Source organism: Phoca vitulina, unplaced genomic scaffold (genome assembly GCF_004348235.1).
Source record: "Phoca vitulina isolate PV1807 unplaced genomic scaffold, GSC_HSeal_1.0 scaffold36, whole genome shotgun sequence".
NCBI classification, from domain to species: Eukaryota; Metazoa; Chordata; class Mammalia; order Carnivora; family Phocidae; genus Phoca; species Phoca vitulina.
In genome coordinates, this window is record NW_022589739.1 from 9,681,183 (window position 1) to 9,742,130 (window position 60,948).

General features: G+C 41.3%; 4 protein-coding genes across 4 annotated transcripts; 2 read left to right on the forward strand and 2 right to left on the reverse strand.

Annotated features, from left to right (window-relative positions):
• Positions 1-10,065: 10,065 nt before the first annotated feature.
• On the reverse strand, positions 10,066-11,247 carry RBMXL2 (RBMX like 2). The gene has a single exon (XM_032426930.1). The coding sequence runs from the start codon at positions 11,245-11,247 to the stop codon at positions 10,066-10,068; it is 1,182 nt and encodes a 393-aa protein (XP_032282821.1).
• A 14,359-nt stretch (positions 11,248-25,606) lies between these two features.
• On the reverse strand, positions 25,607-59,006 carry NLRP14 (NLR family pyrin domain containing 14). Its single transcript, XM_032426830.1, is given in 16 exon segments — positions 25,607-25,739; positions 27,984-28,074; positions 28,077-28,153; positions 34,724-34,888; positions 37,367-37,513; positions 37,515-37,532; positions 39,734-39,899; positions 40,265-40,464; positions 44,691-44,858; positions 47,268-47,432; positions 51,157-51,217; positions 51,220-52,035; positions 52,038-52,748; positions 56,535-56,603; positions 57,379-57,670; positions 58,899-59,006. Coding segments are annotated over 16 exon segments (3,387 nt in total).
• Positions 38,993-39,148, forward strand: LOC116646541 (60S ribosomal protein L39-like). Its single transcript, XM_032427369.1, has one exon. It carries the CDS (start codon positions 38,993-38,995, stop codon positions 39,146-39,148), a length of 156 nt encoding a protein of 51 aa, XP_032283260.1.
• LOC116646540 (40S ribosomal protein S10-like) lies at positions 53,909-54,503 on the forward strand. Its single transcript, XM_032427368.1, has one exon. It carries the CDS (start codon positions 53,941-53,943, stop codon positions 54,436-54,438), a length of 498 nt encoding a protein of 165 aa, XP_032283259.1. The 5' UTR covers positions 53,909-53,940; the 3' UTR covers positions 54,439-54,503.
• Positions 59,007-60,948: the final 1,942 nt, after the last annotated feature.

A 60,948-nucleotide genomic window follows, 5' to 3' on the forward strand; every position in this document is an offset into this window, starting at 1 on the left:
CTCAGAATTCCTTTCCTCCCTTAGCACATTGCCCACACCTATCTCATAGCACTTAATCTCTCTCTACTTTGCATTAAAGGTAATTTGAGGCAGAACAATCTGCCAACCACACCAGACTGTGAGTGCCTTAAGGGATAAAGACAGGATCTGGTTCATCCAGATTCAAACAGCACTGACACCTTTAAGAAGAGTGACTTTCTGGGGTGCCTGGGTGGCTCAGTTGGTTAAGCGTCTGCCTTAGGCTCAGGTCATGATCCCTGGGTCCTGGGATCAAGACCCAGGTCTGGCTCCCCACTCAGCGGAGAGTCTGCTTCTCCCTCTCCCTCTGACCCCCCTGCTCCTGCTCTGGCTTTCTTGTGCTCTCTCTCTCAAATGAATAAATAAAAAATCTTAATAAAAAAAATTTAGGGGCAGTTGGATGGGCGTCTGTCTTCTGCTCAGGTCGGCTCAGGTCATGATCCCAGGGTCCTGGGATTGAGCCCTGTGTTGGGCTCCCTGCTCAGTGGGGAGTCTGCTTCTCCCTCTCCCTCTGCCCCCACTTCCCCGCCCCAGCCCCGCTCAGTCTCTCTTATAAATAAATAATAAATTAAAAAACGAAGAGTGACTTTCTCCAGGAAGGTGATTCAGACTTTAAAGGGTAATCACTACAAATGCAGTTCACCAGGGCATTAATCCCAATAGTCCATGCCTGTTTCCCAGTTTCTACATTTTCCCTGTTAATTTTTTCATATTAGTTTGACCTCAGACTGATCACATACTTTCTGCCTCTCTTGATTCATTTTGGCATTCTTCTTTTGTGTTCTCCTGGTAATCAACCTCAAGGTATACCTTCTTAAATTAAAATGTTAGCAATTTATCTGTGTTCCTTCACCCTTATCCATATAGCTTAAACTTCCAGCAAAAACTATCTCGATGTCAAAAAAGAATAGCAATAAGAAAACCATAGTCTCTATTTAAGGAGAGCTTCCTATGACTACATGCTTTAATATATTGTCTCATTTAATTTTCTCAGCAATGTAGCTCTTACTCATCCTTCACATCTGAATTCAATCATCACTTCCTTACGGATGCATTCTCCAACATCCTGTACTACACTAAACCTTTATTACTATAGTATCTCATAGCACTAGGCAGCTCTCTCATAATGCTTATCACAGTCGAAAGTCTGCATTTTTTTAACCGAAGTCTATCTCTTTTGAACATTAATCCCTTTGAGGATTAATGATGTCTACTTTTGTTCACACAGTGTCTCCATTGCTTAGCTAAGAGATAAGGATTAACTTGTCCAAAACTAATCCCCAGCAGATTGGCCTCCCAGAAAGAGACTGGCCTTATGCAGAGTATCAGTGGAAACTGGGAAGACCTAGTTTTCAATCATGGTCAGCTGTACAGCTTGGACCACAGTTGCCCCTACAGTTATGATGTTAGGAAAGGGCTAATCCTTTCACAATCATGAATGTTGATGTAGCAAACCCTACTGCTAGTTGGCTATGTCATATGGTTTCAGTTGCAAGACTTTGGGGCCATCCCCCCAACATCTCAGAAGAGGTGTTATGCAGAGTAATGCCTTCACAGCCATTATATTACAGCACCATTTATATTCCCCTGTCCCTGCCTTCTCCAGTTCTTGACATCTGGGCTAGTAAAAAACCCTCATCAGGAGTCTCAGTGTCCCATTTTTTAATCAGTCTGAAGTAGGCAGATAGGTTTTATTATCAAGACCTCGACTCCTTCAAATCCCATCCATGAGCAATGAGTGAGGGCAGGGTTAGAGCTAAAGTTCTGTCATGACATATTGCTACTGTACCTTAATCCTGGATTATTCTAGCTAGCACTTTCTCTATTATGCAACTCAAAAGCCCCAGAGCCCAAACGTAGAAGTTCCTCTCCCAAAGCTGATGTCTAAATTGGAGGAATTGATATTGTTAAAATGTCCATACTACCCAAAGCAATCTACAGATCCAATGCAGTCCCTATCAAAATATCAACTGCATTTTTCACGAAACTAGAACAAATAATACTAAAATTTGTATGGAACCAGAGAAGACCCTGAATAACCAAAGCGATCCCAAGAAAGAACAAAACGGTAGGTACCACAATCCCAGATTTCTAGATACACTGCAAAGCTGTAGAAATCTAAACAGTATGGTACCGGCACAAGAACAGACATATATATCCAATGGAACAGAATAGAGACCTCAAAAATAAACCCACAATTTATGGCCAATTAATTTCTATACAATGGGGAAAAGACAGTCTCTTAATAAATGGTGCTGGGAAAACTGGACAGCTACACGTCAAAGAATGAAACTGGACCATTTTCTAACACCAAATACAAAAATAAACTCAAAACAATTAAAGACCTAAATGTGAGACCTGAAACCATAAAAATCCAAGTAAAGAACGCAGGTGGTAATTTCTCTATCAGCCATAGCCACATTTTTCTAGATATGTCTCCTAAGGCAAAGGAAACAAAAAAATAAACTATCAGAACTACATTAAAATGAGAAACTTTTGTGCAGCAAAGGAAACCATTAAAAAAACTAAAAGACAACGTGCTGATGGAAGAAGATATTTGCAAATGATATATCCAATAAGGGCTTAAAATCCAAAATATATAAAGAACTTCTATGACTTGACATCAAAAATACAATTTGATTAAAGTATAAGCAAAGGACTTGAGTAGACATTTTTCCAAAGAAGACATCCAGATGGCCAACAGACACATGGAAAGATGCTCAATATCACTAATCATCAGGGAAATGCAAATCAAAACCACAATGAGATATCACCTTATACCAGTTAGAATGGCTAAAACAAAATGACAAGAAACAACAAGTGTTGGTGAGGATGTGAAGAAAAAGGAACCCTTATGCATTGTTGGTGGGAATGTTAATTAGTATAGCCACTGTGGAAAGCAGTATTAAGATTTCTGAAAATAGGGCGTCTGGATGGCTCAGTCGGTTAAGCATCTGCCTTTGGCTCAGGTCATGTTCCCAGGTTCCTGGGATGGAGTCCTGCGTCGGGCTCCCTGCTCAGTGGGGAGTCTGCTTCTCCCTCACCCTTTCCCTCTGCCCCTCCCCCTGCTTGTGTACTCTCTCTCAGATAAATAAATAAAATCTTAAAAAAAGATTTCTGAAAATATTAAGAAATACCATATGATCCAAAAATTTCACTATTGGGTATTTACCCAAAGAAAATGAAAACAATAATTTGAAAAGCTATACACACCCCTCTGCTTAGAGCCAAGATATGGAAACAATCTAAGTGTTCATCAACAGACAAATGGATGAGGAATACACACACATACACACACACACACACGAGCACACAGGAACACTATACAGCCATAAAAAAAGATAAGACTGTGCCATTTGAAACAACATGGATGGATACAGACGATATTACGTAAACTGAAACAACCCAGACTGAGAAAGACAAATACCATATGATCCCACTCATAAGTGGAATCTTAAAAAAACAAAAAACAAACAAAAAAACCAAATGAATAAACAAACAAAAAGCAGAATCAGACCTACAAATACAGAGAACAGATGGTTTCTAGAGGGGAGGGGGTTGCTGGGCAAAATAAGTAAAGGGGACGGGGAGATAAAGGCTTCCAGTTATGGAATGAGTAAGTCACAGGAATAAAAGGCACTGCATAAGGAATATAGTCCATGAGAGTATAATAGCATCGTACGGTGACAGATGGTAGCTATCCTTGTGGTGAGCACAGCATAATGCGTGAACTTGCCAAATCACTAAGTTGTACACCTAAAGCTAATGTAACATCGTGTGTCAACTATACTCAAAAAAAAAAAAAAGGCAAAAAAGTAAAAGAAAACTAGAGTCCCAGGTGGAGGGGCAGGGGATAGGAGGGACCTAATGTCTAATCCTGTTAGATCCCTGTGCATTCCCCCCAGTATGCATCTGGGCAACCACCAACTGCTAATGCTCTATGATTCTTCCTTAATGAACATGAATTCGGCAGCCAAGTATATGTGCCATGGTGTTGTCTGCCTTGTTCCAATATTAACATAGTGCTTGACATACAGTGGGTACTACATAAGGATCTGCTCATCACTGTATTTAATGAGTAAACAGATAGATGGACAAACAACCTCATGAGGTGAGCACTCTTGTCTCTGTTCCATAGGTAAGGGAAGCAAAGCAGAGAGCTAGAAAGTAGCCCGACCAAGATCACACGGTTAGTAAGTGGTGGATGCAGGATTTGAATTCAGGTCTACCAGATTCTGTGCTACTTATTTGAGATCACTACACTTTACTGCAACTCAGGGACTTCCTGAGGTGCGCTGGGCCCTGGGTCAATTGTAAGTAACAATAGCCATGCCCTTTAAAACCTAGGCACTGTATTAGCTGTTTTATTTATGAGGTAAAGTGAAGTCTAAGCCAATTATACCAGAGAGCAAGAATTCTAAACCCTACTAGATTTGAAGGAAAAGAAGATCTTGATAACATCTATCCCTTCAGACTAGTTAGGAATGGGACACTGAGCCTGCCTGTAGAAGTTTTTGGTCACCCTAGCTGTCAAGAAGTACAGAAGGTAGAGGCAGAGTGGGGACTGCAAAGAGTCAAAGATGTTTCCAAGATTTCAGGCTGGGTGAGTACACCTGGAATATAAATACAATAAAACTCTCAAGTCGAACTTTCTGAAGACTTCTAGTACCTAAGCAGTTTGACTGGTCAACGGAATGGTAAGTGGCAAGGGAGAGTCTGTGCTACAGCTCTGTGCCGAGCACTGCGGTCCTACTGTGCAATGAGCCCCCCGCAAGTCCACTCACTGGGCTGCTTGCTTCACATGCATTCTCTTATTTCAGACTTTTCAAAATAGTTCTATCATTGCCATTTGCAAATGAAAAAAACTGAAGGTCAAAATTTTTAAGAAAATTACCCAGGGGCGCCTGGGTGGCTCAGTCGGTTAAGCGTCTGTCTGACTTTAGCTCAGGTCATGATCTCGGGTCCTGGGATCGAGTCCCATGTGGGGCTCCCGGCTCAGCAGGGAATCTGCTTGTTCCTTCCCCTCTTTGGCTGTCCCTCCCCCCACTTGTGCTCTCTGTCTCTTTCTCAAATAAATAAAATCTTAAAAAAAAAAATGCCCAAGAGCCCTAAATAACAGAATGAAGACTCATACATATGACCAAGACTACCTTTTTACTATGATAAGCAGCCTCCAAACATAACAAAGAAGCTTCACTATTTTTTCCTAATGCTCTCCCTAAGAATTTCATAATACATCCTCAGATTTTTTTCATTCTCCTTGAGCATTTTAGTAAATATGATAGTGGAATGCATTCCACAGAGTCATTGCTGCTTTGTAGTTGCTATAGTTTATTTTTTGCACTTGATACCCATATTAAATGTCACTCTCAAAATATTTATACTGAGAATAATTTTTAAAGAGTTTTTAGATGTGCCATACTGTAAGAGAAATTAGCTTCAGAAACAACGTCACCACAAACAGAATATTTGAATTCTGAAAAGAATTCCCACTACCACTGGATTCCATATGTGCACAGCAAAAGCAACACAACCTGATTCTGCTTGGTGAGTTCTTAAATATGCTCAAGAGTCAAGAACAGAGTAACTGTCCCCAAAAAGGAAATTTCTGTGCAAGAAGAGAAGGGAAATCACATCACCTTTCTTAAGGTAAAGGCTAAAAAGGTGGCAGCACGAACCCCAATAATCTAAAGGCTGAGAAATATTAGAGGTCCCAGGTAGAAGGAATATAAGCAGAAAATCTTCCCCATCTTACCTGGCCTGAGGCAAGGGAAAAAGGGGAGCTACTGCCCTCTAGGAAAGAGGTCTACCTCCAGCACTCTAGGAGAGCCCCAGGACCCACAACAGGATTCAGGTTGCAATCAAAGATGGAAGATGTTCAGGCCTCACCTGGTGGGGGAACACTCAGTAATGCTGTCAGGGACCACATGGATACTTTCAATGCTCCTGGAACCCTGTTTTGGACAGAAGGAATGTGGAAATAGGGTCTCAGGAGTAGACTGAGCCAAGCTCAAGACAGAGAACACAAAGGTTTTGGTTATTGAGATGCACATTCTTTAAATTATACCCAGTGGGTAAGTCCTGCGAAATACCTGGTGTGCTTTTTCTCTCATCATTAGGAAAGCAATTATAAACAAGAGTTCTCAATTGCTCTATCTCTTACGTATTTTCCTACAAAAATAGCTTTCTACATTAATTTCCAGTAAAGAAGCATTGAGGCTTCTCTACTGTATATGTACTTCAGAAATCCACAGCCTTTGTACGCTATGACCTCTTGAACTCATTGAAGCACTGCAGGAGACTTATTTCCAAATGTTTACACCTCACTTTTTTTTTTTTAATAGTTTAATATTCAGGAGATTACTCTTCAGAAATTGGCATTTTGTTAATTGGAAAAAGGTTTTCATCGCTGTTATACTTCAGAAAGAATGTCAAAGGGAGGGGCGCCTGGGTGGCTCAGTCGTTAAGTGTCTGCCTTCAGCTCAGGTCATGGTCCCAGGGTCCTGGGATCGAGCCCCGCATTGGGCTCCCCGCTCTGTGGGAGGCCTGTTTCTCCCTCTCCCACTCCCCCTGCTTGTGTTCCCTCTCTCGCTGTCTCTCTCTGTCAAATAAATAAAATCTTTAAAAAAAAAAAAAAAGAATGTCAAAGGGAAAAACTACTTTCCTCTAAGATTTGGTTCTCAGATATGCAAGCGCCACCCTTGAGGTTATGGTGAGCCGGCTGTGAGCAGTCTAGGAGAGCAGGCTCTATAAACTGAGTCAAATAGAATAAGGCATCACCCATAAACAAAGCCAAGAGGGACAGTCATTGTCAAGAGTGTTATATCTGAAAGACAGTTTCAGTATAATAGTTAACATTTTTGAGTAGCCATTATATGCTGGTGCTATGCTAAGCTCTATTTTTCATGTTAAAGTTTATAGTATGAACGGTATCAAAATTACAGAATACCAAAGAGATGCTAATGTACACATAGAAATTTAAGATGTTAACATTGTCATTTTTGCTTAAAACCCATCTGTTAAAGAAAAAAAACACTGCAGGTTCAGCTAAAGCCCATTCCTCATCCCACCTTCCTTTCCTCACACTAAACTTCCCTATTTCTTGTGTATCACTCCAATCACGTATTTTTTTAATACACCTGTATTTACGCAATTTGCCCTTTTCACCCAACAAATATTCTGATATTTACCTATGTTGTTACACGTGGATCTTGTTGATTCACATTGGCTTCTACATTGAACTTCATTATAAGAATAAACCTCACGTTGATCCACTCCAGGCAGACTGGTTCTATTTTTTTAACATTCAAGGAGTGCAGTAAGGCCCAATCTCGAGCAAATCTCCTGTGTACATGTGCAAGTTTCTCTAGGTCCTCTCCTTGAAGTGGAATTTCTGAGTCATAAGGTACGCACCCACCGACTTTACTAGGCATTGCCAAAATTATTTCCAGTGACTATGTCAATTTATACCTCTATCAGAAAGGTATCAGTCCTTTTGCCCCCCCTTTTTTTTTCCTTGGTGTTTTTCTTTCTTACTGGTTCCTAAGCATTCTTTTGGAAGTTATTTCAATGCAAATAAATTCTTCCAATCTATGGTTTGATATTTCACAGTTAAGTATCCTATCATAAAAAAATAATAATGTGGAAAATTCTATCAACATTTTCCTTCTAGGATTGTGTTTTATGTCTTAAAAAGTTCTCTACCCCAGTGTGATACATTTCTTCATTTTCTTCTAAGTATTTAAAAAATTTCCTCTTCAGATTTGTATCTTCAAACCATCTAGAATGTATTTTTGTGTATGCTGGGTTAGTGAATCTCATTTTATCTTTTTGCAAAGAGATAGCCATCAAAAACAAAAAAAGTCCATCCTTTCATCAGTGACTTTCAAAGCCACATCTGTCATAGATCATGTTTTCATATGCAAGTGGGCCTGTTTCTAGGCTCTGTTTTGGTTCTGTTGGTCTGTCTATCCTTGTCTGTTGATATCACACAGCTTAAATGACTCTAACTTTGTAACAAGTTTTGGTATCTGGTAGGGTGAGTCTTTTCTAATTATTTTTTCAGAATTGCTTTGGCTCTTCTTGCTCTTTATTCCACCATAGAAGCTTTAGGATTATTAGCTAAATCCCCCATTAGTGTCTTTTTCTTACCTGTTTCTTAATCATTTGTTTGTAGTGAATTGAAGCTACTTTTTTTTTCGTTTTGTGGCCGGTTGGCCCAATCTTTTATTCAGTATCCATATTCAGTATCCCATCGTTGATCACACAAATAAATGGGTATTATTGAGAAAGAGAAGAGAGCTGTGTGGGAAAGTCATGTTGTAACTTCATTTGTTCAAGTTGTATTGATTTTCCAAATTAATTTGGTGAGATTGAGAATAGTTAGAATAAAAAGTGTTCCCAACCATGACATGATACAAACCTCCCATTTTAGTCTTCTTTTAGGTCCTTTAATAAATATTAACAATTTTTCCATAAAGCTATTACACATTTTTGCGAGATTGATTCCTGGACCTTTTTTTTTTTTTTTAAAGCTATTTCCTGCATTTGATCTTCTGGGCCACTAACGCAGCCTCTCCTGTAATTCACCTACTTTATTATCAAAAAACCATATTTTTAGAGTTGTGTATGTGAGTGTGGTACATTCAGATCTCTTTAAGTACTTTTTTGTTGTTCAGGTGCTCGTCTGTTTCCTCCAGCAATTATTAGGCAGAACAGGAATCCTACTATTTTAACCTGATCCTTTTTCTCTGGTGGCTACTAGAGCTCCTGGACTGTGCAATTACCTTCCTCTCAAATAAACCGGGAAATTCCACAGGCGCTGACTGGAAAATGTGCTTCTTGCCCTGAGCTTGTAGTGGAAAGAGGAGACTGTTACGTCCCTCCTGAGGCACTCTGGAGGAAGCCTCTCTGATCTTTGTCTGCTCAAGCCCTTCTCCCCCACGTTAACAGTACAGAACACTCAACCCATCCCCTTGCCTTTTGTGAACAGGTAGACCCAGGTCCCTCATACCAGGATGAAAATCCTCAGATGTTGAAATGTCAAGCTCTCTCAGGAATTCTCTGAGCTTCTGAGCTCTGATGCTGCTCACTTTTGATTCCTCCACCCCTGGGGGCAGAAACCTAATTCTCTCCACCAGAGCCCGCAGCTGGCTCTAGAGCCAAGGGCAAGTAGCTCGGAGTTAGAAATGGAAGCCATATGATCCCCAAATCCACTATTGGTGTATTTTCTACTTATTTCTTAGTAATTTGTTGGTAGTGAAAATAAATGCTATTAATTGATGTTTGTCTGGAATTTTTGCAGCTGCGTGGTTGGTTGGCCAAATCTTTAATTTAGTATTCCATTCTTGTTCAACACACATTAACAGTATTTTTGAGAGAAGGGGGACAGGAGGTCCTGCAGATTCCCAAAGAAAAGGCAAAAAAACAAAATATGGCGAGCATTGTCCACCTGCTTTTTTTTTTACTTACAGAGTGAAAAGAACTTCCTTTAAATAAGCATCTAAGTGATTTTTGTTGTTGCTGCTGATCATTTTTTTAAAAAATACTGGGAACACTGAGCCTGGGTTTGAAAGATGCCCTGAAATCTTAAGAGTAGTATACACCAATTCCCTCCCACTCTTCCCCCAAAAATCTAGTTGGTTTGAATTAACAGAATGATCCGTTTTTCCATTTTTGGTGGGCAGATGTTTGTAAAAGATCTTAGAACTCTGTTTGTCTCATTTATCATGAAAATTTAGAAGCGAGGAAGCCTTTAGAAGAATTTTTACTTGAAAATATAAGAAGACTAGTACGCAGGTTCAAGTCTTATACTTTTAACATGAGCTTGTTCAAAGAAACGTTAACAATTCCAAAACGCAATTAAACGAGTTTTAACTTTTTCCTCCCCAAAGCACAAAAATTATGGAGAGGAAGTTAACAGAAAATTCTTAAAAAGGTGAAAACAACTCTTCCTTGTACTAGTCCTTGGGTAGTTTACCAGAGCACAGACTCTTCATTTCGTTAGTTTCTTTGAAAACGGAATTTTGGTCCCAAGTCTGTCGGTACTTAGTATCTGCTGCGGCCTCCCCCTCTCTCCGGACGGCTTCCCAGGCGGCCTCCGCCCCTGGGGACCCTGCGGCCAGAGCGGCTGTAAGAATCGCGTGGGGGAGGGCACCCCCTCTCCAAGGACGGGGAGAGCCCGCGGTCGGCTCTGCCTACCCGGTCGCGGCCCCTCGAGTAGCGGTCGCTGCGGCCGCCGCCGTAACTGTCGCGGCCGCCGCCGTACACGTCAGGCGAGCAGCCGCGGTAGTCGTCGTAGCGGCCTCCTCCGCCGTAAGAAGGCGGGGGCCCCCGCGCTGCGGCGGCGCTGCGCGGATCCCCGTAGCTCTCGAAGGGGTCTCGATAGGAGCCTCCACTCGGATGGTCCGCGTAGTCGCGGTCGCGCCCCCCGTAGCCGTCTCGGTCGCCGTAGCCTCTCGACGGGCAGTCGTCGCGGGCACTGGAGTGGCCGTAATCGCGGTAGGTGTACTCTCGGGGCGAGGGCACAAACTCGCGGGGGTCGCGGGCGCTCGGGTAGTCTCGGCTCGAGTAGCCGTCTCTGGGCGAGTAGCCCTCCTCCCGGGGGCCCAGGTAGGGGTCGCGGCGCGAGGGTGGCGGTTCCCGGCGCGGCGGGCCCGCATAGCCGTCTCGCCCCCGCGCGGCCGGGGCCCGCCCGCGCATTCCGCCGCCGCTGCGAGCCGGGCCCGACGGCGCGGCCCTCTTGGGCGGCGGCCCGGCCCTGCGCGGCGGCGGCCCGCGCTTCATGGGCATAGGGGCCCTGGAGGGCCGCGGGTCGAAATCCCCCGCGTAGCTGCCGTCGTCCGCCGGCCCGCCCCGGGACGGGGGTCGCCGCGGGCCGCCGCCGCCCCCGCGGGTGCCGCGCAGGCCCCTCGGGCGACCGCGGCTGCGGGACGGCGGCGGTGCGCCCCGCCGCCCGCTCTCAAACGCCGGCTTGGTGGCCTGGGCCACCTTGATGGCCTTACCATCCAGGGACTTGCCGTTCATGTCTCTGGCGGCGGCCTTGGCGTCTGCCGGGCTTTCGAAGGTGACGAACGCAAAGCCCCTGGACTTGTTGGTTTCTCGATCTTTCATCAAGAGAACCTCGCCGATGCGGCCATACTTGCCAAACGCGGCCTCTAGGCCTTTCTCATCGGTTTCGGGGTTGAGCCCGCCAATGAAAAGCTTCCCGGGGCGATCCGCCTCAACCATGTCGGCCGGTCGAGGGATCGGTGGCCGGGGGGGAAGGGGGGCGGCGAGGGGACGACACCCGTCGTGGCCTGGGAGCCCGCTCGCCGACGGCGGCTCCTACCGGTCAGGCAGCGCGTCGTCGCGGAGCCCCGGAACCGCGGTCGGCGCCCCCGCTGCGCAGGCGGAACGCTGGGGTGTGCGCCTTTGGGTCTGGGTGCGCAGCCTGGCCGGGCTCTTTCTAGTCGTGATTGGCTGGTGGTCCCGGGGGGGGGGGAGCGCCTTCGGGGAAAGTCTTTCAACTTCGGCTTCGTAACCTGTCCCTGGCTTACTGTCTTCAAGTCACTCCTGAAAGCTCAGTTGCGAAATGAAAAGCCGTTAGGTTAAGAAAAAATTTTCCCCCATGAGTCTTAATGAGAAAAATTATAATGCATTCTAATCCAAGTTACCCAGACCATTTTCAAACAGGAAAAAAAAAATCCACTGAAAAATGAAATAACAACTTTAAAATTTAAAAATGCAGTTTGTACATAAAATGTATTAAGAATTTTTGCACCTGTCAATGGGGAAGAGAAGACCTGATAGTGGGGGTGTTGGTTTCTGGAATAGGAAAAAGAGGGAGTCATTCTTTGGATGCACCATTTTTCTGTTCTGCGCCATTTTCTACAGTTTGCCAACCTTCAAAGGGCTCATAGTTTTATGTAATATTGCCCTTTAATATAAAGGTATTGCACAGAAAGTCACCTTTAGGGAAAATAAAGGGAGAGAGCTCTTGGACATTCCTCACAGTAGCACCTGAGCAAGCAAAACAAAAGCCTTTGCCTCTTCCTGTCCGAAGAAGAGGTAAATCTCAGGGAAACAAAACATTTTAGGTTCAAACAAATGACACAATTCAGATTTGCTCCTTACAGTATTCTCTGAATGGAACTAAGTGTGAAGAGTAACTTGGTGAACATAACTTTGCTTGAGATTCTGACATCTAAAACTACTTTCTAAAAAAAACCAAAAAAACTATAGTGTGTTTGGGGGCTTTTTAAAATAATAGTTTAGATTTTTCAAAGGCTGCTATGTGAAAAGTTAACTGAATAGTCATGAGAAGTCAGTATTTGTGCATGTAATACATATACATGTGCACATGTGTTACATTGGTTTACTGCAATAGCTACATAATGTTGAAAGAGGTGGTGAAAGCAGGCATTTTGATGATGTTTCTGACTTTAATGCATACATTTTTAAGGTTTTAAGATTTTTTTAATGTGCATGAATGGCAGTTAAATGCATCACATCAGTTCATGGGATGAATTGCAGTAACAGATTTTATTATTAAATCATTTTATTTCTAAGGTAAGCCTACCTGGTCAGGATGTATTTATTTTTAAATAAATTTATTTTTGTTTGCTCACACTTAGAAATTTTACATTTCTGAGCATAAAGGGCATTGGCCTATAATTTTCATTCCCTTACTGAGCTGGGAAGATTTTTGCCTAAATTTCTTTTAATTTTGAGTCTATTCAGATTTTTTAAAATTTCTTCTTGACTTGGTTTTTGTAGGATACACTTTTCTAAGTTATTCATTTTTCTTTAATTTGAAATTGTATTTTATGGATAGCTGTGTTCTGTTTTGCTTTCTGTTTTGTAACCAGTCTCACCAGAAATTTTTTCTTTTCAAAGAAGCAGCCTTTTTCTTCCTTAATACTCTGTTTTGATTTTATTTGCTACTATTGTCTGTCTTTTCTTCTTTCCACATTCTTTGGATTTACAGTTTGTATTATTGTTGTTCTAAATTTTTAGGTAAGACAGTGCATTAAGAGTTTTAAAAAATGTTTCTTCTAATTGCTGTATCTAAGTTTAAAACTTACTCTCTGTGTACTAGTTAACACCATGTCCTGAGCTGTGATACATGGTGTTTTCACTGTTGTTCAGTTCCTAACATTTTCTCATTTTCATGCTTTCTTGACTCATGAATTATAAAGAAGTACGTTTTCAAATTTTCAAACATACAGATTTTGGAGGTTATTTCTTAAAATGCTTTGTATGATCTCCATTCTTTGGTTTTTACTGAGACTTACTTTTTGACCTGCTGTGCATCTGTGTGCGTGTGCGTGTGTGTGTGTATCTGTTTGTCTGTGTAATGTTCCATATATGCTTGAGTGGAGAGTGTATTCTCTAAATACTGGGGTAGAATTCTTTCCTTAGATGTTTAAATATAGCTTATCCTATTTTTATATTTTTATCTGATAGAATTACCAATCACTGAGAATGGTTTTTAAATTTCCCATAATTGTGGATTTGGCAAATTCTCTTTATTTTTATGCACATTTTTGTTTCATGTGATTTAAGATTATATTGTTGTATATATAAGTTGAAAACTGCTATGTATTTCTGGTAAATGTCTTTATTATGTAATGATTCTCATTATCCATAACTTTTTTTTTTTAAAGATTTTATTTATTTATTTGACAGAGAGAGACACAGCGAGAGAAGGAACACAAGCAGGGGGGAGTGGGAGAGGGAGAAGCAGGCTCCCCGCTGAGCAGGGAGCCCGATGCAGGGCTTGATCCCAGGACTCTGAGATCATGACCTGAGCCGAAGGCAGACGCTTAACAACTGAGCCACCCAGGCGCCCCTATCCATAACATTTTTATCTTAATCTGTTTTGTCTAATATTTATATAGCTCAATGTTTTTCAGATTTCCTTCTGTCAGCTTATTGTGTGCTGTTAACCACACCTTCCTTGCCTCTCTTTTTCCAACTTTCTTGCATTCTCTTGTATCAAATTATTTGTCTTTATTCCTTTCTTTTTCCTCTACTAACATGGAAGTTTTGCCTTCAACTTCTATTCTTTGAATGTTTACCTTGAATGTTTTCATTCAGGGCTAACTTATAAACACTAAGTTTATAAGTTTATTTATAGAATCTTATATTTTCTGCCTGATTAATTTTTACATATGGTGCAGGAGTGGAGAAGAGTAGTTTCTGGGGCTTCTGGAACCTTGTGCACTGCAGTATCAAAACCCATTGGTGCATCCCTAACAGGAGCTGTAATCAGATCAAGAGAATATAGGCATGTTAAGCGTTGATAGGATTAGTAGAGATTTGGGTGAAAACTAGAATGTTTACATGAAGTGATTGGATCTCTATTCCTCTGAGTGTATTACGTGGGTGGATATTGTGTCTGGTAATGTTTCCCCTACCCAGTATTGTAAAACTCCAGGCATGTAAATCCACACTTCATGCAGTATTAGTTAGACATGCTAAATGGGAACAAATAAGATTGCCCAAGCCCACACAGTATAAAATAAAAACTGGAGTGCTGTTACGGGCGAATTCTGTGTACCAGAGACCCATGTGGAATATAAACTGGAGTTTATGGCAAAGCCTGTGAATGCCCCACAGTAATGAGTACTGGGCCTTTGGACTAGAGGGTTTCCATAGCTTGCTATTAGACATTAGTTGACACTGCCCCTATGACTGAAGGATATAAATAATTGTATAACCTCACACCCATTAGGATGGTTACTATCAAAGAACCAAAACAAACAAACCCCCAGAAAATAACAAAGGACATGGGAAAATGTTGGCAAGGACAGGGGGAAATTGGAACACTTGTACACTGCTGGTAGGAATGTAAAATGGTGCAGCCACTATGGGAAACAGTATGGTGGTTCTTCAGAAAAAATAAAAGTAGGATTACCATATGATCTAGCAATCTACTACTGGGTAGGTCCCAACAAAACTGCCAGTTGCACATGGGATCCCCGGGCCACCTGAATTTCTGCCCTACTAAATTACAATGAAGAGGTTCTAACATAATGGTTGTTTTAAGTTCCAACACTCGTGGTCTGGGCCAGCCACTTACTTTTAATTTTTTTTAAGTAGGTTCCACGCCCAGTGTGGAGCCCAACCACAGGGCTTGAACTCAAGACCTAAGCTGAGATCAAGAGTCGGATACTTAATTGACTGAGCTACCCAGGTACCCCTCATTTTGAAATATTTTTAATAATTACAATACTTGAAATTGCAAAATGATAATGGATGAGTATTTTATATGTTTACAGCTGTCCCCCAGGTGTCCATGAAAAAGAATGCTAATACTATTTTTCACTCCTTTTACAACTACTGGCAGCAAACTATAGTAGATCTTAATAATTAATGAAGATGTGAATACCGGTGGACAGGGAAGGGTACATCAAAGAAAGGAGAGCCAGGCAAGGGGGGGTGCAGAGGCATTCCCTATGGAGTATCACACTAGCTACAGAACGGGGACTTAGCGGGTTGAAAAGCTCCAAGATGAAAAAAAGAAATCTATATCCACTATCAGAGAATAAAGATGACATTTCAAGAAAAAGAAGAATCACCCTTCTCTAGTAACGATAATAATCTCTACAAAGGGCTATGCCCTGACAAGGAAGAGTTGGAGAGTACAGAGGAACTGCCATGAGGTCCCCATTTCCTCAGGGTAGAAAGGAGAGTCAACTGAATGAGATCCCCATCCTTCCTAGTAGGAAGATCAGGGGAATATCTCTGGAAGCAGCACCAATGCTGGTGGACTGGGACCCTGAATCTGGTTCCAGTGTCTTCACAGGGACTGAGTTCTGGTCCAGCCATCCAGACCCATGGAGTGATCCCGTGGCTCTATACTATGCCACAAGCTCCTTCACAGAGAGGAGGGAGCTTCCCAGTCACTCTGCAGGTTGGGCACTGCCTTTTTTTAATTTTTAAAATTGTGGTAAAATACACCTAACATAAAATTTGCCACCTTAACCATTTTTTAGGTATATAGTTGAGTAGTTGTGATGTTGTGGTTTATTCTGTATTTTGGTGTTGGTCCATGATTTCTGTTTCATAGCTCGTAAAATCCTTGGCATTTCCTGAGGAATAAGAACAATGGGAGCATCTTTTTGCATATTTAGTCTTTTGTCATAGATTCCTGAAATAGCTCCAGGACCATAAAGGTGAAAGGAGTGTCTTGTTATTCATAACAAGCCCCTTACAACCACAACTAAGTTTATGTTAATGTGGCAACTTTTGGAAAGCGCCTGAGGATGGTGGCTGGTTGCCAAGGAAACCAACCTCAGGATTAGAGGGTTGGAACTTCCAGCCCCCCCCCCCCCACCTCTCTGGGGAGAAGAGGTTATGGAGATTGAGTTCAATCACCATGGCCAGTGATTTAATCACATATATGTAATGAAGCCTCCATAAAAATCCAAAAGCACTGGGTTTGGAGAGCTTCCAGGCTGGTGAATGAGGAGGTGTTGGGAGAGTGGCAGTCTTGCTCAGGAAGAGCATGGAAGCTCTGCTCCCTTTCCCCATACCTTGCCCTAAGCATGTCTTCCATCTGGTTGTTTCTGAGTTATACCTTTTTGTAACAAACTGGTACTCTAATATGTAAAATGTTTTCCTCAGTTTTGTGAGCCACTCTAACAAACTAAGGAAGAGGGGGTCTGGGAACCTCTGCTTCATTGCTGGTGGGTCAGAAGCACAGGTACAATCTGGACTTGTGATTGGCATATAAAGAGCGGGGAGGAGGGGCAGTGTTGTAGGACTGAGCTTTCAACCTGTGGGATCTGAGGCTCTCTCCAGGTGGATAGTGTCAGAACTGAGCTGAATTGCAGGACACCCAGCTGGTGGTGGAGAACTGCTGGATGTGTACACATGTGGAGACCGGAAGTGTCAGAAGTAGTGTAGCATTCAGAGTATTGTGTTTAATGTAAATGAAAATAAGAGTTTCTCTTTACAGTAGCATTAAGTACATTCACTTTGTGAAACAGATCTCAGAATTCTTTTCATCTAGCAAAACTGAGACTGTACCCATTAAACAACTCCACATTCCCTCCAGCCCCTGGCTACCACCTTTGTACTTCTGTACCAATCTATTAGTACCCCCTCATTTATTCAAATAATATGAACCAAAAGACTATTCTTTTTTATGTTCCTCCTGATTCAAAGATAGTTATATTATTTCGGTGAATGATAATAGGTGTCCATTTTTGGGAAATCCATTTCTGCCCAACTTTAGGAAAGTGGCCCCACAGACTGGGATCTCAGCTTTATTACAAGTGGCGATATTGCCCCAGCGGCCTCTAAGCGCTGCCCAGGGTCCTGCTTTCTCTGGCTTTGAAGACCAGGGTTGAGGTTGCTTCCTTTTCAAGCACTTCCATGCTGCCAATGGAGCCCCAAGCCAAGTTCTGAGGGTGCCTGCCTCAGGGACACAAGCTCCAGGAGCGGACTACACGACCTGCGACTCCTGCTCCCTACAACCCTGGTCAGGGCAGCCTGCGCCCCCACTCGCCAAAAGCTAGGCCTGCCGGCAGCGCTGTGCCCCCGATGCATCTGTGCACCCTGCTCTGCCCTCCCCATCCTGCTGAGCTCGCCTTCTCCCCTCTCCACCACAACGGCGGCGGACACTCCGGACACTCCGCACAAATCTCCTGGCCCGCCTCACTTCCAGGCTTCGTTCCCAGGACCCGAGGGCAGATTCACCGCTCTTAATAATTCACAAAAGCCAACTGGAAATAAGCGCCCTCCTCCTCACCTTGAGTTGGAATCCAGGGACTATAGCGGGATGCAAGAGGATGCAAGTCCAGGAGTTTCCTAAAAGCTGGGCGTTCCCAAGCTGTGGGAGTCACAACTTCACTGAGTTGGTAGTAAGTTGGAAAGTAATACAGATGCCTTCAGGAGGAGTAGGATATTTTTGCTTTCATTCATTCATTTATTCATTGAGAGACCACACTGCGCAAGACACTGTACTGTGGGCTGGAAATAGAGCAGTAAGGAAAAAGCCATGGTTCCTGCACTCACTGAACTTACACTGTGTTGATGAAAATAGATAATAAGAAAATCTTGGAGAAATCATAGGAAAAAAACACCTATGCTCTGTTAGGAAAGGGGGGTGGGCAATGGTATTTCAGATAACAGTGCTCAACCAAATTTTTGACAAGGGATATTCAAACTGCAGTGTAAAGGATGGTCAAGAGTCAGCTCTGTGGAAGAGCAGAGTGGACAGAGAGGATCACCAGTGCAAAGGACCGGTGGTGAAAAACTTTTAACATTCAAGGAATTGAGAAGAAATCACTATGTTGCTTGGTGAGAGGGGAGAGTGACATATTGGAAAGTGGAACCAAATTAGGCTGCTTTTTGTTTTTGTTAAAAATTTATTTTAGAGAGCTCATGCGAGCATACGAGTGGGGAGAGGGACAGAGAGAAAGAATCTTCAAGCAGAGAACCCTATGTGGGGCACAATCCCAGGACCCCTGAAATCATGACCTTAGCCAAAACCAAGAATTGGACATTTAACTGACTGAGCCACCTAGGTGCCCGAATTATGCTGCCTTTTAAATAAGGAGAGTGATCCAGCTCTCTCATATCATTCATGTACTCTTTCATTCATTCAACAAATATTTTTTGGGTACCTATGATAGGGCAGGCACTGTACTAGGTATTGGAGATTCTGAGCTGAAGACAAATAGGAAAGGGGGCTATTTAAACAATTACATCTGAAAGACAAAAATACTAACAATATGTGAGTTCATAGTCTTTCTTCCTCCTCTTGCTATAAAGGAACCTGCTAGTTTCCACCCTTTAATCTGCTCTTAGATCTAACTTATCTTCTGGTAAGGGACCTAGGATTAAAAAATAAATGAAGACAAAAATATTAGAGGGAACCATATGTGCAAAAGGAAATGGGTACAAAATGATAAGCTGAACACAGTATTCTGTTTGAAATAACATTGTCAATGGTTTACACTGGGGGTCAAGAGATGAAGCTGAATGTAAAGCATTAGAGGTGGAAGGAGAGGGAAAAGAGACTTGAATATAGTTTTCTGTTTTGTTTTTAAAGAAAACTACTTTGAGTGGTGTGGAGGACAGAGTAGAATGCAATAAGGGAGAAGCCGGGGGACCAGACAGGAAATGATGACTTAAAATAAGCTGTACTAATTAGACTGGAAAGAACATATCTTTTCAATCTAGTTTTCCCTTCTCTTTCACTCTTAAAGAAGTATATTTTTTTTTAATTTTTTTTAAAGATTTTATTTATTTATTTGACAGAGACACAGTGAGAGAGGGAACACAAGCAGGGGGAGTGGGAGAGGGAAAAGCAGGCTTCTCGTGGAGCAGGGAGCCCGATGCGGGGCTCGATCCCAGGACCCCAGGATCATGACCTGAGCCGAAGGCAGACGCTTAACGATTGAGCCACCCAGGTGCCCCTTAAAGAAGTATATTGACCATGTTAAGGTACCATGTGTTTTTCCCACACCACCAATTAATTCTCCTGAGACACTGACTGACTATCCTCCAAATTTACTCACCTACCTACCTAGAAATAGCATCACATTCCACAGGTTAGTAAGAACTGAGTCTCACAAGACTGTCCCCACATCAGATGCCAATTGGAAGTCCAGGTTGTTAATCTGTGCTTCGAACTGGCTATACGTAAATCAGAGTCTGTCAGCGACCCCTCTTCCTCAACTACAGACCCCCAACAGTTATTTCTTATTGCACTTTCCTGAGGCATTGACGATAACTGGAGCATTCTAATGGCCAGCCAGAAAAGCCCTGACAGTAACGGAATGTCTGGAAGACCACACCCCACAAGTCCCCTTCCCTGCCCAAGATTATGGGCTGAACACATACCGACGCCCACCCCTGATCACATGCTCTCTGCCTGCTCTCTTGCAAGTACCACCCCCCTCCACCCCCAAACCTGTCTGCAAAACTGTAGGTGTCCATCTTGCTGTTGGAGAGGTCAGTTGTTAAGGCTTGAGCCTGTCACCTCCCTCAGCTCCTGGCACCCAAAATTTCTCCCTTTTCCTTCCTAACCCTTGTCTCTTGAGTTACTGACTTCCCTCATGACAAGTTTATCAGAGTTTGTTTGGCAACAGTGTTGGCAAACCCAGCCAGGAGCTATGCTTTCGATGTGGGCAGCCCCCTTGAGATTCCCTGGAAGGGAGCAATTGGCCGTGGCAGTGAGCCGAGGCTCACCTGTTCTTTTTCTGAGTTAGCACCTGTGATAGTTTGGAAACACCATGGCCCCCTCCTTGGGTTCCATTAACTTGCTAGAGTGGCTCACAGACTCATGAAACCAGTATACTTACTGATATGAAATGCTGGGGCTCGGGATTGAAGAGTCAAAAAAGAACTGAGACATCTTTGATGCAAAAAGGGTGTTTTTATTAAAGCATGAAGACAGGACCCGTGGGCAGGAAAAGCTGCATTGGGGTCGTGAAGAGTGGCCGATTATATACTTTCAAGTTGGGAGGGGTTTGGGGATAGCATAAGTCTCTAAGGAATTTGGAAGCAAGGTTTCCAGGACCTTGAAGCGCTAACTATTGTTAGGAAAAGGTCATTTACTACTGTCTAGTAAAACTTCTAATGAGACCCCTCAGAAGTTTATCAGTGGGCCATATGCTTGGAGGATGACTGCTAACATATATCTTGGGGGTGGGCGAAGGCAGGGTAGAGATAAGGAAGTTCCCAAAGGGACTTTTATGGGATCCTGGAGGTTGGGCTAACATCGAGCTGTGGTTGCCTCTTGCCTCTAACTAAATATTGACATTGAGGCAGCTAAGCAATGAGGACGGTCACTCTGCCTGTCTCAAGTACTTGTCAATGGGCTGTAAGTTGTAAGGAAGTTTTTCTTTTACCTTTGTTCTCCACATCACTTACTATTACTGGATTATTACAATACCACAGAAGTAGTATACGAACAGCCAGATGAAGAGATATGTAGGGCGGGGTCCCTAAGAGCAGGAGCTTCTGTTCCCATGGAGTTTGGGGACTAGCAGGTTCATCATTCAGGTTCACCATCCCGGAAGTTCTCCAAACACTCGGGTTTTTATGGAGACTCCATTACATAGGCATGATTGATTAAATCACTGGCTATTGGGGATTCAACCTCCAACACTTTCCCCCCCACCCCCGCCACCATCAGGGGCTGTGACTGAAAATTCTAACCTTCCAATCAAGGTTTGTTCCCCCGGCAGGCAGCCAGCCCATCATCCTCAGGGTATTTCCAAAGGTCACCTCATTAACTCGTCATTGGAAGGGGCTCCTTATGAATAACAAGACACCTATTTCACCTTTATGGCTCTGAGGCAATTTCAGGAACTGAGGACGAAAGACCAAATATTATAACAAAAGATGCGCCCATTGCTCTTATTACAAGCGTTTTCTTAGGAAATTACAAGGGTTTTCTTAGGAAATTTCTAGAGCTGTGAGCCAGGAAGCTTGAAGACTGAAATATATTTATCATAAATCACAGTAGTACAGTTGGGTGAAGACGGGTGTCCTGCCTTCCTTTACACCTCCCTCACCCTAAAGTTTGTTTGCTTCTAGACTAAGATTCAGAGGTGTTAGTGAGACATAAATATCTTTTAGCCTCCATTTTAAAGATAACTCAATTGAGGTATGAAAATCATAATGCTTCTAATACCGTAGCAGCCCTATTGTAGCCATTGTAGAGAGCAAGATGGCATCACTCCTATCGAGCAGGGGCCTGTGTCAAACAGTGACACAAGCACCTAGGGCATTTCAGCTGAGACCAGATATCGCCAAGACCAGCACCGGCTGATGACACACTGAGAACTCATAACCCGCAGAAACAGGAGGTCTGCAGGGGCCCAAGACTGACTAAATACCTTTAACGAAGTAGGATTTTTGCAGCAAACTGTTAGACTCTCCAAGCACTGACCCCTTTATGTCTGACCACTTAAAAAAAAGGTAGCTGCTGCAGAAGGCTCTGCCTGATTGATCTCTGCAAAGAACAGTGATCCTTCACCACTTGAACATAGTAAGCAGTAAGTGCTGAGAGCTAACTTACACGGGGCCAAGGACTTAATGCGCTGACTTCACGTTTGGTTTGTTAACCTCCTGCCCCCTGTTCTATCTTGCTTGTTGTAGGACTTGTCCTGTGCATTGCTTTGTGTGTCTTATAAGAAGCCCCGTTAATCACATGGTGAAATGTCATTGGGTTTGGAATCCTGAACCTGCTTTATAATTATGTTAACTTTGCCTTATCATTGAATAAAGCATACTCCTGTGTGCGCCTTCAGAGCGTGCTAATGACACTATCCAAGCGGATCAAAACATAAACCGGTAAATGCCTCAAGGTTAAATAGAAACCTAAGGACAACCAATCACAAAGAGCCAACTAGCCTTTTTCAAAGAAAGCTTATAATGCTTAAGCTATCACCATTCAAATAATTTGTTTTGCTTTCACATCTCTATTAAGAGACTTTCTCCTCGCTGTTTTTAGGTGGAGCCCTTCTTGCCACTTCGTTTGATGCTGCATAGTTCAAATTGATTTTCCCTCAAATAAGCCTTAAAAAGATAAACTGAGGCATATTAAAAAATTTAACAGTTCTTTGACTCTCAATTTGCTATCTGATCAGGAGATTCACAACTAAAGGTGTAGAGATTATTTTGTAGAAACCTGATAGCAACATAAATAATTCTTGTGAGCTAGCAGTGCAAATGATTTCTGTAGGATTGAAAGATAATCCCAAAGGTTACTTATTACCTTGTAGGACATTTAAAGAAAAAAAAGTGGTTAAAGATTTTGAAAGAGAATACGATTTGGGGGAGGGGCAGAGGGTCAAGCCCACTCCCCCCCTGAGCTCTACTCCAGTACCTGGGGATATGACGGAGCCTAGAGTCAAAGTCAGAGGCCCAACCAACTAAGCCACCCAGGCACCCCGGACATTAACCAGTTTTATACTTACCTTGAAATGTTATCCTGACTATTTTTTAAAAATGCCATTTCTGACGGATATATAAACCTTTGTTCCTTAAAATGCTTTTTAGAGCAACACCTCACTGGTTCCCTTACTAATGTGTTGATAAGTCTTTGACAAGTGCTCGTGGTGCATTTATATTAAGAGCCATGATTTTAAATCCCTGAAAAGTGTATTTTACTCCACCACTGGATCCATAGTGGACCGATTAGAATCTTTGAAAGACATTTTAAACCAAAGCAGTATAATAAAAGATATCTTTTCCCCTTGGTTGCTAAGCTGACAAAAGGCAAGTTCAAATCTGCCTGTGACATAATTCTGTCACATTTACTGGATACCATGGCCTCAAAATATCTAAAGCAAAACTTTAAAGTGCAGGAAAAAAACAGAAAATTCTATCATGTTAGAAGATTTAAAGCAAATATTGTCAATAATCGATAAATAGCAAAAATTAGTGTAGGAAGATTTGAACTGCATAATTAAAAAGCTTGATTTAATGGGTGTGCATGTGTATATGTGTGCAGGCACTCAGTTATGGGAGAGTATACATTCTTCTCAAGCACACACAGAAAACTGATTAGACAGTAGGCCACAAAGTCTGTTTTAACTAATTTCAAAAAAATATTTTCCAACAGAACATGTTATAACTCAGGTTAAAAATAACAAAGATAACTTTAAAAGCCCTTAAGTCTGGAAATTACACATGCTTCTATTTGACATATGGGTCACAGAAAAAAAAAATCCCAGTGTAAGAAAACATTTGGACATGAATGCTACTGAAAATACTCCATATTCAAGCATGGGAAATCAGCTAAAATACAAATTGAGGGAAATTTATACCTTAATGCGTGTAATAAAAAGGCTAGAAATCAGTAAGAATCTAACTTAAGAAGTTAGCATACTCACAGAACAAATTCAGATGTAACAGAAATAAGAATTTACAAAATAAATTTATTTAAAAGAAAATGTCAAGAATCAAAAGAAAAAAAAGATCCAACAAAGCTACGGTTTATTTTGATCACCCTATTTGGTTCTTTGACTATCCTTTTTGACTCCTTAACTACACTACTTGAAATTGCAAACCCTTCCTTTTCCAGGGCCGGATTTAGGATGAGGGGAGTAACTTGGGTCATGCACAACTTTAAGGACATATGGAAAGACTCTAATCAAGATAAACATTTTAGTGGAATATTTTGTAAGTCAAAATTAATGCAAAATATCCATGATAACCGGATACAAAAAATTTAAAGACAGTGTCTGACCCTGCACTTGCACAAGGTCGGCCCCAGCCCCCACCCGCCTCCTGTAAGTACTTCACTCCCCTCACCCTAATCCTGGCCCATGGATTATAGGATAGCAGTGACACCAGGTGTGTTTCCAAAATTTCAATGACTGTGCTTCTAGTATCCTGTTATAGTGCAAGGTAAAAATTCCTTATCATGTTTTGAAGTAAGTACCTGACCAAAAAACAAGACTGAATTTTATTTAATGCCTCATCAACATATACTGAAGTGATTATTTGGTCTTTCTCCATCAGTCGATTGATATCATAAATTATAACATTCCTCCTAATATTTGTCTTCTCATCCTTCTGTTCTAAGTTATAATATATTCATGGTATTTATTTTTTAAGATTTTATATTTAAGTTATCTCTACACCCAACGTGGGACTCAAACTCACCACCCTGAGATCAAGAGTCACATGCTCTATCAACTGAGCCAGCCAGACACCCCTAATTCATGGTATATTTAAATTGAATTTTGGAATTTTCAAATATTTATATTTAGTCTTTGCATATATATATTCATAAATAACACCTGACTGAATTTCCTTATAGTGCTATCTTTTTGAGGTTCTACTATCAAAGTTTTATAGCCTTATAAAAGAAAATGGTAAAGTTACCTTCCTCAATGATGCTCTGAAATGATTTAATAGTCTTTCACAGAAAATGTTACTGTGTCAGCTTTCTGTCAAATGGAGGAACATGTCTTTAGCTCTAATCCCAATAATCCTATATCTACTTATATTTTCACAACATGCTACAGAAAATGTTCACTGAGGAAGTGGACTCCCATTTCAATTGAGACCAGCAATTCTCAAATAGTAACATATCTAAAAGTTGCCTGGGAAATAATTTAAAATACCAGTTCCTAGGACCTTCATCCAGATATTCTGATTCAGTAAGTCTGATATGGGGCTCAAGAATCTGCATTCTAAGAAACACCCAAGTGATTTAGACCCAGTGGTCCCAGGAACACAAACAGAAGTATTCAGTCAAACACGCCGGAGCTGGTGAGGCTGTGAAGTTAGCCATCCGTGCAAGGGAGAGAAAGGAAACCAGATGCTCTAACATAATCTGCCCTGGCCTGGTCCTCCAGTCTCATTTCCAGGCTTCTCAAATCTGAATTCTTAAGCTCTGCATCCAGTTAAACACATGTTATACCTTTCACAGAGCTTTATGTTTTTCATTTTATTTTAGTCTCTCAACCACCATGTGAAGTAGAACAGACATTTTACAGAGAAGTGACTCCCCTACATCTAACAGACATCAAACACTGTCTGGGCACAAAGCTTCTAAAGCTAAGACCCACAAGCCTTGTCACTCTGAGGCCTTTATTTCACTTTTTAAAAGAACACCAGGTTCTTCAAATCAGGGACACCGCCACCAGGAACCATCTTCATCTTTGTGATTATAATCATGCTTAATGATAAAGTGTGGATTGCTAACTGGTACAGCTTCCAGCAGCTTCTGGACTTCCTCATCAAACGCCTCTTTGCACACCCTGAGAAAACAAGGGAACACCTCTTCTTGTACTCAGCTTTCCCACAGTCCTGTAATTTCTCTGAAGAATTTGTTTCTCAGAGAAAGACTGTTGAAGTAGAGACAAATGAACACGGGAAATGGGGCAAGGAAAGTGTGAGGGATACACTGAGGGAACGCAGCAGGGGAAGGAAAATGGACTATAGAGTAGAAATAGAAATAGATTAAAATTTAAGAGGATCCTCCAAGAGCCTTTTTCTACTCAAGCAAAATAGTACTACTCATGATGACAGCAGTTAACACTAACAGTTAGGTGTTATATGCACGGTTCTAAATACAGGTACCATACCTCTGCTTTTCCAAAGGTCGTGGCTACACCACTTCACCTTTATGAGAGAACTACATTAGCACCTGTTTTTTTTTTTTTTTAAATTTTTTTTTATTGTTATGTTAATCCCCATACATTACATCATTAGTTTTAGATATAGTGTTCCATGATTCATTGTTTGTGCATAACACCCAGTGCTCCATGCAGAACGTGCCCTCCTCAATACCCATCACCAAGCTAACCCATCCTCCCAACCCCCTCCCCTCTAGAACCCTCAGTTTGTTTTTCAGAGTCCATCGTCTCTCATGGTTCTTCTCCCCCTCCGATTTCCCCCCCTTCATTCTTCCCCTCCTGCTACCTTCTTCTTCTTTTTTTCTTTCTTAACATATATTGCATTATTTGTTTCAGAGGTACAGATCTGAGATTCAACAGTCTTGCACAATTCACAGCGCTTACCAGAGCACATACCCTCCCCAGTGTCCATCACCCAGTCACCCCATCCCTCCCACCCCACCCCCCACTCCAGCAACCCTCAGTTTGTTTCCTGAGATTAAGAATTCCTCATATCAGTGAGGTCATATGATACATGTCTTTCTCTGTTTGACTTATTTCGCTCAGCATAATACCCTCCAGTTCCATCCACGTCGTTGCAAATGGCAAGATCTTATTCCTTTTGATGGCTGCATAATATTCCATTGTATATATATACCACATCTTCTTTAGCCATTCATCTGTTGATGGACATCTTGGCTCTTTCCACAGTTTGGCTATTGTGGACATTGCTGCTATAAACATCGGGGTGCACGTAGCCTTTCGGGTCCCTACTTTTGTATCTTTGGGGTAAATACCCAGTAGTGCAATTGCTGGGTCGAAGGGTAGCTCTATTTTCAACTTTTTGAGGAACCTCCATACTGTTTTCCAGAGTGGCTGCACCAGCTTGCATTCCCACCAACAGTGTAGGAGGGTTCCCCTTTCTCCGCATCCCCGCCAACATCTGTCATTTCCTGACTTGTTAATTTTAGCCATTCTGACTGGTGTGAGGTGGTATCTCATTGAGGTTTTGATTTGGATTTCCCTGATGCCGAGCGATATTGAACACTTTTTCATGTGTCTGTTGGCCATTTGGATGTCTTCTTTGGAAATATGTCTGTTCATGTCTTCCATTAGCACCTGTTTTTGATAACTGAAGCAAGTCCAAAGATTTTTGCGTTTTAACACATACACAGGTAAAAAGCAAAAATAGCATTTGGCATTTGGGTTGCAGCAAGCCGTTACAGAGGCAGCAGGAACCCAAGCAGCAAGAGCGGCCCAAGTTCCTTCCCCAGGACCTACAGTGCACCTCAGCACCAGGCCGCCACAGCTTTGAACTGTCTGTGGCTATCTGTGCTATCAATTTATTTTGTGCAAAGGTCCTAAGGTATCAGAAAAGCCTAAAAGAGGTTATTTTTTGGGTCCAGGAATGCTCAAAAAATTTTCCATTTAAATTAATGGTAATTGCTTCTCTGATTTACACCATTTTGGCTTACGAAAGGTTTCATAGGAACACTCTACCTTCAGATAGTAGGAGGACACCTGTACTGCCTTACTGACTCAGCTGATCAATTCTCACAATAAACCACTGTAGATATTATCATTTCACCCATTTATAGATAAGGAAACCAAAACACAGAGATTGGAGACTACTGTAAGTTCAAATATCTAGTAAGTTCCAGCTAGATTTCAAACTCAGGTAGTCTGGCTTTAGAGTTCTCAGCTGTTACCACTTTGCTACAGTAGGTCTCTCAAAATTCAGTGTCCTATGGGAGAAAAACAAATAAGGGCCTCAAAAACATGCAGGGATCCACAATCAGGTTGATCCTTAGGCCTGCAGTAAACAAGTGGCTTCCCAAATCCATTGTTAGAAGAAACTTTCGCCCTGAGAAGCCAATGAAGACTTACCCTAGAACTTTCAGTTTACATTCAGGAGACCTCAGGACTTCACATAACTTCATCATTCCTTCATTCCCTAAAGTATTCTGTCTCAGGTTTATTTTATCAGGTTTTGGTTGTTTCTAAGAGTAGAGGAGAGATCCTGACAACACAGGGAGGTCAAACCACAGTATTCCAACCTGAAGGGAAGAGAGACTAAAGATAAAATTAATTTTACCCCAGAGAGCAAGCATGTAAGAGATCTGTGAGCTGGGAGTGTAGGATGAGTCCAGAAGCTTAAAAAAAAAAAAAAGGGGGGGGAGCACAATTAGGGTAAATTCAAAGAATGTAAGTACTTATAATATTCATTATTACTAGATATTTATAGACTGAATATATTCCTTCCTAAATCATGAATTGCAAGTTCATAATTATAGTCCAAGGAATAAATAGGAAAGCACACTAAGAAAAGCTGAAGCAGTTGAATCTTTGATCATCATTAAAAATATAGTACATAAGTAGACTTTTGAAATATGATATTGAGTATTTCAAAAGCAAGGTATATAGTGAGGTCTCTTAGCATGACGCCATTTATGCAAATAAAAATGCATATGCCAAAAAACATTATATCTTTTATAAGGAAACTATTTCAAACACACTAGGCCAGATGCCTATACAAGGGAAGGAGAACAGTTAAAAGGAGATAAATTAACCACCTAACCAACCAATAATCATTAGAGGACCCTTGCATAAACCAATAATATAATAATACCATGAACTGAGGAATTATGTTAAACTCAACCTTCTACGCCTGATGATGTCCCCAACCAACTAATTTTAATTTAATTTGCACCTTATGTTTACCAAGCCATTCAACAATTGAGTGCCTATATAGGTGCTGAGTATAAAAAAAAAATTAAGTTACTACCTACGTGGAACTGGCATTAATGTGGTAGAGCAACTCCCACTATTTATGACACAAGATAAATATCACACAAAATAAACCATAGGGTAAAAAGCACTATGAGACATAAAAGGTTTCAAGGATTCATCAGGAAACAATCATTCTAAGTTTGCAGTCACTAAAAATGGTCTCAAAATAAGAAAACTAAAACTAACAGAACTACAAAGTGAAAGACACAACTCTACAATTATAATGGAGATTTTAACATACTTTTCACAGCAATTGATTGAATTATCTGGGAAAAAAATCACTAAAAATATAGATGATTTGAATAACAGAATTAACAATCTTAATTAACTCATATACAATATGGCAACCAACAACTCTTCATTTTAAGTGCATTTATGGTACATGTATAAAAACGGACTACATACTGGGTCATGAAGCAAATAACAAATTTCAAAGAACTGTAATCATGTACAGTATGTTCTCAGACCACAGTGCTAGAGATTAAATATAAAAAGATGACAAGAAACCCCTATTATGTCTGCAAATTAAGGAATACACTTTAAAATAACCAATGGATTGGAGAAAAAAAATCATAAGGGGAATTAAATATTTTAGCCTCAAAAATAAATGCTACATATAGTATCAATGATAGCATGGAGTTAATGCAATAATTTGAAGGAAAAGCACACCCTTAAGTGTTGGAAAAGGAGGAAATATTTATGAGCTAAGCATCCAGCTCAAGAATTTAAGAACAGTAAAATAAGGACGCCTGGGTGGCTCGGTCAGTTAATCCTCTGCCTTTGGCTCGGGTCATGACCCCAGGGTCCTGGGATCAAGTCCTGCATCAGGCTCCTCGCTCAGTGGGGAGTCTGCTTCTCCCTCTGCCTGCCACTCCCCCTGCTTGTGCTCTCTTTCTGTCAAATAAATTAAATCTTTAAAAAAAAAATACCCATTTCCAAATAGTATTGCAATATAGCAAGTACTTAGAAATAAAGTTAAACAGCAAAATAGAGGGCCACTACAGGAAAAATTACTAAGCTTTATTGATAGAGCTAAGTAAACAAGGATCTATCATAATTGATAGATTCAATGCAATTCCAATCAAAGTGCCAGCATATGGGTAGGTACGGGTACACTTAGTAAGCCGATATTTAAAATTTTGTTTGGAAATGCAAAGGGAGAACCCAGCAACAGACCCATGCACCAATGAAGACTTGATTTATAACAAAGGTGGCCCTGCCAAACAGTGAGGAAAGAAAAAGAGTCAGTAAAATTTTGCCAGAAGAGATGAGTATCCACATAGGAAAAATATTAAATTGGACTGACCTCCAACCATATTTTAAAGTCTCAAATGCTTCATAAGTTGCCTTTTACATTTAGAAAATAGTAGAATGCCTTTGTAATCCCAGTGTCAGGAAAAATGTCCTGAACAATTACAAAAAGCACTAACAATAAAAGAATAATCTGATGTTACAATTAAGTTCTTCAGTTCCATAAAAGGCACCATAAAGAGTGGAAAGAAAAGCCCAAGTTATTGTCACATATATAAGTGACAAGGGTTTATAACCAGAATATATTGGAGGAAAAAAAAAAACCCTACAAATCAGTAAGGGCAAAAATGGCTCACTGAATGGAAAAATGAATAAGTAAAAAAGGAACTTGACAAAAGAGGAAATCCAAATGGCTATTAAGCATCTGAAAAGGTGTTGAACCTCTTTAACCAGACACATATAAATTAAAACCACAATGAGATGCCAAAACACACCTGATTCACTAAAACTTTAAAAATAAAGTCAGACAGAATGGCAAGAATAGAGAACAGGAACTATAATACATTACCAGGGGCAGAATAAATTAGTACCATCTTTTTGACAATATCTGATCAATTTAAAGACCTTTTCCCCATGATGTAACAAATCCACCCCTATTTACCCTAGATAAATATATACGTATGTGCCTCAGAATTCATTACTGAAATATTCATCAGCAGCACTGGTCATAAAATAAATGAAAACAACACTAAAGTCCACCTATAATAGAATGGTTACATAGTTTGTGGTATGGTCATTCACTGGAATACTTAACTGCGATAAAAATTAACTAACTACAACTACATGAAACAACTGGATGACAGACTCATAACAATGAGCAAAAAAAAATCATAACACAAAAGAATATAGAGTAGGATTCCCTGTATATAAAATGCAAAACCTGGCAAAATTCAACAATATACTGCTTAGGACTATATACACTCACAGTCACTGTATAGATAAATAATGGCCACAAAAATCAGGATAATGGTTACTTCTTAGGGAGGAGGGAAGAAGCAATTTATAAGGGAGGAGTAAGGGAATTTAGTTTCCTGGGCAAATTCAATTTACTGACCTGGATGAGGTTATGCACATTTTTTTAAAACAGTTTTATTTGCTTGTTTGTATGTATTTTATATTTCATAGTGAAATTGTTTAAAATATGAACTTGGCAAATCTTTATTTTTTTTCTGTATATAAACATTCTTTTTTCTTTAAGTTTTTATTTAAATTTCAGTTAACATACAACATAATATTTGTTTCAGGTGTAGAATTTAGTGATTCATCACCTACATACAACACCTAGTGCTCATCACAACAAGTGCCCTCCTAATATCCATCACCCATCTAGCCCATCCCCCACCCACTTCCCTCCATCAACCCTCAGTTTGTTCTCTATCATTAAGAGTTGTTTTACGTTTGCCCCTCTCTCTCTTTTTTAATCTCACAATCCAGCAATTGCACTACTAGGTATTTACTCAAAGGACAGCAAAACACTGATTCAAAGGGATACATGCACCCCGGGGTTTATGGCAGCATTATCAACAATAGTGAAATTATGGAAAGAGCCCAAGTGTCCATCAACTGATGAATGGATAATGAAGATGTGGTGTGTATATGTGTGTGTCACACACACACACCAGAATATTGTTTAGCCATCAAAATGAAGTCTTGCCATTTGCAACAATGAATGGAGCTAGAGAGTATTATGCTAAGGGAAATAAATCAAAGACAGATGAATACTGTAGGATTTCACTCATGTGGAATTTCAGAAACAAAACAGATGAACATAGGCAGATCTTTAGGGGTGATTGGAGAAAAAGCCAAGTTAAAGGCAATGGGATGGGACACACTCATTTCACGACTGTGGGGAAGAGCAGTGACACCAACACCTGGGGAAGGAACATCTCAGAACCTGGAAGGTGCAGGGAGTAGGAAGGACAATTAATGACTTCTCTTCCTTCCCTAGACCCAACACTGCTGCCTGGCAAAATCAGGTGGTCTGCTTCAGTACAGCTGCAGCTGGCAACCTGACCCGCTGCCGAGTTTGTCCACATGCCGTGAAAATGCAAAATCTCAAGTGGGCATGGCAGGTCCTAACTATTCTGTGCCTGATGTCATCAGTGGCAGCCCCCAAACCTGGACCCCTGTCACATGTGTACAAACACAGCCGGTACAACCTTGTTTCAGTCTGACTGATACAAACTCATAAGCTTCTCCTGATGCCAGTCCAGCTCCGAGTTATGTCACGTATGGCTAACAAGGCAGCTGTAACTATTTAGTGACACTGCCTACCCACCTGACATGACCAAACCACTGTAATGGTGACCCAAGTCAGTAGAACAACACATCCCACATTGGAGTGAGCTGTTTGTTATATGTGGAGGTATGGACCCCTGAATTCTCTTTATTGGGGATGGGACTGGTTTGGCCCAATTTTTTGCTCCCCCTTTTTTTTCTTTCTAAAGATTTTATTTATTTATTTGACAGAGAGAGACACAGTGAGAGCAGGAACACAAGCAGGGGGAGTGGGAGAGGGAGAAGCCGGCTTCCCGCGGAGCAGGGAGCCCGAAGTGGGGCTTGATCCCAGGACCCTGGGATCATGACCTGAGCCGAAGGCAGATGCTTAACAACTGAGCCACCCAGGCGCCCCTTTTGCTCCCTTTATTACCAATGATACCAAGATCAGCAGGTCAACCCAAACCCCCTTTCATGAGCTGTAATCAATAACAAAACCTGTTCGTCCTCTCTGGGTCTCATTCAGTTGGCTGAATCCAGGATGCTGAGGGCACAGCTGAAATCAACACTGCAATTTGACCTCATCCTGCGCTTGGAGTCCTAATGATGGTGGCCCTAATTAAACTGTGTAGGAGACAAATTGAACAGATTTGGCCCCGGCTTCTGTTGGTCAGATTAATGAGAGTGGCCAGTGGAATGGCATATCCATGTGAAAATTAACCAAGACTGTACTGTGCAGAGAAAAGGGATGAATATTACGAGGAGTATTTTGCTCTCCTACATATTTCATTGACAAAAATGCAAGACCCTGACAACTCTTCACTTGGGCCATTTCCTAGGGTGTGTGTGCAGTAAGCAGCCTCAAGGGATGAGGTAATGTCTCCCTCCAGGACAAAGAGCAGGCTTGCTTAGTGCCTGCTATAAAATGGTGGGTCTCTCAAGCTCCATGTTTCTCTCCTAGGATGTAACCCACTACCATGTGCAGGTGTCCATCCGAGCTGTCCACATCCACCCTGTGGGACTTGGGGGACGAAGGAAATGGACACAGAAACAGTAGTGCTTATGCTGCAATGCTAGGAGTAATCAAGTCCTCGGTCTCTGATGGGATTCTCTGTTTCCTGCCAGTATCCAGGAAATACTGATAGGCTAACTTACTAGGTTATAATGCAGGATAAAATTAAATTCCAGACCCAATAGTTACAGTATCATCATTGTGATAAAAATATATAAACAGTCAATGGATACATAGGTAAAGCAGCACTTTCTTGTAAGAGTCAGGGAGACATCTAATGTTTGGGTTTCCCACATATGGAGCAAAATTCTTGACCCAGAAGTCAGTAATTCATGGTATAGAAGTAAAAATGTACTAGCCAATATCCGTTCAAGATTTAAAAAAAAAAAAAACCTAAACAATATATGATTGAACATAAAAAGTACTCAAAACATAGGATAAGGTTTTATTAGACCACAGGCTCCTTAAGAGCATAAATAGCAGGGCGCCTATATGACTCAGTGGGTTAAGTATCCAACTCTTGGTTTCAGCTCAGGTCATGATCTCAGGGTCATGAGCTCAAGCCCTGCATCAGGCTCAACGCATGGAGTCGGCTTGGGATTCTCTCCCTCTTCTCTCTCTCGCTCACGCTCTCTCTCTCTCTCGCTCTGCCTCTTCCCCACCCCCTGCTCATTCTCTCCCTCTAAGATAAATAAAATCTTAAAAAATAAAAAAAGGATAGATAGCATTTTTCCAGATAAGATTTTGCCAGTCGTTTTGTTTTGTTTTTGCGAAAGAGCACATGTGCGAGAGATCTAGCACAAGCTGGGGTGGGGGAGGAGGGGCAGAGGGAGAGAGTGAGAGAGAGAATCTTAAGCAGGCTCCACACCCAGTGCGGAGCCTTACTTGGAGCTCAGTCTCATGACCCTGAGATCATGACCTGAGCTGAAATCAAGAGTCTGGCACTTAACCAACTGAGCCACCTAGGTGCCCCAAGATCTTCACTTTAATTAGAAAAATTCAAAGACAGATAGAATATCTGAAGAATGATAGAACATGGAAGACCTTAAAGCAAGTACCATTTACTTAATACCTACTCTGTCCAAGGCACTAAGGAGGACACAAAGAAATGTGAAATATGGCTTCAATACTAACATCACATAATACACATTGATCCATATATTTGAAATTCAGATTCTGATTTCTGAGACTAACTTACTTTCTATCCCATTTATCATCCTCTCTCATGTACTAAATTTCTTCTAGCCACACTAGCCACCAAATAGGTATCATTTTCCTGATGGAAAACTGAACTCACCCAAGCCTCTGAATATTGCAGTTTGGATGTCTCAAAGCCTCATACAGAATTTTTACTCCATGATCCTGCAGGTATCCAAGGTCCAGGCTCTGCAGGTGTGAGTTGTTCAGAATAGCAGAAGCCAGATCCAGACAACACGTACTAGTAAGAACACAGCCCATCAGTCTGCAAGAAATACAAAAGAGGTGAGACCTTCAGTTGTGAAGCTTCATTAATTTATTCCTAGGAGAGAAGCTGAGGTATCTGAGCCTTTTTCCTGACCCTTTTCTCTCCACAGTCCAGGATGCACAGAGGAATGTCTAATATTACCAGCAGAAACAAATGGGATTTCTTAATGAGCAGAAAAAAAACAAAACAAAAAACAACAACAGTGGGTAAAGCTGCTTTCTCCCACAAATAGGTTATTGTCCACCAAGCTTCCCAAATCAAGGGTATAAACACTTTTTTCTGTCAAAACTAAAAAAAAAAAAAAAAATGGATACAAGTTTACCCAAGGAACCCACAGATCTCTGTGCTTTCCGTTTCTAATATATTTTTGAAATAAAAAAAAACTTTCCAGGAATCTATCCTAAAGTGCTGTTTTCCAAGAAGCAGCAGACTACATATATGAAGATATTTCCTTCAATCCTCTGTAGGGCATTCAAGAGCATTCACAATCTGCCCTCAAGTGTTCATTTTCCATATTTCATCCCCATCCTATTCATCAAGCATACCCATCTATTTTTTTTTTCCAAATCTACCACATCTATCTTCATGTCCCTTCTCTCTTCCTACCTTCTGCCAATGATCTCTGCACCCAACAAAATCCTCTTCATCTTTCAAGGCTAAGGTGACTCAGTCCCCTCTGTCCCACTCCTTGCTCCTTGGGACTTTTATCTTATAATAATACATGGACTATGTTTTAATTGGCTTTGCATTTATTTCCCTGCCATCAGCATTTGATGAGTTACTGAAGGGCAAGTGCATCACCTTAGTAATAATCTTTAATGCCCTCAGAATGTAGCTTGTATTTGTTGTAAATTTTAGTTGAGAGAATTGGCATGGCCTGCATACAGGCTGTGAAAGTAGCTAAGAGCACAGATTTGTCTATGTGTTTACAGCAATGGTAAGGAGAGAGAGTGAACTAAGCGAACATCTTGTGTGTATAGGTCACTTAGAAATTGTGGTTAAAATAAAGGTATTGGATTTAACGATAATTTCCATGAAGTAAAATTTTGTCTTCCAGTTGAATAATAATCAAGGAAACTTCAGAGAATCACATTGTATATGTTTTCCTAAAGAAAGTACAGGTACTTATTGGACCCAAGGGTTCAATCACCTTGGTGTTTACCAGTGTAACAATCAACTATTAGGGGCACCTGGGTGGCTCAGTCATGATCCCGGGGTCCTGGGATTGAGCCCCGCATCGGGCTCCCTGCTCAGCGGGAGGCCTGCTTCTCCCTCACCCCTGCTTGTGTTCCCCCTCTCACTGTGTCTTTCTCTGTCAAATAAAAAAACTTGAAAAAAAAAAAAAAAAACCTATTAAACTCTTGTGGAAATTTGGTTATCCTGAGTCAGTCCAGTCAAGGCAAACACCTCTGGATATACTAACCATCTAGAGTTTATAGTTCTAAAAAAAAAAAAAAAACAGTGCTGGAGGTTAGACCCTTAGTGACTCAGGTGACTAGTCCCATGGGAGGCCCTGGTGGGAAAGTGAGCTGAGATCACTAAGTGACACCTCTATGTTGCTTCACTCTAGCCACAGTATTTACATAATGAAATATTAAATACTAAATTTAGTGCATCCATTTTTCAATAGGATATTGAATATATATTCAATAAGATATTGAATATATACTGAATATATTCGATATCCAATAAGAGAACTGTATGTAAGTATTTAAATGATTCTAAAATACTATCCTATGTAAAGGAACCCCAAAGTCCTATCTGTACAGTAATCACAATTACATATACACATACATGTGTGTATACCCACCCACAGAATCAGAGAGAACATAATAAGAATAAAAGCAGTTGTTTAATGATGACTGACTTGTTGGTATTTTTAAAAAATTCTCTTCCTAGTGGGTGCCTGGGTGGCTTAGTCCATTAAACATTCAACTCTTGATTTCTGCTCAGGTCACAATCTCAGGGTCATGAGATAGAGCCCCACGTATGGCTTCTTGCAGGGCATGGAGTCTGCTTGAGATTCTCAGCCTCTGCCCCGACCACCCCACTCGTGCATGCATACTCTCTCCAGAAGAAAAAAAAAGTCCCTTCCTAGTTTCTTTAGAAGCTGACCTAGTTATAAACCTGAACTGAAGAAAGAACAACTAATAGAGCACAATTTCTGCCTCATGGATGTAAGGCAGCAGAGGACACACAGTAGACTCATTGGGGGTACAACCAAAAAAATACATAAAATGGCTGCTGTTCAGTCTGTTGTCTCTGGTTCTCCTTCCCTGAGGGAGGTTGAATTACTGTAGTAACTGTTTAAGAAAAATCTGATGAACGTGCTTCCCCAGCTTGTCTCAGGCAAGGGGAGAGAGAGGGAATCAGCTGTTTATTCTTTTTTCTGACACTCAGCTCATCCCTTCTTTGCTCATCTCCCCTGCCCTCACAGTAGTGAAAGCACCCAAAGGAAAGTCACAGAAAACCTACTCCAGGTCCTGAAGGTGACAGCTTGGATGCGGAAAGGCATCACACAGAAGCTTTACTCCATCATCTTGCAGCCAGTTTGACCCCAGATCCAGATGTGTCAGGCTCTTGTTGCGCAGGAGAGCAGATGAGAGATGTTCACTGCTAAGCGAAGTGGCAACGCCTCAGCCTATAGGAAGGACAGTGTGAGCAAAGAGGGAATCACTGCTTTACTGCCCAGAGGTTTTTATCTTTGAGAAGATTTCATGCTCTGGTCCCTTACATCTGTTTGCCAACACTCATCTCATCAAATACCCTCTTCCCTTATTACCTCTTTGCCGGTCTCACTTGGGATACTTAGGTTTGCACCAAATTGCACATACTGGATCCATGTTCTTCAGAATGTTTCTTACTATAAATGAAATGTTAACCTCTTTACACTGTGCATAAATACAGTGCCCTATTGCAGAAGTAGCTACATAGACCAGAAGAGCAGGCATATGGAACAGAATGAGAGTAATCACAATAAAGTACTTTTTGTACATACAATCAGTAGGGAAAAGATCTATTATACCATAAATAATTTGGGAAGGCAGACCTGACATATGGGGGAAGTTTAAGCCTTATAACAAATTAGGAATAATTTAACATTTCAAAAATTAAACCATAAAGTGTATGACAGTTTTTTTTTTTAAAGAAAGATATTTTCAATTATGACAAAACTTTGAGAAGTTATGAGGAGGAAGATAATTTGACTTCACAAAAATTTTAAACTCCTGTACTCTAAAAATGATCATAAGAAAGGAATACAGCAACATGCTAGGTAAATTATTTGCAATATATAAAAAATAATGGTTATAATGTATATTTACTATTAATAACCATAGTATATAACATACATAACAGAAAACATCCAGAGGAAAATTGAGCCTATGAAGAGGCAATTCCTAGAATACTAAAAGCCAAAAACATTTGAAAAGATGCTCAAAATCAAATTACTTGTAGTTATTTTCAATTATCTAAATAATACTAATGAAAAAAAATAGTAGATACCCAGTGAAGATGTTAAAATACAGGCCACTAGACTGCCGAGGAAATATGAACAATCTGGAGAAAATTTAACCACATCTGATAAGATAAAAATGTTGGTATCAATTCCATGTCTAAAATTATCTAAGAGCAATGAAGAAAATAATCACACTGATCCAGCCATACCATGGGATGCTACAGTTCTGTTTAATGGTATTCATATGTATTTACCTGTTCTAAGCCCAGAATATGGAGCTGGACAGGCAGACTTTAGTCCTGAATCCATTATCTTATGAGCATTAGGCAAGCAACATAATCTTTCTAAGCCTCACATTTCCTACTTGTCCAATGAGGCACTTAGAACTCAGGTGGCCAATTTGACACCAACAGGTACTTTTGTACAGATTAAACCAATTTAGCATAGGGCCCAGCACAGAGTAAGGACAGAATAAATGGCAGTTATTAATACCATCATCCTTGTCATTTTCATTATCATCATGGATAACAGAAGGGAAAAAGCAAGGGACAGAATATGTTTGTAACATTCTCCCTTTTAAAATATATTTCAGCTTTTTTCTCCTTTTCGCTGTCATCCTGGTGTGTGGTTGACCGTTCCTCGCCATGTCTTCTCACAAGACTTTCAGAATCAAGAGATTCCTGGCCAAGAAACAAAAGCAGAATCGTCCCATTCCCCAGTGGATTCAGATGAAAACCGGTAATAAAATTAGGTACAACTCCAAGAGGCGTCACTGGAGAAGAACCAAGCTGGGTCTATAAGGCATCGCACTTCATGAGATGGCACACATGTTTAAGCTTCATGAAGATCACATGTTCCTATCTTTTTTTTCCCACGTGTTCCTATTCTGTAACTCTATAAACATCCCTCCTACCTGGCCAATACACATGTTTTATCAGGGAAATGATTTTTCTCTGTTACTATGCCTCTACCCCAGTAAGTTGGTTCAGTAATAAATGTGAGACCTTTCAGTTGAACTGCTGTTGTGTTCTGATTTGTAAAGTACTGAAATCCCCCTCCTGTCAGATCTCACATAGCACTGTCCCATAGAACTTTCTGCAGTGATAGAAATGTCCTTCCACAACCAAGTATTTAAAGTGTGGCTAGGGGGTGCCTGGGTGGCTCAGTGAGTTAAGTGCCTGCCTTTCACTCAGGTCATGATCTCCCGGTCCTGGGATGGAGCCCTGAATCAGGCTCCCCGGATCAGTGGAGAGTCTACTTGTCCCTCTCCTTCTGCCCCTCCCCCTGCTCGTGCTCGCTGTCTCTCAAATAAAATCTTAAAAAAAAATAAGATATATTTAAAAATGTAATATACATCAGAAGGATGAAAACTAGTAGACTCTTACATGAGGCTCTGGAGATTGCACTGTGGATTTTTCAAAGCATCACTCACAAGCTTTACTCCATCATCTCCCAGGATGTTGTCTGCCAAGCACAAATGTGTCAACCTTTTGTTGCTGATGAGAGCCAAAGAAAGAGCCTCACAACCAGCCACTGTGAGGCCACAGCTTTCTAGGCTGAAGGAGAAACAGATGTAAAGGGATCAAATCCCAAAGTTCCTGTTTCTCTTCTCCTTTGCAGGGACACTAGCTGGTACTTACAGCCCCTACACCTCTACCATAGAATCAACCTTTTCAAACCTACTGAAATTACAAATGCCACTGAAACTATGTACAGGGGAGGGGAGAAGGAGGAAAATAGTAAAAATAAGCAGTCATGAAGAAAAGCAGCATTTAAAAGTCAAATAAAAGAGGAAGCAAAGGCGGCCTTCATGTAGAGTTCATCCAGGCTTCACAAATGAGCCAAGTGGTGTCAAGGCCCAAGCAGTTTTGCCCTTTCAGCTCTTCACTAAGCCACACAAGACTGCACAGAAGGACCCCAGGGAAAACAAATCAGCAAGACTAATGATAGTCTCTCTAGGTGACACTTGGGATGTCCTAAGGCCTCACACAACAGCTTGATCCCATAATCCAATACGTGATTGGTCGACAAATTCAGAAATCTCAGGCTCTGGCTTCTGACGAGAGCCGTAGAGATATTTAGACAGCAAACTGTAGTTAGGTCGCAGGATTCCAAGCTGGAAAACAGCACAGAAGAGATGACCCTCCTCAGAGAAGAGCTATGAGCACCATTCACCCAGCCAAATGGTGGTGTCTCCCAGGCATTGTGACCCATTCTGAAGACCAGCTTCCGTACTTGGAGTGAGTTCTTTAATTAGCACAAGGCTCTGATAGAGCATCAGGAAGGGAGGGGTTGGAGGCCTGTCTCTTCCATCCCCACCTCCCCAATTCCCTATGAAAATACATATGAACACACCAAAAGTATTTTTTAAAGATTTATTATTTGAGAGAGAGCAAGAGTGTGCACATGGGACGGGGAGAGAGAAAATCCTTAAGCAGACTCCCCACTGAGGGGCTTGATCCCATGACCCTGAGATCATGACCTGAGCTGAAATCAAGAGTCAGACGCTTAACTGATGGAGCCACCCAGGGGCCCCCCTAAAAAATATTTTTAAATGATACTCTTATTTTAAGCTAGGAGGACTTTCCTCCAACTACAACATGGAAGGTGCACTGAAGGATGCTGTGTCCTTACACTCTGACTTCTGAAACAAATGGGCAGGAAGTCAGGAGCAAAAGCTGTGATTCCCACAGTAAGAGCTCACCTACTCATGGGAGTCAGGAGTCAATTCATGTTTTCTGAGGAACCCAGTCCTTAAGAGTAGAAACAAGAAGAGGATCAGAAATAATATACTTTCTAAAAATAAAGAAGGGAAGCAGAAGAAGGAAGAAGTGCATGTAGGGCCCACACTCTTAGAGACTCCTATTTAGAGATAGCTTGGGCTGGGAGAAGGCTGGGCTTGATACCAGCTCCTAATAAGAGGAGTTCCAGGAACTTGGAATTGCTCTAGTTACTTCTTTGAATCAAGCACTTATCAACTCAGTCTCTCAGGAATTGGTTCTCTTCATCAAAATAAGGGTGTATATAGGTAGGAAAGAGAAGCTCCCTCCTCAGTCCAGAATTAGACCTCAATGGATGACTTAGGACACAGCCTAAGGCTGAAAACCTCAACTTGCCCTGAAAAGGTGTTACAGACTGAACTGTGTTCCCCAAAATTCATATGTTGAAGCCTGAACTCCCTATGTGACTGTATTTGGAGACAAGGCCTTTAAGGAGATAATTAAGGTTAAATGAGGTCATAAGAGGGGACTCCTGATCCAACAGGACCGGTGTCCATATAAGGAGAGAGGCACCAGGAATGTGCACACACAAAAAAGGCACGTGAAGACACCATGAGAAGGGGCTACCTACAAGCTTAAGAGAGAAGCCTCACCAGAAATGCACCCCACCGGCACCCTGATCTTGAACTTCCAGGCTCCAGAACTGTGAGAAATAGATTTGTTTAAGCCACCCAGTCGGTGGTATTTGGTTATAGCAGCCCGAATAGAGTGATACAAAGGGATATTATATCAGCAGCCAAGAAGGCAGTTAGAGAAACAAGGGAAACATTGGATTTGGACAGAGCTCTTCTAGAAGGAAAAAGATTCCAATATTATGGGGCCTGTGGATAAAATATTAAAGCTTAACTAAGGGACAGAAAATAAGTACATTTATGAAAAAGAGAAAATGGGGAAACAGAGGAAAATGTTTAGAACGGCTTGCTTTACATTTTAAACGTACATAAAAAGATGCAAATTCTCTGAAAGAAGAGCACATCCTAAGTGGAGATCCAACCGAGAAAGGGAGCAGGTTTAAGATAAAAACAGTGCAACAGATTTAAAAAAACAAGAGAAAACTGAAATCTGTATTTCAAGCAATAAAGAACAAAAATCAATGACAATTTGAGAAACACCCCAAAAAGGAAGGGGAAAAAAAGATTAAAATGACAAAGTAGGGTGCCTGGGTGGCTCAGTTGGTTAAGCATCTGCCTTCGGCTCAGATCATGATCCTGGGGTCCTGGGACTGAGCCCAGAGTCCCTGCTCAGTGGGGAGCCTGCTTCTCCCTATCCTGACCCTGCCCTCTTCTGTGCTCTCTAATGAATAAATAAAAAATCTTAAAAAAAAGAAGTTCTTCTGGGCACAACGAGGTGTTACTAGTATGCCCAAGATTTTTGTTTTTTCCCTTATTTGCTCAACATATTTTAAAAGCTACCCTATTATCAGGCCCACATGTGGAAAAGTTATCAGGACAAGGAGAATAGATCTTTCTCCCCTACCAGAGGGGAACATTTAGTAAATATTACAGTGAAATAGTCACATGAAAATTCGTGATTATATGTACCTTTCCAGTATGCTCATGTACAAGGGATAATAGGAGTCTCTCAGCAATTTAAAGTTTTCTTAAATACTTTAAATTTGCAAAGTCCCTATGGTAATTGGGAATATTTTTGTGAGGCAGCCTGGCAAAGACCTACTAATTTGTCAATACTCTCACTGCTCACATCATCTAGAATCAGTGGGAAACTAAAATATCAAAATGCAATTCTGCAATGTTGAGCTCAGCATGATCTATGCACAAACCAGACTACTGTGGCCAGTCGACTGTCCATAGCTGTTATGGGGTCTAAAGCAAGCATAAAACTGAAACTTTTCCCATAGTGTTAATAGGAGGTCTATAAGACTATCGATTACTTCCAGGGGTCAGCCACAATGGGAGAACGTCCAATCCTACATAATGCCATGTTCAAGAATTACAAAGCTCTGATGACTTCTGCTGCCAAAACATTGTTTACTGGTACAAGGAGCCCTAACTAATTGACCCAGATGGATGGCTTCCTATTTGAAAGCCTACTAACTGGGTCTCATCAAGGCTCATCAGTGGAAAACATTCAAATGTCAACTGATGAAAAAGATCTTACCAAGTCCTGCTGCTCTGTCAAGTACCAAGGCATTTTGTCTTGGACCCACAGCTCCCGCCGTGAGAAAACATCTTCCCCTCCATTTAACAGCTTTTTGCCACTAACATGTTAGTAGCAAGAACCAATGACCTACTTCTCACCTGGGTTCCAGACTAGAGGTGGCAGGTTACTGAAAATTCTTCACAATGTCTTAAAACTACTTCACAGACAGTAAAACCAGTACCAACCTGGTCTGCTGACAACTGAACTCAACCCATGTTCAAGAAGCATCCAGCAACTTTCCAGACATGCTCTAAAGTGAATTTCATCCTACAAAACCTGGTGAGACTTAAAGAATCTCCAGTGGTAATATAGTTCACCTGCCTATTGTCAAAAAGGAGGTCTTGTTCCTTGTGCTTTGTATGGTTTATAATTTGCTTCTGACAAATACAGACCTATCTTGGCCTTTCATACATCGAGGTTCTGTCTTGCCCCACCCTCCACCCTCCACCCTCCCCCACCCCCAAGTGAATCCAGGGATTATAAAAACTTCTAAGGTAAAATTTACTGCAAGGATTTTTGTTTTGTTTTGCTTTTGGTTTTGTTTTGTAAGAAACTGAATTAAAAACCTTTCATTGGAAAATAAGATCTCCCTTGAATTCGGTCACACAGTGTGGGGACCAAGTAGGATTGCCAGCCCTCTCACTTGCAGAAAAAAAGCAGACCCACCACTAGGCTCCGCAGTGTGTGAGAGCACAGGAGTACTGTGCCGGCTGCCAGGTGCCGTGCTCTTCCTCCTCGGCCTTCTGTATGGGTCACCGAGTTGCAATTATAAGGTGACGGTGATTCACTATCAAAACAAGGAAAGCTCATCTTCATTAAAAAAAAAAAAAAAAAAAAGGCGGGGCTGGCGCCTGGATGGCTCAGTTGGTTAATGTCTGCCTTTGGCTCGGGTCGTGATTCCAGGGTCCCTGGGATCGAGTCCCTCATGGGGCTCCCTGCTCCATGGGGAGCCTGCTTCTCCCTCTGCCTCCCTCTCTGTCTGTCTCTCATGAATAAAATTAAAAAAAAAAAAAATCTTAAAAAAAAAAAGGTAAAACTGAGTCTGCTTAGCATTGCCCCTAGTTACCACTAGTGCATTCTTTCCTGTAAGCATTCAAAGATACAATGAATAAACATATGGCTGCACTGAAATATGAAAAATTTTAAATCTTTATAAATTCTGGGTCTTTTTGTTAAATTTAGGAAATGGAGAGATGGAACTGTACAATGAGGTGTCCTCAGTGAAGGGATGGGAGCAGTTAAAAGTCCTATCAGGAGGAAATCACGCTGAATCTACTGATTCCTGCTATTCCATATCGTGAAAATAGATTGAAGCTGGCCCAATGAACAGCAAATCAAGGCTGTAAGATTCTATTTGGACAGACAAAAGTCTCAATTATAACAAAAATAACTCATGACTTACCTCAGATTCTGTAGTTTACAGTCTGGGTGTTTCAAGGCTTCACATAATGACTTTACTCCATCGTCCCCTATATCACTCCCTTTCAGATCAAGATGCATCAGATTCTGGTTGTGAGTCAAAGAACTAGCAATATCCTGACAACCGCCAGGGAAAGAAAGAAATCTCATCCTTCAGAGGAAAAATATGCAGGAGGAATTACAAAATTATCTCTGTCCTGGTTACAGCATTCCCTTGCTTTTCAAATCCAACTCTTTGATATCTAAATATTCCTGTCATTTCTTATCTTACTTTGAGTTTCTCCTATTTCACGGGTGGCTATAAATCAGTTTCAGGACGTTGCTTAGTAAAACAGTTGGATTACAACTTAGATGTCCATTACATCCTGACAACTGATACTCTCAACTTCTTTTGATCTTGAGGGAAAAGAAGGTAATAACATCAGGAAAAGCAGAAGGGGAGTTTTTGAACTCAATTCCGTAAGAACTACCTCAAATAATGGGGGATATTCCAAATATTTCAATTACAGCATTAATTCACAATATTTAATCCTTAAAATAACCCAAGGTGAGTTCATAGTTACTATCAACTGTTTGAGATGCATCATTAGCAAAACATATTACTGCAAAATACGCTGTCATCTCATGGACTTTGTTAGATGTACGAAGATAGCCCACAGCTAAATATGGGAGGAAATTAAATACGCCCATCTTTCTTCCTAGTTGTTACCTGCTACTCAGGCACTGTTAGCTATATCTGATTCTTCCCTAAGTGCCTCTGCTAGCCCCCAATGCCCAGCATGTTCACAGTGCTAACTGTTCAAAACATCCCTTTGTAATATCACCTCTTCTCCCTTTTGCCCACCACCTACCCTTTACCCTCACCCTCCTTCTGGCCAGGCACAAGAAAACAAAGCTTTTACCTGTTACATCACTAGCCATCATCATCTGGTAAAAGTGCCTGAAGCACTCACTAAATATAAATTGAAAGTACAATTTCATGTGTTAAGGAAAAGGGACTTGAGAAAGGAAGGCCACTCTATGGTGGGAAAGACTAAGTGCCGCCTTCATGGTGTCCTCCCTCGAGGAGCCCTCGCATTCTAGAAGAGGAAGCCATTTAGCCCAAAAGAAGGCAGTAGCTCTTGTTAGGGCTTTAGACTGGCGACATGCAGTGAAAGGGAAATGTAGGGGAGATGTCTGGGGGTTAAGGAAGAGGATTTCCAGGAATCCCCCTTAATCAAGACTTCTGTGCAGTCGCCTTTCACATCGATGTGCAAAACCAGGCCAAATCTGGTTACTTGGAACATAAGGTCAATCTCACTAAAAACATGGAGATTCCAACAGAAATACTTAGGGGGAAGCCTGCCCCCCCCAAAAAAGAACATCAATCTCCAGTGCTAATCATTTGTTTAGCATTCAGTACATATTACTGAGCACCGATTAGGCCTTGAGCACATTGATGGGGACTGAATATAGGACTAAATAGGATCAGTTCCAGCTCCTAGTACAGCCAGTAGACAAGGAGAAAGATGTGTAAACCAGCTAATGTAAATAAGTGATAGGGCCTGTAGAATCAAATTAAGATACAATAAAGACCGAAATACCAAATGTTGGCAAGGACGAGGAGCAGCGGGGACTTTCATATATTGCTGGTAAGCCTGAAAATGGTACAAACACTCTAGAGAGCTAGTCGGCAATTTCCTATAACAAGTTAACACCCATCTGTGAACTAGCGATTCCATTCTGAAATATTAGCCCAAGAGATGAAAACCTGTATCACACACAAAAAATGTGTCCAAGAATAGTCCTAGCAGCCTTACTCATAATGGCCAAAACTGGAAACAGCCCGGTGGTCTATTCAAAAGAGAATGAAGGAGTTGCAATCTATCATACAATGGCATGCTCATTAGCAATATACTATTGAAACATGCAACTACCTACATGGGTAAATTTTTAAAAATATTTTGTTGAGCAAAAGAATACTGACACAGCAAGTACATACTGACTGTATGAAACAATCTCAATTATTTACAGGAACAGCACAAGCTAACCTATAGTGATAAAAGGTTAGAAAGTGGTTGCTGCTGAGACTGCATGGGGTAAGAAAACTGAATAGAAGAGGGTAGAAGGAAACTTCCAGAGGTGATGTGTTTTCTATCTTATTTTGAGTATTGTTTACATAGGTATATGTAATCATCAAAACTTAACTAGACATAACTGTGCATTTTATTAAATGTAAATTACTCAATAGAAAAATGAAATAGTATGCTCTAGAACTTAGCTTTGAAAGTGCTCTGTTGAGTTGCCTAGAATGCCTTAGCTCTGTGTTGTTCATCTAGAAAATTCCTATCAAGCCTCAAAAACCACATGTCAACAGCTTCTACGCTCCAAGCAATCTTTCCCAGAACAAGCTAGTTATGCTCCCACATCCCCTGAGGTTTCTACTGTGGGTGTTCTTAGAATATTTTACACAGTGGATTTTAAGTGTTTGTTTATCCTTGGATCTCCCTAATAAGTAGTAGCGGGAGGTGGGACAAAGAAGTTGAAATAACTCCACGAAATTTTCTCATGCCAAACTTAAAAGAGTTTTTGTAGTTTACAGTTTGGGTGCCTCAGTTCTTGATAAAAAGTCTTCGTGACTAATTCATCGAGGTTGCTATGACACAGGTCCAGTTCTCTCAAGTGCTCATTTGTATGAAGCACAGAACAGAGATCTTGCCAGTAATGAGTAAAGTGACCACCATCCCTTCGCCTAAATAATCAAGAAAAACACAAGATCGATGTATCTATTTCAGCCCAGGCAAGTCTCAGAAGATGGTATTGGGTGGAAGTTGTTTTGTTTTTTTGTTTTTAAGATTTTATTTATTTGACAGAGAGAGCACAAGCAGGGGAAGCGGCAGGCAGAGGGAGAAGCAGGCTCCCCGCTGAGCAAGGAACCCAACGCGGGACTCAATCCCAGGACCCTGGGATCATGACCTGAGCCGAAGGCAGCCGCTTAACTGACTGAGCCACCCAGGAGCCCCTGGGTGGAAGTAAGTTATTCTAGAAATGGCGAGTGCATCAGTGCAGGTCTTGCGTGGGTGCAGTCCACCCAACAGTTTTCCTCTTGGCACTCCGGGAGGCTTTGTTCGCCCAATAACTCCCTCACCCCTTCAACACAACACACAAAGTTAGCCTAGAGACTTCGTTTTGGAGGACGAGACTTAGGAAGGATGACAGAGGTCTTCCAATAGCCAAAGAGCAAGTATCAAGAAGAAAAATAATCTAAGACCACAAAGAGTAAGCATAGGTGTAGTGGGTAGAGATCCAGGCACGGGGGTGGAGATTAAGAACCATGGGTTACGAGCTGCAGTTCTCCAGTTTACTAGCTACCTGACTTTAGGTAAGTCACATCAGTTCTATGAACTCTGAGCTTTCTTCATCTATGAAATGGGAATTCCATCTCCCTTCACAGGATTGTGAGGATCTAACAGTCAAGTTTAGTGCATACGCAAAAGCACTCTGTAAATCTGTAAATGTTGTATAATTTAACTATTAGGCATATTTTCAATAAGCTCATTATAAACACAGGTTAATAAGGAACAAAATAGAGGATAGCCTTATGATTACAAGCATAAGCTCTATAAGAGAGTCTTGAGTCCCAACTCTGCCACTCACTAACATGGGTGATTCCGGCAGTGCTACTAACTTATGCACTGCTTCTGAAACAACGAAGAGAATAGTATCTCTTTCTTAGGATTACTGTGAAGATTAGGACAATCTGCAGAAAATGGTTGGCAAATGTTTTCCCCTGTAAGTGCTTACAATTGGTAGCTGCCCTCATTCATATTAAAATATATAAAAGTCTAGCATGTTGCCTTATACAAACAGCTGCTGTAGGAGAGGGAAAAAGTATCTTTTTCCTTGTGCCCTCCTAGCTTCTAGCTGGGGCCCTGTAAATTAGACTGACAAGAGACAGATTAACAAGAGAAAAGCATACAAGTTGTATTAGCATGTGCACTGCGGATACGCATGGGTGAAATTAGTGAGGAGTAATTTAAAGGGGTAGATAGAATTTGGGGTTTATATAACTAATTCAGCAGGAAAAAGGCAGGGGGATAAAAGGCACTTGTGGAAAAACCAATGACCTGTTGGAAAGATAAATCGACCCTAAAGAGAACAGATGAGACATGATAGTTTGTGACAGTGTCTGCCTGGGTATGGGGCCATACCTTGCTTTAGCAAGAACTTCCTGGTCCCTAGTCCTTCCAGAGTGCATTCTTTTTAAAAGTTAAATATACGTACCATAGTGGATCCAACTTTGTGCTAGGTCACATCCCTCCCTGAGGACTAAAGATTATTTCTAGCTGTTGAGAGAATTACCAGGTGATTGCTCTCCTCACCAGACTTCTGTCTCCAAGAAGAAAGTAGAGAAATTGCTTCCAGGGAGGGGACTGAAGACAGTTGAGTTCTTTTTGGAGGTTCTGCTTCTAGGAGGTAAGGGGTTTCAGGAACTCCTATGCCTTCGGCTCAAAATACTTCTTTTGGAAAAGTGACGTATTTTGAGGTGGCATATCCTGATCTCAGTCACTACTCAATAAATATTGATTCCCCCAGGGGCCCCTGGGTGGCTCAGTCGTTAAGCGGCTGCCTTCGGCTCAGGTCATGGTCCCAGGGTCCTGGGATCGAGCCCCGCGTCGGGCTTCCTGCTCTACGGGAAGCCTGCTTCTCCCTCTTGTATTCGCTCTCTCACTGTCTCTCTCTCTCTTTCTCTGTCAAATAAATAAATAAAATCTTTAAAAAAAAAATATTGATACCCCCATACCTTACTTACCTTGGATTGAATAACATTGCAGAGTGCTGGTCTCTACATCACCTGAGGTCTTAAATTTGACAAAACTAGGCAATAAATCATTCAAACATTTAAGTGCTTACTATGTAAAAATGCCATAGGGTTTAATGGTGAATAAGACAGAGATACTGTTAAATTTACAATGTTGTTATGTTATAGAAGACACTGACTGACCTATAATGTGCCTCTCAAAACACTGGGTTCTCAGACTCACTTTAGCAACAACGCCAACTCTAATATTAGGTAACACTAGAACACAGATGAGGGGAAGGTAGCATGAGGACTAACAGTATAATGGCCAGAATGCCTTCCTAATATTATTAGGCATAAAATACGTTCTAATGCCCTGGGTTCAATCACAGCTCTTAACAGAACCACTAAGTCAGAATTGAGAAAACAGACTAAAGGAGATTATTTACAACACCCCAAGGACAGTAAAGGTCACAGCATCCCAGCCTACAATTCTACTCCCACAGCGGAAGAGAAATAAAAATGTAGGTCCTTATAAGAGATATGGTTCTGCAACTGTACGTAAAGGCAAGGAGGCAGCGTGGGTCAAGCTGGAAAACCAAGGACTTGACAATCAGATGTGTGACCTCAGTCAAGTTGATATCTTCTTGGTACCTCAGGGTTTTTACTAGCAAAATGGAAATAACAGCATGTTCCTGGGATTGTTGAGAGATGAATTGAGGTGGGCCTCAGAAGACTGTTGGGCATGTGTCAAGCAGATGCTAGCTATTATCTGATGTGTGCTTGAATCAATAATGGTACACTTACTTTCTAGGTGAACTTCTCTGAATTGCAGTTTGGTATTCTCAAAAATAAACTGAGATATGCTTTTGACCAGCATCAAATTGTATAATTGGTTAAATACCCCATGTACTATATAACTATATACCGCATAGTAAGCCCTCAATTTCAGTTAGATCCAGAGGTAATCCCATAGTTCAATTCTTCCCTTAGACGTAGATGGATAGAGTCAGAAAAGACAACTCATGGAAGAGAAGAGGGTAAAATAGGCATCAAACACTTCATTTATTTTAGATTATTTAGATTCATTTATTCTTTCAAAATATTCATTCGGCTCCTACTATTTCTTACCCAAATCAGACTCTCCTGTTAGGTGTTAAAGGGCTGAGACCTTTGATGAACTACAAAGCAAAGGCTGACCTATGTCTAGGCAATGGGGAACGTGAGGGACATAGCCCAGACAGATGCCCTGTGTCAAATAGCTTTAGCAAGAAATTCCTGGTCCCTAGTCCTTCCAGAATGCATTCTTTTTAAAAGTTAAATATACGTACCATAGTGGATCCAACTTTGTGCTAGGTCACATCCTTCCCTGAGGACTAAAGATTATTTCTAGCTGTTGAGAGTGTTGCCAGGTGATTGCTCTCAGCCATGCCCCTTTCTTGGGATTGCTCTCAGGCCAAGACAGTCACTTCAGAAAAGTTTTTGTCCTTTCCTCACCACTAACCATGACTGGTCAGTGAGGGATTTTAGTGTTTGGCCTCCTTGCCTCAAGGTGGGACAACTCTAAAGGGTAATCCTAGCTCTGGGACCTCTGCTAAACAATTCCCCTCCCCTCCCACTGATGAAATTTCCTTCCCTCACTCCCCTGACAGGGCACTTCCCCACTTACCGAAGTTCAGCTGGGGGGCTTGAGTTTAACATCTTCTCAAATAACACAGTTACAGACAATTTATGGTCCGTAAACATTGGCAGTGCTTAAGGCAGAATGAAGACACAAGTAAATGGACTTTTCCACAAACATCAATGACAAACTTTTGGGAAGATCTCATTGCCTGGCTTATAAAGGCTTCATCTTGAGTCTCATACAGATAGAAAAACAACTCCAGAAATTCTAGCTGTGCTGGAAAATGTTCGCTGTTCCCCAGTATCTCGAGCCACTGAAGGATCTTCCTTTTTATCTCCAGTGACATTTTACAGTTCAAAGTTGTCTCCAGTTGTTTTACTAGATCATCATTCAAAAGGCCAAACAAAAAGCATTTCATCTGCATCAAATGGGGATCTTGATCACTGTTGCTTTCAAGCAATAGCTTCAAATCTTCAAAAGACTGAAGGGAATTGTCCCTGGTCCCCCAACTGTCTTTCAACATATAGAACATAGCTGCAAGAAACTCCTGAACATGCAGTTGGGTGAACACATAGCAATTTTCATACTCCGTGTGCTTTTGAAGAATACTCATGTCCAGGAAAATCAACACATCCCATTTAGTTAATGCATGCTTTCTGAGATCTTCCCTGTACAACACAGATGTCATAGTCCACACTCCTTTGGCAGCCAAGTGGCACAGGCTCCTCAGTTGGGTTTGGTTGGGTGGACTAGGACAGTTTCCATCTACTGGTGGGAAGAGGCTAGAGATATAGCAAGTGAACAGAGCTGTGGCTGTTTTGCAGGTTAATGAGACATCACTACCCATCTCCATCTGCTGTTCCAGACAGGTGCAGATGGCCCAGCACACCTGGGGGACTTTGCACATGCTGAAAAGCATCTCATGCTTCTTAGTGAATTGAATACCTGCAAGGCCCTCTTCTCGTCTTCAAAAAACTGGTAAATATATTCCTTTCTTGCAACCTTGGACATACCCAGCAGCTCTACAGAACGCTGGTTCTTCAACAAAGGCTTTAGTTTCTTACAAGCTATAGGTCTCGTTGTCACCAATAAACACGACTCAGGGAGCATCACTTTCCTCAGCAGACTACTCGTAAGGAAGGACACTGGGTGTACCTGGGTCCAGTCTTTGCATAGCACAAACTCAGGTTCCTCAAAGGCGAAGTTCAGTTCATCAAAACTATCAATAATAAAAAGGAGACTACTCGGCTGGGACATTATCCTTTCAATGAAACCTTCCGTACTGGGCCAGTCCTGGGATATCATTTGAACAAACCTTCGTTCTCTCAACTGGTTGATTTCTCTTGCATTGAAATAAAAAACATAGCTAAACCTCTGCTGATAGGGACTGCCCTGGGCCCAATCTACTATTGCTTTTCTCACCAAGGTTGTTTTCCCAACTCTAGCAGCCCCCTGGAGCACGACTGTCTGTGGCTGCTCACCGGTTTTCACATCCACGTCGAACAGATGTTCCAACAGTTCTCGATCTTCCTGAGCAACTCCAGGATGGGAATCTTTAGGTTCTCCCAACAAACACTTCTTATCACACATGATACAAAATTTTTCCTTTATTTGGATTCTGTATTCTGTTCCATCACCTAAGTCAGAATACAGCATGAAAAAAAAAAGAAAACAAAGATACACATGATCAAAGCAAATTCTATGAACTGCAGTGTTAAGAACACTCAGCTCGGCTCAAATCAAAGTGCAGCTGGTTTAGAAAAGAATGTAAGTAAAACAAACAAAGGTTCCTGTAGATTTAAAACCCGCATAAGAAACTGAAAAAACAAAACTGGTCATGCAGAAGGATGAATCTGGGGTGGAAAGTAAAAATTAGATTCACACTAGAAATATGTTCTCTTAAGACAAATACCATATGATTTCACTCATATGTGAAATTTAAAAACAAAACAGATGAACATGGGGAAGGGAAGGTAAAATAAAAAGATGAAAATCTAGAGGGAGATAAACTATAAGAGATGCTAGACTCTAGGAAACAAACTGAGGTTGCTGGAGGGGAGGGGGGGTGCGAGGGATGGGGTAACTGGGTGAAGGACATTAAGGAGGGCACTTGATGTAATGAGTACTGGGTGTTATATGCAACTGATAAATCACTAATTTCTCTTCCTGAAACTAATAATACACTGTATGTTAACTAACTTGAATTTAAATAAAACAAAAAAAGAAATAGGTTTTCTTTGTACTTTTCTCTACAGAGAAAAAAAAGAAGACTATATGGAGAACAGAGTCATCACCCAGATGAAAAAAGAACACAATTAACAGCGACAGCCAGGGAGGACCTGAAGATATATCTGAATCCACAGATCAAAATAATCCACTTTATAGTAAAACATTAATAGAAATGAACATTGAAGCATAGCCTGAAGAATATTTAAAAAAAAAAAGTATTCCCTTTCCTAGATATGTCTTCTCAAGCAAGGGAAACAAAAGGCAAAAATAAACTACCAGGACCACAGGAAAATAAAAATCTTCTGCACAGCAAAGGAAGCAAATCAACAAAACTAAAATACAACCTACTGAATGGGAGAAGATATTTGCAAAGCATATATATGATAAAGGGTTAGTACCCAAACTATATAAAGAACTTCTACAACTCAGGGCACCTGGCTGGCTCAGTCGGTGGAGCATGTGACTGACTCTTGTTTGTAAGTTCAAGCCCCATGTTGGGTGTAGGGATTACTTCACATTAAAAAGAACTTCTACAACTCAACATCAAAAAAACAAATAATCCGCTTTCCAGCTCCGGCCCCAGACGTAGCAGCCGCCGAGATGTTGATGCCCAAGAAGAACCGAATTGCCATTTATGAACTCCTTTTCAAGGAGGGAGTGATGGTGGCCAAGAAGGATGTCCACATGCCCAAACATCCTGAGCTGGCAGACAAGAATGTGCCCAACCTTCACGTCATGAAGGCCATGCAGTCTCTCAAATCACGAGGCTACGTAAAGGAACAGTTTGCCTGGAGACATTTCTACTGGTACCTTACCAACGAGGGCATCCAGTATCTCCGTGATTATCTCCACCTGCCCCCCGAGATTGTGCCTGCCACTCTGCGCCGCAGCCACCCTGAGACTGGCCGACCACGGCCCAAAGGTCTGGAGGGAGAGCGACCTGCAAGACTCACACGAGGGGAAGCTGACAGAGACACCTACAGACGAAGCGCTGTGCCCCCTGGTGCCGACAAGAAAGCTGAGGCCGGGGCTGGGTCAGCAACTGAGTTCCAGTTTAGAGGCGGATTTGGTCGTGGACGTGGTCAGCCACCTCAGTAAAGTTGGAGATGTTTTGTGTTGAGTAAATTCGTAGCCAGAGAAAAATTAAAAAAAAAAAAAAAAAAAAAAAACAACAACAACAAATAATCCAGTTAAAAATGGGCAGAAGACTGGAACAGACATTTCTCCGAAGAAGACATACAGATGGCTAACAGACACAAGAAAAGATACTCAACATCACTCATCATCAGGGAAATGCAAATCAAAACCATACTGAGTTATCACCTCACACCAGTCAGAATGGCTAAAATTAACACACAAGAAACAACAGGTGTTGGTGAGGATGTGGAGAAAAAGAAACCCTTGTGCACTGTTGGTAGGAATGCAAACTGGTGCAGACACTGTGGAAAACAGTATGCAGGTTCCTCCAAAAATTAAAAACAATTACCATATGATCCAGTACTTCCACTACTGGGTATTTACCCAAAGAATATGAAAACACTAATTCAAAAAGATATATGCACCCCTATGTTTATTGCAGCATTACTTACAATTGCCAGACATGGAAGCAGCCCAAATGTTTATTGATAGATGAATGGATAAATAAATGGTGTATGTATACAATGGAATACTACTCAGCCATAAAAAGAATGAAATTTTGACATTTGCAACAACACAGATGGATCTAGAGAATATAATGCTAAGTGAAATAAGTCAAAGACAAATACCACAGGATTTCACTCATATGTGGAATTTAAGAAACAAAATAAATGGACCAAAAAAAAAAAGAGATAAACCAAGAAACAGACTGTTAACTATAGAGAACAAACAGATGGTTACCAGAGGGGAGGGGGGTAGGAGGATAGGTGGAATAAGTGAAGGGGATCAAGAGGACACTTATCGTGATGAACACTAATGTACAGAATTGTGGAATCACTATATTGTACATCTGAAACTAATATAATACTGTGTTAACTGTACTGGAATTAAAATTCAAAAAATATTCCCAAGTGTCCAAGCAGAATGAAAACCGTTTCACCCTAGTTAAGTCTGATTCCTTCTTTAGATCTTAAATGTCACTATCTCAGAGAAACCCTCTGTGAACCCCAATGCTAGAATAGTTCTCTTTCATATTTCTCAAAACATGGTATATTTTTCACAGCATATCTCACAAAGTATATTTTTTAAAGTAAGTAATTCTTTTCTTTGTTCTACCAGGGCATTCAGTACAAACATTTAACATAATTCATGTCCCACTAGTTTATGCTTAGCTCTCCTCCAGAAGGTATGTATTACAAGGCAGATACTCTTCATGGTATGATATCTTGTACAGTGCAGTACTCAAAAGAAAATTGGGATTATGAGGATGATTTTTACTTTCTTCGTTATACTTTTATTTATCTTCCATTTTCTAACAGTTAACTTCTATGAGGTGGAATCCTGATTTCCTAAATTTATGGCCAGTAATAAATACCATAAGAATAAACTTCCTTATACCAAATCAGAAATTAAGGTCAAAGCAGAAAGTTATCTTCAAGATCATTTAACACAATAAGCAATTTTTATTTATTAGTGCTTGGAATAAACTAGGTCTCAATTACTTCTTGAATGAAATAATGTGGCCCATCAGAAAACAGCATAGCTGGGTTAAGAATGATTTCTCACCTGGTCCAGTTTTCTTTCTACTGTAATTCTATTTATACAAACTAGAATTCAACTACATAGAATTTGAAACAAATTAGGGGGAATGGAAATGGTATTGAAGTAAGACTAAGAAGACCTGGTTCTAGAAACTACATTCTATATGGACTAGTTGGTCACCACTCCTGGAACTTAATTACAGGATCATTTCTAAAGGAAGAAAGTGGTTGTGATAAACCCAACAGTCCTTTCCAAACTCAGGGACTCTTTAATCTGTAAAATGAGACATGAATATACCCTTCTTCATCAGACTATGAACTTCCAACTGGGCATTTCCAAATACTCCTCTTACTGAGGCCCTGAATTAACATGGCCCTGATTCTGACCTTGGCCAGACAGCCAGTTTTGTTGACTCTTTTTGAATAATCATCAACTGTCCCCTGGGGCATAAACCCCTATTACACTTCAAACCCTCAAGCTCCTCCCAAATCTGAAAACAAAACACATCTACTCACCCTCCACTGCCTCCTGATCATGCTCCTCCTGTGTCCTGGCATCCTCTGGTCCCATGGTCTGGGCTGTCCCTGTGACAGGTTCCAACAGCATTGGGAGATTCACCAAAGACAAGGGGAGCTTTAGTGATAGCTAGAACAGGGGCCAGAATTGTCCTCAGCAGTCCATTTTTATGACATCTGGGCTTAAGAAAACTGGAGCCAACAGAGCCTCAGACTCCACCAGCTTAGCTAAGGGAGAAGTGATGTGGTATCAACAACACTGGAGCAGGGACCTCTTGCCAGACCCTCCATCCTGTAACTTGAGGGCAGGTGCCTTAGTCTAAACCTGCTTCCTTGTCTACACTGACCTCACAGGAATATGGTGAGGCTCCAGGGAAATAATGAATACAACTTTGTAGCTGTAAAGCCTTGTAAAGAACACAAGAAAGAAATTTTTGATGTCTAATATTTCATACTTAGGAATGACCAAAAATATCAGCTTGGCTTATGCCCCTTAATATTTTGCCCATTCCTCATATTTTAGCAAAGATTTTAAATCCTATTTTAAGTTATTTAAAATTTAATGCAACCTATGACTATTTGCAGTTCAGGCAAAGGAACACTAGATGGGACAATTCTTACCATTCAATTCCTTTAATCATCCTAACTGGTACAAGATGGCTGAATTACTCCCAATTAAGGAGCCAGGCTGAGTAATAGCACTCAAAACCCTCCTGCATCTTCAGGGTTTTTCAGATGATCCAACAATGGTTTAATCCCCAAGTCCCTTTCAGAGAATCATGCCGATGGGCCTCAGGAAGCACACCCTTCCCCCAGCCCCAGATAGGTCCCCAGCATCACTCACAGTTGATCTCTGCTGTTGCTCTCTCACACAGATCCTTCAGGTTCATCTTGCCAAAGATTTTGAGAGCCACATCCCAGGCTTGCTCCCCGGGATAATATTTTTTCATCAAATTAGCCAGGTCTTCTCGATTGGCCTTCTTCACATCAGCCCAGAGTATCTGGCAGTCCCTGGGCTCCACAGTCTCATTCTTTAAAAGTAACTTGAATTTATTCAATTCCTCTTTGTTTAGCTCTTCTAAATACAATAGCAGCCCAAAGTCAGGAAAGAAGGAAGACGACGACCCATCTGTTATCTTGCTCACGGATCAGTATTCAGGCTTCAGTGGGAGAAAAACAATCAGAAGAACATGAATAGGGGCACCTGGGTGGTACAGTCTGTTGAGTGTCCGACTCTTGGTTTCTGCTCAGGTGGTGATCTCAGGGTCGTGAGATGGAGCCCCGTGTAGGGCTCCAAGTTCAGTGCAGGGTCTGCTTAAGACTCTCTCTTCCTCTGCCTCTGCCCCTCCCCCCTGAACACCCTCTCTCTGGGGTGGGGGAGGAGAGGGGGAGCGGGGCGGGGGGAGCAGGAGGGAAGGGAGGAGCAGGGGGGGCTGGGGGAGTAGTGGGGGGAAAAGAAGAGCTAGGGCACCTCAGTGGCTCAGTCGGTTAAGCATCTGCCTTCGGCTCAGGTCATGATCCCAGAGTCCTGGGATTGAGTCCCACATCAGGCTCCCTGCTCAGCGGAGAGCCTGCTTCTCCCTCTCCTGCTCTCCCTGCTTGTGTTCTCTCTCACTGTCAATAAAATCTTAAAAAGAAAAAGAAAAAGAAAGAGCTAAAGTTAAACTAAAAAAAAAATAACAGGTTCATCTAAAAAAAAAGAATATGAATAAACAGGACTGATGGAAAGGATTAGAAAACAAAATGCCTATAAAAATATAGATTAATTCCACAAACACGTGTTGAAGCCCCAGTGTTAGGCTCAGTATTTGGTGTCCCCTGTACTACATTTGCTGTCACAAAAACATTCCTTTAATACAGACCACTGTAGGTTTCTTCCACCTTTCTAAAGTTACTCCCAGTCCCACAACTTAAGAGCTGTAAGAAATAAAGGCAATTCATCTCTCTGAGCCTCAGTTTACTCTCCTGAAGTGAGGAGATCAGAATCACCCTCAGAGAACTGCAGTACGGATTAAATGAGGTAGAGTTCATCTATCACCTGGCACAGACCAGGCTCCTAAGTACCGGCAACTCTCCTCATGCCTTCACTCCCTGACCAACACCCAACATGTATCTCAGCCCATAAAGCATTGTTATTGCACCCCCACCAACACATCATTACTCTTGAAGAACAAACAACTGGAATATGCCACCATCTAGCTCTTTTTGTCCTGTCATCTCTGGTCACAAATCCATACACAGCCAGTGAGAGTCTGCGTTTCCAGCTCACGAGCTCCTTCCACACCCACTCCCCAACACTGCACATAGTCTGGAAGTGTTCCACATTAAAGCTCACCCAAAACCACATTCTCTCACATCACTGACCTCAGCTCCCATGACCATGTTCCACTCCAACATTTCATTCTGATGCTCACTCCAGACTTTATCAGCAAGGACTACTCTACACTTAACCCGCAGGCTCCTATAACCCATTCTCTCCTAATACCTTCCAGGTAACGGAGCAATTTCTTGCCCTCCCTCCCACTGTGACAGTTCTTCCAATACAATCAAATCCTCTTCTTTTGAGGCGGTTTTCCTTTTATCTATCAGCCACTTAAGAGCCTTATACAGTTTCTTATTCAGCACAGGTACCTCCAGTTAATCACTTAAACTGTGTCAAGTGCCTCATCTCCTTTTGAGTAACTGGTTAGAGAGGCAGAGCTAGTAAGTAATACAGACAGAACTGAGATCCTTCCGTCCTCCAAAATACTTAACCCTAATCTTGGTAATGGGCCTGTAAAAGAAGGATGAGGGAAATAAAAATGTACAGAAGGGGGATTTTACTTAAGCAGAAAGTGAATTACCTCAAAATTACATAGTAAATCAGGACTTTATCCTACAGTAATTAGGAAGCAATCAACTATTTTAGGAACTTGTCTTTTTTTTTTTTTAACTGCACTGAAGAAATATTCTAGATTCTAGATTAGGATGTGACCAAAACAGGTTCCATAGTAATTTTTTAAGAAGAAGCAAAAAGGAATAAATTTGAGGAAACTTCAAAGGAACACTGAAATTTCTCCAGGACCAAAAGGCTTCTCCCTGACCACTCAGTAGTCTCAATGACATATAAACATGTCCAACTCTAGTCTTACATAAATGTTCCCTTTACTCCACTTCTGCTTCATCTTCATGCTCAAACTTCTTCAGAGTCTTCTATATGTAACCTATTATTCCTCCACAATCCACTGCAATCTCACTTTTGCAACCAGAATTCCACTGAGATAACTTATACCAATTACCACCCTGTTGCAAAACCCAATAGGTATTTATTTTTGGATTCAACGGTCATATCTATAAGCAAGAAAAAGAACAGTCCCTACCTCTGTAAAGATTAGAAGTTAATGCACGCACCTAACTTACAGGGTGCCATACATATAATAATTACTGTTTTAACAATGCCTTACTGCTTGATGTTCTCTTTCCCCTTTGCTTTCATAATACCACACTTTCTTCATTTTCCTCTTGTCTTTTCAGGCGTCTCTGTGAGCCAAGATCTGTGTGGTTCTGAATCCTACTGGGTTTCTACTACTACATGAGGTCTACTATTCTGAGAGAAAGTACCATATACTCTGGCCTCCTTCCCAAAGGTTTTATGCTGTTCTGAAAGGAACTGTTATTTTTGTTCTGTGGTCTTCCGTTGTTTATATTTTTGGGAAGAGGAAAACTTCTCTGGGGTTGCTCTTCTTATGTCAAGGCATATCATAAATTCCAACATATTCTGAACTAAAATGGGAATCAATGGTCTAAGAGGATTTATTTCAATTTGCAAATTTATTGGTGTAAATGTTTGCCCCTTATAATTAAAGCACATTTGTTCAAAATATTCATTCAGTGCACAATAATGACATTTGTTGAAGATCTACAGTGTATAGGTTCTTTATGAAAATTTTCTTTAGTCTTAAAAACAGTCCTGAAACTTGCCTAGGTTACAGAGTTGACAAGTAGCCAATCAAACTACAAAGCTCATTCTCTTTCTACCAGGTAACACTGCCTTTTAATTTCACTTTATTTTTCTAGGCACAGGGAATTCGGGGTTAAATGCAATCTGTGTGACCATGTTCTGTGATACTGGACCCTGCACTGAACACCGGGCTTTGGGAAGAGGAGGACCTCTAAATATGTAATGGCAATTTTTCTGAGCTCTAGTAGTACTCTAGAACACGAAGGAGGGATTCTTTTCTAGAAAGGGTAGAGATGAGAAAGTTTGGGGGAAGTGACATTTTATCTAGAAAACAGGATATTCTCACCCTTTTCATACACTCTTGCCTGATTTTCTTTCTTGGTTGCTCTGATGGAATCTCCTATAGCAGTTTCTCAACCTTACTACTACTAACGTTGTTGGCCAGATCATTCTTTATTTGAGGGACACTTAGAT

What these genes read in the sequence shown, in the direction of transcription:
- LOC116646541 (XM_032427369.1), top strand. Translation starts at nt 38,993, where the DNA reads ATGTCTTCTCACAAGACTTTCAGAATCAAGAGATTCCTGGCCAAGAAA.
- RBMXL2 (XM_032426930.1), bottom strand. Translation starts at nt 11,247, where the DNA reads ATGGTTGAGGCGGATCGCCCCGGGAAGCTTTTCATTGGCGGGCTCAAC.
- LOC116646540 (XM_032427368.1), top strand. Translation starts at nt 53,941, where the DNA reads ATGTTGATGCCCAAGAAGAACCGAATTGCCATTTATGAACTCCTTTTC.